Source organism: Zingiber officinale, chromosome 8B (genome assembly GCF_018446385.1).
Source record: "Zingiber officinale cultivar Zhangliang chromosome 8B, Zo_v1.1, whole genome shotgun sequence".
Lineage (NCBI taxonomy): Eukaryota > Viridiplantae > Streptophyta > Magnoliopsida > Zingiberales > Zingiberaceae > Zingiber > Zingiber officinale.
The window spans coordinates 59,584,673-59,656,421 of record NC_056001.1 but is presented as its reverse complement, the minus strand read 5'-3'; the positions used below and the strand labels follow the sequence as shown (position 1 = coordinate 59,656,421).

Below are 71,749 nucleotides of genomic sequence, written 5' to 3'. Positions count from 1 at the left end.
TAAATTTAAAATATTATAGCTAAAGCATGCCCATTAAAAGAGTTTGCTAGAATTAAAAATGAAAATGTTAAATTAAAAGAACAAATAGAATTCTTAAAAAATTTTGCATGCTCAAATCCTATTTTTCTACAAAATAATTTTCAAAATTATAAAGGAGGACTAAATTGTTACTTTATATCTCACAAGCGCTAAATTAGAAAAGTGATAAGAAAATATATTCCAAGAAAATATCTTTTGAATCCAATAGATAAAAATTTATTTTGGATATCTAAATCATTCTTAGTTTAAATAAATTTTTATATATGTTTTAATTTATTTTAATTTTGTTTATAAAATTAATTAGATAGTATGCTTGCTTTTCATTTTTTTTTTGTTGAAATTTTTTCCTGTATTTCAAAAATAGATATTCTGTTAGTATTTTTTTTGAGATTTTTCAATGTTTGTTTCATTTTTTCTAAATTTGTTATTAAAAAATATAATTTGAATTCTAAAATCTCTTTGAAGATTAATTTTAATATTTTTGATTTTTTTTTTGGAGAGATTACTATTGTATTTTGAATAGCGAGAAAAATCATCCAAAATTTTATTTTATTGTTAATATAAAAAATATTCTATACTTGAAATTTTTATCATATTCTCAAATTATTATGATTATTTTTTAAACAAATTTAATTTATTTTGACATTTAAGATAATTTTTAAATTATTTTTGACAAATCTGATTTTTAATTTTTAAAAAAATTAGAAATTCAAAAAATAATTCTTGAAAATTTGCTTAAACTTTGTCACTATTTAATAAACCCTTAGAATAATTTTTAAATTTATCCTCTATTTACCCCTATTTTTTTATGTGATCAAATGGGGAGAGAAGTTTAACTCAAGCTTGAGTTTTGATGTTTGACAATATATGAAGATTACAAGTGCAATTGTTCATTTAAGAGATTGTTGGTGCAATTCTCCACTAATCAAATGTTGACCAGTTTGATATGAGAGAGTAGTCAAGTAGGTCAAGATTGACTGGATATTTGACTTGAAAAGCTCTAACTAAAGGTTAGGCAAGAGTAAGACTAATGAGATGGTTGGCAGAAAAAGAAAAACCAAGTGGGTCATGTAGGATTGGGCATTTGGTGTGGAAAGTCTTAGTGAGTGAAATCAAACAATTAGAAATCCCTGGTGAGTGAAGTCAGACAATTGGAAAGTCCTGGTGAGTGAAGCTAAATAATTGGAAAGTCCTAGTGATTGAAGCCAGACAATTGAGAAGTCCCAGTGAGTGAGTTAGGCAGTAAGAAAACCCTGGTGAGTAAAGCCAGATGGGAAGTCCTAGTGAGTGAAGCTAGGCAATGAGAAAACCCCTGTGAATAAAGTCAGGTGGAAAAATCCTAGTGAATGAAGCTATGTGAAGAAAGTCTTGGTGAGCGAAGCTCGGTATTGGAAAATCCAGGTGGATCAAAGGTTGATTGAACACCTGGTGTTTGAAAGTCCAAGTGGGTCATGGAGGACCAGACACTTGGCACGAGAAAAAAATCCAAGTGGGTCAAAGGTTGACCAAACACCTGGTGTTTGGAAGTTCAAATGGGTCATGGAGGAACGAATAATTGGTATGAAGAGAAAAGTCCAAGTGGGTCAAAGGATTAACTGGATACTTAGTAGAGAAGTCCCAACATGTCATGGCAGATCGAATGTTGGGTAAAGGAACCTTAGACTTGGATTAAGCAAGTTAGAGTTGGTTTATCGATTGAGTCAATCAATTGGCCCTAAGCTAATTGATTAAGTAATCGATTAGGAGGTTCTTGTGAGAACATAGAAAGGACCCGAATTGACTATCAATCAGTTAGGCCAAACCTAATTGATTAGGGCCAAGAGATTTGCGAATAGAAATTCACAAAAATGATGTTGAATCAATTGGCCCAATTAATTCAGCCACTTGGGTCAATTGATTAGACAGTATTTTGACACGAGAAGACTTAATCGATTATGTTAATCAATTCAGACCTTTTACGAGTGAAAAGAGAGTTGCATAATCGATTAGGGCTCTTTGAATTGATTGAAATGACTCACCAATCGATCGATTAGAGTTTTAAAAAAGCTGTTTTACAAGTGTTAGCTGGTCTGATGATGTGGCAGTCGATTAGAAGTGAGCCTAATCGATTGGGAGGCTTCTGAGAACCCTAGAAAATGATTTTCGTGGACTTTTTTGATAGAGCTCTACACGACCAGTTCTTGATATTTAGGGGAGACAAGTGTTGTTATATTTCCCACCTTTAAGATGTTCCAAATCAAGAAAAGTTCAAGTAAATCAAGGTTCAAAGTACTAAGTCATGTTTCGATTTGTATTTGTGTTGTTTCTTTGTTTCGAGTTGTATTCTTATTCTTGAGCTTGTACGAGGCTTCTTCAGCTCTGAAGTTTTGAAAAGGAGCTCTTTCATAGTGTATGTGTCAGAGAGAGTCAGATCCTTGGATTAATCATCTTAACGAGGTGGATATCAAGTAAATCTTTGTATTAGCATTAAAGAGTTGTTCGCTTCAAGTATTCTAGTGCAAGATCATCTTCATCAAAGTGAGTAATCTATTCACCCCTCCCCCCTTCTAGCTCCCCTTGGTCCCAACTGTTGGTGCAACCTTAGGTCAAGGTTGACCTGGTTGACCTGACTCGAGTTGACCTGACTCGAGTTGTATTTTGATGTTTGACTTAGGAAGATTATTGGTGCAACCTTAGGTCAAGGTTGACCTAGTTGAGTTGTATGTTGATATTTGACGAGAAGAGAGTTCTATTCTTGATATGGGACAAGAATAGATGTTTGGGAGATTATTGGTGCAACCGTAGGTCAAGGTTGACCTGGTTGACCTGATTCGGGAAAAAGTCTAAGTATGGAGACTTGGCAACGGAAAAGTCCAAGTATGGAGACTTGGCACTGGAAAAGTCCAAGTATGGAGACTTGGCACGGAAAAGTCCTAACTGGGATGTTAGGCAGTGTGGAAAGTCCTGGTGAGTGAAGCCAGGCAGTCGGGAAATCCTGGTGAGTGAATCCAGGTGAAAATCCTAGTGAGTGAAGCTAGGTGAAGGTGAAAGTCCTGGTGAGTGAAGCCAGGCATTCGGGAAAATCCTGGTGAGTGAAGCCAGGTGAAAATCCTAGTGAGTGAAGCTAGGTGAATGAGAAAGTCCTAACTGGGATGTTAGGCAGTTGGAAAGTCCTGGTGAGTGAAGCCAGGCAGTTGTGGAAATCCTGGTGAGTGAAGCCAGGTGAAAACCCTAGTGAGTGAAGCTAGGTGAAAGTCCTGGTAAGTGAAGCCGGGCAAGGGAAAATCCAGATGGATCAAGGGTGATCGGACATCTGGTGATGGGAAGTCCAAGTAGGTCATAGGAGTGACCGGATACTTGGTACGGAGAGAAAAGTCTAAGTGGGTCTAAGGGATTGACCGGACACTTAGCGGGGAGTCCTAGCAGGTCAAGGGAGTGACCGGATGCTAGGCGCAATGTACCAACAGGTCAAGATTGACCGGATGTTGGTTTGGACTTGGTTTGGGCGAAAACCATGAGCTGGATCGATCTGGTGATCGATCCAGTGATACCGAGAATATTCTGATCGGTCTGGTGACCGATCGAATAACACACAGCTAGAGGGGTTCTGATCGGTCCGGTGACCGATCGGGAGTCGGAACAGGAGCGAGGCGCAAGAGGGCTGATCGGTCCGGGACCGATCAGGCTGATCGGTCCCGGACCGATCAGAGGTTCCCTGATCGGTCCATGAACCGATCAGGGACAGAAACAAAGGAGGAGGAATGGATCGGTGGACCGATCCATGGACTGATCGGTCCACGCATCGATCAGGCACTAAGCCGCTTGACGCAACGACTAGATTTCTTCGTGTTTCTTCGCAGTTATAAAAGGAGGGCTGCGAGCCTCCTCTCTTTCTTCTTCCTTCTTCCTGTTCTTGGTGCCGCTTAGTTGTCTTTGAGCTTTGTTGAGCTGCTTTGAAGCTTCGCGTGAGCTTCCTATCACTTTTTCGACTGATTTCAGTGCTTCTTCCAGTCGAAGAGAAGGCAAGAAAGTTTACATTTGTATTGTACTTTATTTCTTGTTTTCCTTGTACTCTTTTCTTGCTGTTGCAAGAAGTTTCTGTGGCGAGGTTTCTCCACCCAGAAGGAGTGTTTTTATTAGCCGGTTTTCCGGGGACTCATCCACCGACGGATTGATTGGGTTCGTCCACCTTACGGACATGCCGAGGAGTAGGAGCATCATCTCCGAACCTTGTACATCGCTGTGTTAAGGTTTGATATTCTTCCTTTCGTTTCTAGTTTATTTTTCCGCTGCGCTAACGAATTGTAGGAAGAAACGAGCGATTTGGGGCGGCTATTCACACCCCCCCTCTCTAGCCGAGTACGTAGGATCCTAACAAGTGGTATCAGAGCGAGGTCGCTCTTCATCGGATCAACACCCGGGGGAGCACGGGCTAGAGATGGATCTCTATGGAGAAGATGTCACGGTTCAACCCTTCTACGAGTCTCACGACAACTTCACATATTGGAAGGTAAGGATGATGTATTTTCTTAGGACTAATATGTTAAATTGGTTTTGTGTACAAGAAGGGTTTTCCCCTCCGATGGATGAGGAAGGAAAACCTATCAAGAAGAAGGAGTGGACGAAGGAGCAAATCCACCAATCAACCATCAATGATGAGGTAACGAAAATCATTGAATTCTCTTTACCTAATGATGTGTTGTGTAGGATAGGTGAATACAATAATGCCAAGGAGTTGTGGAACAACTTGGCCAAACTCCATGAGGAGAGCCCCACTTCAAGCCATGAAGAGGAGCCTAGTGAGCCAAGTAGCTCACATCGTGGAGGTGAGGAATTAGAAGTTGAGGGCTACTCAACATCTAAAGAAGAAGAGGAGGTGAGTTCTTCTTCAAGATCGGAGCACGAAGAAGAAGCTTCTACCTCCGGGAGGGATGAAGAAGAGAGCATCCATCCATCCTCGACCCTAGGTAACTCAAACACTTTAAGTTCAAGTAAATTGCATATAATGTGTTTTGAGTGTAGGGAATTTGGACATTACAAGAGTAAATGTCCAAAGAAGACTAAGAAGACTCCACCGGCGCCAAAGATCAAGGAAGTCGGAGTCCCAAAACGCAAGGGCAAGGAGCACGTGGTGTGCTTCCAATGCAAGCAACGGGGACACTATAGGAGTCAATGTCCAAGGGGGAGGCAATCTCACAAGGACAAAAGACCAAGCACGTGTAAAGGGGGAGCGAAGGCAAACCCTAAGGTATCTTTTAAGGCTCATTCGTGCAATTCTAGTAGGATACATGCTAGTAATTTATTGCATTAGTCAATAATGATAAGCATGTTAACACTAGAAATCAATACATGTGCTTAGGTGCTAAACATGTCAACCTAGATAGGGATACTACTAGGAATGCTAACCCTAGGATTAACACTTCTAAGGTTAAGGAAAACCTAGGTAGAAACCCTAAATCAACTAGACACATGCCTAGGAACACCTCAAGAAAGAATGACAAATCAAAACTTGAGGTATTAGAGAGGGAAAATCAAGTCTTGAGGTCAAGACTTGATAATTTAGAAAAGGCTCTTAAAGACATGGAGAAGTCATCTCTAGGGTTTAAGGGTCAAAAACCAATGTCCAAGGACAAGAAAGGTTTGGGTCACAAACCTAAGTCCCAAATGGTCAAGCCCACCTATCATAATGTTCCATTCGATTATGGAACAAGACCTAGGGCTAGGGAGACCAACACCAAGGTCACAAGGGGAGTCACCCCTAGAGTTGATCTTGATGAGACCCAAATGACCAAGGCTTCAAAGCCTAAGAGGGTCATTAGGAGGGTTGCTAGGGAAGTCATCCCTAGTGAATATTTAGTGAACCCAATGAGCTCACATAGGTATTGGGTTCCTAGGAGCATCTTCTCTACCCCATAAATGGGTTAGAGAGTGTCAACTCCAATAAGAAGGGTAGTTAACCCAACTTTGAGGAAATTGACACTCAAGGAGCATTTTCAAGATTTTGTGAACCTTTGAAAATGAAATGGAATTATCATTTACTCCTTGGAAGAGTAAAATGTGCCATTATGGAAAAGAATGATCTTATTTGGCACAATTTAAGAAAACCTAGAGAAATACCATAATTGGGATTTTGGTTTTCTCTTAGGGATATATGGGCAATCTAGGGTTAGATTTTAAGTTAGCTAAGGCTAAGGATACTTAGATAGGGAATTTAGGTATTTTATTTGTGCTAACTTGCCATGATTGGTTGTCATATGCCATGCCATGACATCATATTTAGTTTATTATCATTTGAAATGTCATGATAATGCTTAGGCTAGTTTATATGTCATGCTTTATTTAAGTTTTCAAACTTTATGCCATGACATCATGACATTGGCACATGTTTTTACTTATGATATCATTATATGCCATGTCATCATCTCTTGCATTATAATCAATGAAATTGATTTAAGGACAAACATATAATTTGATATTGAGATCAAATTGGTGTTTAGAAAATGCATGAGAACTTAGCCTAAGTTGACCTTAACCCATATCTCACATCAAATTGACTTGAATGTGGTTTGATACACCTTAGATGTGTGTGAGATATTAGGATCATGAGTTAGGATCAAGGTGCATTGTCCTTGTACCTAGATGACCCTAATTCAAGAAATTAAGGATCATAGGGAAAGCTTGTGTACAAGTCATGTACATCTAGCCCTAAGATTATGGTCCTAAATTCAAATGGTTTTAAAAGTATTTTAAAATTGATTTGAAAAACCTTGATGAAGCTTTCCTAGAGATAGCATTCATCATTGAACATTGTGATTTAAAGTTTTTGAACTTTGTATCAAGATTGAAAAATGGAAGTTATTTTCATAGAAAACTATTTTTCCATGATAGTATATGTTATGAGGAATGTATCCTCAAAATTTCATAATTTTTTGAATTTTCTGGAATTTTCTAGGAGTTTCTGAATTTCGGGAAGGAAATTTCAGAAATCTGCCTATCAGAGTCTGGATCGGTCTGGGGACCGATCCAGGTAAGTCCTGATCGGTCTGTGGACCGGATCGGTCTGCAGACCGATCCAGTAAGAACCAGAGAGCTTGGTGCGATCTGGTGAAGGCCTGATCGGTCTGGGGACCGATCCATGGGGTTTCTAATCGGTCTGGGGACCGATCAGGGCGTGCCGAATTTCTGATTTTTCAGTGTTGTCTGAAATTTCAGTTATGGAAATGGTGTTTTTTGGATTTCTAACGGTTTGGAACTCACAAAGACATTGTTGGTGCAATGGTCAAGGGGGAGTTAACCTTTAGGGGGAGTTTTACCTAATTGTCAAGGGGGAGTTGACTTTTAGGGGGAGTTTTTACTCCTTAAGACTTTTGAGGATTAGTGATATGGGATTGTCACTAAGTTGATTGTTGAGTTTAGTATCAAGGGGGAAATTAAGAGTTTCAATGAAAGGTATGGGACTTTCATTAGGAAGAAACTCTTGACCTTGATACCCTCCTTTTTCTTTTTGATGTGTGTCAAAAAGGGGAGAGTGTTCATTGGAGAATTATTGGAGAAACCCAAGTTAGGTTATCGGGTTAACCTAAGCTAGGGGAAGAATGTCAAGGAATGTTCGAGGAATAACATTGAAATTCTTTTTGATGTGTGTCAAAAAGGGGGAGAATTATTGGAGAACCCAAGTTAGGTTATCGGGTTAACCTAAGGGGAGAATGTCCAGAGAATGTTCAAGGAAAGAACATTGGACATTGGAAGATAGTTGGAAAATCTAAGTTAGGTTATCGGGTTAACCTAACTTGATTATGAGTTTTGTCAAACATCAAAAAGGGGGAGATTGTTGGTGCAACCTTAGGTCAAGGTTGACCTGGTTGACCTGACTCGAGTTGACCTGACTCGAGTTATATTTTGATGTTTGACTTAGGAAGATTATTGGTGCAACCTTAGGTCAAGGTTAACCTAGTTGAGTTGTATGTTGATATTTGACGAGAAGAGAGTTCTATTCTTGATATGGGACAAGAATAGATGTTTGGGAGATTATTGGTGCAACCGTAGGTCAAGGTTGACCTGGTTGACCTGATTCGGGAAAAAGTCCAAGTATGGAGACTTGGCAACGGAAAAGTCCAAGTATGGAGACTTGGCACGGAAAAGTCCTAACTGGGATGTTAGGCAGTGTGGAAAGTCCTGGTGAGTGAAGCCAGGCAGTCGGGAAATCCTGGTGAGTGAATCCAGGTGAAAATCCTAGTGAGTGAAGCTAGGTGAAGGTGAAAGTCCTGGTGAGTGAAGCCAGGCATTCGGGAAAATCCTGGTGAGTGAAGCCAGGTGAAAATCCTAGTGAGTGAAGCTAGGTGAATGAGAAAGTCCTAACTGGGATGTTAGGCAGTTGGAAAGTCCTGGTGAGTGAAGCCAGGCAGTTGTGGAAATCCTGGTGAGTGAAGCCAGGTGAAAACCCTAGTGAGTGAAGCTAGGTGAAAGTCCTGGTAAGTGAAGCCGGGCAAGGGAAAATCCAGATGGATCAAGGGTGATCGGACATCTGGGGATGGGAAGTCCAAGTAGGTCATAGGAGTGACCGGATACTTGGTACGGAGAGAAAAGTCTAAGTGGGTCTAAGGGATTGACCGGACACTTAGCGGGGAGTCCTAGCAGGTCAAGGGAGTGACCGGATGCTAGGCGCAATGTACCAACAGGTCAAGATTGACCGGATGTTGGTTTGGACTTGGTTTGGGCGAAAACCATGAGCTGGATCGATCTGGTGATCGATCCAGTGATACCGAGAATATTCTGATCGGTCTGGTGACCGATCAGTAACACATCAGTAGCATACTGTGTGTTAACTGATCGGTCTGGTGACCGATCAGGAGTCGATCAGAAGCCGAACAGGAGCGAGGCGCAAGAGGGGCTGATCGGTCTGGGGACCGATCAGCACAAAGCCTGATCGGTCCCCGGACCGATCAGGAGGTTCCCTGATCGGTCCATGGACCGATCAGGGACGGAACAGAAACAAAGGAGGAGGGAATGGATCGGTCTGTGGACCGATCCACATGGAGCCTGATCGGTCCACAGACCGATCCAGGCACTAGCCGTTGCGACGCAACGGCTAGATTTCTTCTGTGTTTCTTCGCAGGTTATAAAAGGAGGGCTGCTGCTGCGAGCCTCCTCTCTTTTCTTCTTCCTTCTTCCTGTTCTTGGTGCTGCTAAGCTTGCTGTTGAGCTTTGTTGAGCTGCTTTGAAGCTTCGCGTGAGCTTCCGGCTGGGTCACCTGCTGTTGTAGGCTCTTGGAAGCTGCTGCTTCTTCCAGTCGAAGAGAAGGCAAGAAAGTTTACATTTGTATTGTACTTTATTTCTTATTTTCCTTGTACTCTTTTCTTGCTGTTGCAAGAAGTTTCTGTGGCGAGGTTTCTCCACCCAGAAGGAGTGTTTTTATTAGCCGGTTTTCCGGGGACTCATCCACCGACGGATTGATTGGGTTCGTCCACCTTACGAACACGCCGAGGAGTAGGAGCATCATCTCCGAACCTCGTACATCGCTGTGTTAAGGTTTGATATTCTTCCTTTCGTTTCTAGTTTATTTTTCCGCTGCGCTAACGAATTGTAGGAAGAAACGAGCGATTTGGGGCGGCTATTCACACCCCCCCTCTCTAGCCGAGTACGTAGGATCCTAACACCAACATGATGCACATAAAAAAGGAGGAGATTGTAAGTACTCCAAGTAAGTTTTGATGTGATCAATCAGGTTAAGTCAAACTCTGTATTTTTTATCCCTTATGTTTAAGAGTGTAGGGACTTAGGAACACAAGAAAGTGAGTAGAAGATGCAGCGGACAAGAAGGATGGCACGGGAAGTGAGTTGACAAGTTCGATGCATTTGAGGGACGAGAAGCTGCGGAAGATATGTCGGTGGAGCGAGAAGGATGTGCGCGGTGCTTCCGGGGGACAAGAAGCTGGAGTGAAAGACCACTTGAGGAGAGAAGACTGGAGTTAGGTTTGAATGAGCACAACTTTGGATGTTTGGAGAAATCACCCCAAAGCAACCAGAGTAGAAGCTAGACAAGTCAACACAAAGTTAACTTGTCCAGGCGCTTAGACCATGTCCAAGCGCCTGACACCCAGACCACCCTGGTATTGATCACGACACCTCGCCAAGCCTTTGTAGCGTGGATAGGTCTTGGGTCCAGTTAGTGACACTCTAGGCACCCGGGCAAGGATAAAACTTTATCTCCAAGCTATTATAAAGTGGATAAACTTGCTTCGCTGGGGGAGCCCGAATCGAGTCCAAGCGCCTGGGAGTGTCATGTCATCAAAATGATCATTTTGATCAGTGGGCTATAAATAGAGCTCCTGGTCCTATTTATTCAACACAACACTTGTTTACGAACTCTGTACTTCCATCTCGTTAATTTTGCTTTATAATTCTGCGCTATCATCATTTGTAAAAAGCTACTCCACCTTCATTGAAGGAGAACTACTAGTGAGCTAATTCTTACTTTGGATTAACAACCTCTCCAGTTATAACCAAGTAAAAGTTTTTTGTCTCTTTCTTATTTTATTTTATGTTTAATTATTTGTTGTTCAGTTAAATTGTGTAAACTAACTTGCAGGCTATTCACCCCCCTTTAGCCGGCCACACCGGGACCAACACATACGTGGAGTACCGTAAGGTACCAACTGACAACAAATGGATATGTTGGTGTAATCAACCTACAGAGGTTTGATATTTGTTTGACAATATGTTTAATGGAGCTTAGTCAAGGTTGGCATAGTCAATTGAGAAATTTAGTCAGGTAAAGGTTGACCAGATGATTAGCAAGTGGTGAGTAGTCTACCAAGTGACTGTAAGTAGTGAGTAATCTACCAAATGACTGTAAGTACTGAGTAGTCTACTAAGTGACTGCAAGTGGTGACTAATCTATCGAGTGACTGCAAGTGGTGAGTAGTTTATCAAGTGACTAGAAAGTCCAAGCGGGCCAAGGTGACCTGATGCTTGACAAGAGAAAAATCCTTGGGGGGTTGGTAAGCTAGGTAAAGAGGAAAATCTGGGGGGAGGTAACCTTAGGTAAAGAAGAAAATCCTAGGGGGAGGTAACCTTAGGTACCTAGGAGATGTAACCCTAGGTCTTAGAAGAGTGAACTCCAAGTAAAAGTCCTACTAACTGAAGCTAGGTGGTGAAAGTCCTAATGAGTGAAGTTACTTGGTGAAAACTCTGGTGAGTGAAGCCAGACAATGGAACCTAGGGGAAGGTAATCCTAGGTACCTAGGGGGAGATAACCCTAGGTAGTGAGAAGTCTTGGAGGAATGAACTCCAAGCATGCGTGATCGGTCGATCGACTGGACTAGTAGATTTTGGTAAACTTAAGTATAGTTTTACCAATACTATTTTGCATTACTATTATTGTTAATGTGCTAATTTAGTATTACAAAAAATATCTTAGTGGATCAGGCGATCATCCAGACAATGAAACCCTAGGGGAAGGTAACCCTAGGTATCTAGGGGGAGGTAACCTTAGGTAGTGAGAAGTCTTGGAGGAATGAACTCTAAGCATGTGTGATCGGTCGGTCGACCAGACCAGTAGATTTTGGAAAACTTAAGTATAGTTTTATCAATACTATTTTGTATTACTATTACTATTATTGTGCTAATTTAGTATTACAGGAAATGCCTTAGTGGATCAGGCGATCAGACGCTAAGTAGAAAAAGTTTAAACAGGTATGGAGGATAAGATGCTTGAGTTGAGATAAACTCCTGGAGTGAGTACAGTGAGGTCGTGTCCCAATTTGGAAAAAACCTTGGACATTAATCCAACTAAAGAGATCAGGAGGTTTTTAAGTTAAGATCAACACAGTCATTATTGTAATACTTATGCATCATTATTATCTATTGTGCTAACTTTGTTTTATAGAATAAATATATTATATGTGCTAACTTTGCTTTGAAAAAAATTAAAGTTGACATTAATTTAAAGGTTCAGTTAATGGAATAGGGAGGTTCAGTCAACTAATCCAAGAGTGTTCCGTTGACGAAACAAATGGATCAGTTGATGGATAAAGCTGTGACCAGAGCAAACATGGAAAACGACGTTCAGTTGATGAATAACTTGGATCCATCAACGGAACAACATAATTTTTGGGATCAGACGGATTAGATCAGATCAAATTATGAAAGAAAAGTGTTTAGTCGATGGAACATAGGGATCAATTGACGGAACAACTTAATTTTCGGGATCAGACAGATCGATTCATAGCAAACAAGGAAGGATCAGAGATCACTCGACGAATAGGATTGTGAGTCGATGGAAAGGATCAATCGACGGAATGATTTATCCGTCGACTGAATGAAGCCTATCAATTGACAAACGATTTATCCTTGGGATCCAAGCTCAGAATAACTCCTATGTTCGAAATAACTTTACCTATGCTTCATTCCGTCGTTGCTGCTACTACACATGCAAGTTTTGCTCCTACGACGCCGAAAGACTCTCCAACAACCAACACTTCATTTTATTTATTTATTATCATTAAATTGCACTTGTATTTCATTATAGTATTACTTATACTTCTCATTCATTTAGTGAATTGCTCAATGAATGTGATCAAGGATCACAACCCTTGGAGTAGTAGTCGATTGTGCTCCGAACTAAATAAAAAATCAAAGTGTGTTTTGTATTTATGTTTCCCTTTTTCCCTATTTCTATTCTGATGCGTACTTGAGTTTTTTGAAAAGATTGTGGGAAATAATGTAAGGATTGAAGTCAAAGGAGTTGACACTTACAAATTCAACATACGTGGTGGATATACTTTATTTCTACATGATGTCCTGTATGCTCCTGAGATTCAACGGAATCTAGTTTCCGTTAATAGTTTTCTTGATTTAGGTTATTGTATAAACTTTTACAATTGTTGTGTGGAACTAAGAATTAATTTTGTGTTAATAGGATATGATTATGCCCATATTGGTTTTGATGTGATCAACCAAGTCAAGTTAGGCTCTACGTATTTGATGTCTTGCGTCTAAGTGTGTGGGGACTTAGAAATGCAAGAAGTCGAGGGGAAGACACGGTGGTCAAGAAGGATGACACGAGAATCAAGTCAACCGGGTTGGTGTATTCGAGGGATAAGAAGCTGCTAAAGAGCACGCCGATGGAGTGAGAAGGATGCGCGTGGTACTTCCGAGAGATGAGAAGCCAAAGTGAAAGGTTGCTCGAGGAGAAGGCCGAAGTTGGGTTCAGGTGAGCTTAACTCTGGAAGGTCGGAGGATCACCTAAGTGATCGGAGAAGAAGACAGTGACTGAAGAAGGAGTCGGATGGTCAGCGCATAACTGAATGATCTGGGTGCCCGAACCACTTTGGTGCCCAATGGGCATCTCATCGCAGTGGATCAACTTCGGGTCTACGTCAACAGTGGTATCGGCGCCCGGAGATGGTCCGAGTGCCCGGGAGTGGATAAATGCTTATTCCTTTATCGTTGTTGAGCTGATTGAGATGACTAGCTAGGAGACCAGCTGGGGGCACTCGGATCATGCCACATCATCAAATGATCACTTCGACCAATGAACCTATAAAAGGAACCCTGGTGCTCGAGATTTTGTGCAACACTTGTATTCAAATTATTTCTTTTTGTTTTCATTATTTTGAGCTGTAAATCACTATACGAGGCTTCTCTACCTCCGAGAGTTTGCTCGAAGATGGAGTTTTGCTAGTGCACTTCATTTGTCTTGGATTAGCAACTTTCCCGATTGCAAATCAAGTAAATCTGGTAGCCTCATTTCATTTTACGTAATTTAGTTTTATTTTTCTAACAAGTGTTTCTAATTAAAGTCTAAAGTTTTGACAAGGGTGCATTTGTAATTTCAGGTAACTCACCCCCCCTCTTATTGGCCGCATGCGACCAACAATTGGTATTAGAGTGAGGACACTTTAGAAGGACTAATTGTCAACCGAAGCACACAAGAAATGACCAAACCAAGCATCTACCCGCCTAAGTTCAAGAGGGAGTTTGCAACTTGGAAAAAGAAGATGCAGGTATTCTTCAAAACAAATTTTGCATTACTGTTAATAATGAAATATGATTTTATATCACCTAAAGGTCAGCAAGGAACTGACAAAGAAAAATATCTGTGGATAAAGAAAAAGTAAGTCGACTTCGTGCCCAATGGCAAGACAGAATTTCATATGCTGATCATTTTACCACCACAAGTCAACCGGATCAGAGCCTATGAGTCAGCCAAAGATCTCTGAGAGAAGTTCCTAAAACTGCACGAAGGGACCTCGGAGGTGAAACTTACAAGATGAGATCTGGTCTGGAACTAGATTAGCAACCTCCGTATGGAAGAAGGTGAAACAGTCGCTCATCTACACCCAATGATAAAGGACTTGATCACCAAATTCATGAATCTCGGAGAAATAGTTAAAAATTGAGATTCGTTAAGGTACACTTTAAATGTATTTTCCGAGAACACTCGAGTAGACATCCATAGTCGACTCATTTTACATCTCTAAGGACCTCAAGGTTAGTACATTAGAAACTTTATTTTCTATTTTTGAACTTCATGAATCGAGATGTGCAGGCTTAAAAAAAAAAAAAAGATAGCTCATAACCTAGCACTGAAGGCTAACCCAAAGGACAAACCAGATTCAGGCATATCACTTGAAGAAGACGAGGCTACTTTTTTTATAAGGAAATTCAGTAAATTTTTTAAGTCTAACAAGTTTAATAAGTCACAGGCCAGGAAAACTTCACGAAGCAAATGAAAGGTGAGATGCTATAACTGCCAAGAAGAAGGGTACATCGAGGGCAACTGTTTAAAACTGAAGGACAAGGACAAGAACAAAAGATCGACCCAGAACTAAGAGATTAAGTCTTGGGGGAGTTATTTGAAAATTAAAAGTATTCTTTTGCATTGCATTTAAATGTTGCATATAAATTTATTTTTGCATTTAAATTTTAAATAGTCATTTCACTTTAATGTCTTGGATTAAATCTTAACTTAACTTGGGTTGATCACATCAAAAATGAGGAGATTGTAAGTACCCCGTATTGGTTTTGATGTAATCAACCAAGTCAAGTTAGACTTTGCATATTTGATGCTTTGAGTCTGAGTGTGTAGGGGCTTAGAAATGCAAGAACTCGAGCACAAGATGCATTGGACGAGAAGGATGACATGGGAATCGAGTCAACATGCTTGGTGCATCCGAAGGACGAGAAGCTGCGGAAGAGTATGCTGGTGGAGAGAGAAGGATGCGCGTGACGCTTCCGAGGGACGAGAAGCTAGAGTGAAAGACTGCTCAAGGAGAAGGCCAGAGTTGGGTTCAAGTGAGCTCAATTCTGGAAGGTTGGAGAATCACCGAAACGATTGGAGAAGAAGCTAGCGACTGGAGAAGGTGTCGGACGGTTAGCGCATGGCTGACTGATCCAAGCATCCGAACCACTTTGGTGCCTAACGGGTGCCTCTTCGTAGTGGATTAACTTTTAGTACACATCAGCAGTGGTTCGGATGCCTGGAGATGGTCCAGGCGCCTAAGAGTGGATAAATGCTTATCCCTTTACCGTTACAAAGTGGATTGAGATGGCCAACTAGGGGCACCCAGATCATGCCACGTCATCAAACGATCACTTTGATCAGTGAGCCTATAAAAGGAGCCCTAATGCTCGAGATTTTGTACAACACTTGTATTCGAATCATTTCTTTTTTTTTTCATTGTTCTGAGTTATAAATCGCTATATGAGGCTTCTTCGCCTTCGAGAGTTGCTCGAAGAAGGAGTTATGCTAGTGCACTTCATTTATCTTCGCTTAGTAATCTCCCAAGGTTCAAATAAGTAAATCCGGTATCCTTGTTTTATTTTATGCAATTTAATTTAATTTTTCTAACAAGTGTTTCTAATTAAAGTCTAAAGTTTCGAGAAGGATACATTTGTAATTTTAGGCAATTCACCCTCTCTCTCTCTCCCCCCCCCCCCCCCCCCCCCATGAGTGGACCAACGGAGCCCTTGACAGAGCACCTGCTGCAACACACCTTGCCTGAATATACCACTAACCCATGAGTGGTCGTGTGTGCAGATACATGTAATTGGCGATGTGCTCAACAATAATGGAGCCGACAATCGCACAGCATGCAATCATGCGAATGGTGCATGACACTAAGCATGGCAAAATTACTGAGTAGCATAGCAATAATCCAGATACATGTAAAATGTGTACCATCGGAAAGTGAATCAATCAAAGTACACAGACCAGATAAAGTATCAAAAATCTTAGGTCCTGAACATGATAAATAGCATGGTTGTGTCACTACCTCTATAAATAGGCATAATCAGGTAAACACTAGCATGATGTGCAAAACAAATAAACAAACAAGCATATAACAGGTCAGGTAGTGATCAACCGAAACAAATAACAAAACACAATCATTGCCATGTGTTATAAACATTAATATGCATATCAAATGACATAAAGTCAAAATACCCGCCTCCAAATCGAAAAGTCCAAACTGGTAGTCAAGATACTCATCTCGCATCAAAATCCTGTAGTAAATCATACAGCTTAGCTAAGTTAATTAAACAATTAGCTAAACAACTTCCCAATCCACCAAACATCTAGGGTTAGTTTCATTAACCCCAAAATTACACCATTAGATAAATTTTAAACCTAAGTTAACAATTATTGCTAACACAACTAGCAATCATCTACAACGAAGATCAAAACCCTAACCCTTACCTCAATCCACAGCCTTGATTGTTGATCCACACACGGTTTATTGTTGCCAGCAAAGGTATATTGCTGCTGTAATCCAATAAAACACCAATGTGATCAATTAACCCTGATCCTGTCCGAACGCTGAGTCGACGGACGCTGGGGACATGGCGCTCTCCTCTATCTCCAATCAGCTGCACTATGTTGGAACCCTAAGGTTGTTTTGGTGTGATCAACAAGTTAAGTTAGGTCCTGTGTGTATTTAACTTTGTGTCTAAGTGTGCAGGAGCTTAGGAACACAGGTACTCGAGCGGAAGACGCAGCTAGCGAGAAGAATGGTACGCTGTGCGTCCGAGGGACGAGGTGCTGCGAAGAGTACACCGGCGGATGAGAAGGAAGTGCGCGCGGTGGTTCCGAGGTACGAAAGCCGGAGCGGAAGATTGCTCGGGGAGCAAGAGACGCAGCTAGCGCGAAGGTTGGCACGGGGTGCGACCGAGGGACGAAGTCTGCGGATGAGTACGCTGGTGGACGAGAAGGGACACGCGGCAATTTCGAGGGACGAGAAGCCGGAGGGAAGCACGCTCGAGAAGACCGGAAGATGGGTTCGGGTGAGCCCTATTCCGGATGTCAGAGATCACCCAAGCAAGCGGAGTCGGAGCAGAAAGACCCGGACCAGAGGCGAGCTGAACCGGAGAAGAGAGCACGGACCAAAAGTCAATTGGGTTGACTTTTGGCTCTGGGGCGCCCGGAAGTGACTTTTTCACAGGATCGAGCTTTGACTCGATCCAACCATTGGGGGATAAATTTTATCCCCCCAGGGCGCCCAGAACCCTTCCAGGCGCCCCGACTAAGGCTATAAATATAGCCTTGGTCCAAAAGCTTTTCAACAATCACGATCATTCTATTTCCAAACACTTGTATGCTTTAGTTGTAGTTAAGCTTCTGTTTTCTATGCCTAAACGCTGTAAGAGGCTTCTCCGCTTGAAGGAGTTTTTGAGCTTAATCTTCCTTGGATTAACAACCACATCGGTTGTAACCAAGTAAACATCTGGTGCCTCGTCTTTTCTTTTATGCTTTTATTTATCTGCTTAATTCATTTTATAAGTGTTAGCTTAATCGTTCGAGGAAGGGTTGTCTGTTTTTAATTGACAGGTTATTTACCAACCCTTATAGCCGACCCAACGGTCCTACACACTAATCTCCGGTGAACCTGCAAGGAAGTCGGGCCGGAAAGGGGTTCCCGGTGATGACCCTCAGACGCTCAAGTCAGGCAAGAGGAAATTATGAAGAGGCTTCCAATATCAGAGATCGCGTACCTCCAGCGAAGTATGAGGACTCTTATATAGAGCTGTGAGGAGGCTCATGTACATATACCGAGGTGAACACGTGTCCTCTTAACATACCTCAGTATGAGCTTGTCAGAGGAGCTTGCCTGACACCATACTGCTACAGTCCGAGCACCTCTCTGATGGGACGGCAGAACCTTTTGTCGTAAGGTTCTGCGTATGGCTTGGTTGTTGGACATGCTGTTGTCAGAAAATGTTCCCCAATGTCCCCTTGTCCTTGTCTTCTTTTACCCGCGCCGAGCTCCCACCCGCTCGGCAAGAACCTTATCAGTCCGAGCGGGTGGGATGCCTGGTCGCGTGCTCGGCTCGACTGAGACTGTCCGCAGCATTGCTGTTTTATGCCGTGGCCAAGCGGGTAGCCCGCTCGGCCTTCACCCTGAGCGTCGGAGACCCGACTCCCCGCCGGGTTGTCCTTGATTCTGTAATGATCCGTTCGGCCGGTTGACCCAACCCTTATCCAGTCGGCTTAACCTCATACTGCCCTTGACTTTTGCCCTCCACGTGGTGTTGATTCCCCTCAAAGGGGGTCCCCTGTCTGTACTGCCGGATCACTTGCCTCCCTTTCAAGTCTAGTCGAAGGAGGCGATTAGTCCGACTGACTGGACCGTTAGTTGCGCCGAGCGGCATCTCCGTGAAACTATCTTCCGCTCGACCCCCACGTGAGTAGCTACGGCGTTCAGTCAACGACAATATTCCTCGGATCTCTTCGGAATTTGCACCAATCTTCGACATTAAGGCTAGGCACGCGCTCTGTGCCTCGTTAAGGCGCTTATTAAATGCTCTCCCGTGGTGGAATGCCACGTGGCATTGCTGCCGTCATCGTACGGCGGCGATGCCGCGGGTGACGAGACCGAGGCGGTTTGAAATGGACGGTGCGATGTGTGCTCCGGTTCTCGCAACTTGAATCCGACGGTGAAGGCCCTCGGGCTCAACCCTATAAAGCCTTCGCTTTCTCAGCCTTCGCCGCATTTCTACTCTCGCGTGCCCAGAAGCTTCCTTGTCGTTCCTGCTCCGGTGATCTCGTTGCTGCTTCTTCTCTTTCAGGCGATTCCACATTCCTCGTCGGTCCTCATCCTTCTCTGTAAGGCTATTATTCTGTTCTATCTTTGGTTCTTGCATTTTCTTTGCGTTTCTTTCCCGAGTTTTGGTCCTCGGGGCACTGTTTCGTTTGCCATTTTCTTTCCTCTATCCTCTGCCTTTCGTTGTTTCGTCCGTTCGGACAATGGCTAGCTCTTCTCAACCTCAAGACCAAGCCCTCGGCCCGTGGTACACCACCATGGAGTTGCGCTTCGATCGGCGCGACGCCGATATTCTGATGGATAATTTTGACATCCCATCCGACTTCAAAATTATCTTACCCTCTCCCTCCGCTCGGCCACACAAACCGCCGCGCGGAGCTTTTTGTGTTTTCCGCGACCAGTTCACAGCCGGTCTGCGATTTCCAATTCATCCCTTCATCGCTGAAGTTTGTAATTTTTTCGGCATTCCGCTCTGAAGCCTAGTCCCCAACACTTTCCGCCTTCTGTGCGGCGTTGTCGTCCTGTTCAAAATCCACAACATTCCCCTCCGACCGAAGGTCTTCTACTATTTCTACTACCCCAAACAGTCCGAGCTGGGCACTTACATGTTCCAGGCTCGGCCCGGTTTAGTTTTCTTTAATAAACTGCCCTCTTCCAATAAGCATTGGAAAGAGTTTTACTTCTACCTTAGTATGCCCGAGCGGGCCTCCTTCCGAACCCAGTGGCAGGTCGGACCGCCAATCTCCCTAGAGTTCAAAAGGTTCAAGACCCGACCGGACTATCTTCACGCTGCCAACATGCTAGCCGGTCTGAGGGTCAACATCAACAAGTTCTTACCAGAAGGGGTGATGTACATATTTGGCCTGAGTCCGATCAGGACCCCCCTCCCGAGCGGCTTCGGTAAGAATCTTACTTGTACATTTGCCTTGATTGCTGACTGATTTTCTCCTTTTTCCTTTGCAGCGAACATTGTCATGGAGTCGGTGATGGCCGGAATTTTGAAGAGGAAGGCGGCGGCGCTCGAGGCCGCGGCTGCCAAAGAGATGGAGGCGCTCATCATTGAGCCGGTCGGCTCACATGAAGGGGAGAGTGGGACTCAACAGGAGTCGGCCGCTCAGGCCTCTCCCCAGGATGTAGCAAGAGGGGCCACCCCCAGCGGGGGACCAACATTCCAAGAAGAAGGCTTCGCTCAGGGGGAAGAGTCCCCTCTTCGACAAAAGAGACGCCGAACGGAGACACCACTCCGCTCAACCACTTCCGCAGTCCATCCGACCGAACGGACCACTACCGATTCTCGCGGCAAAGCTCCAGCGGTCGAGGTGATTTCATCCGATCGGACCCCATCCCAGCTGGATGCGTCTGCAGACCCTCTCGAGGCCATTCCAGTTAGCGCCCTTCCGCCCGCTCCTCGCCGAGTCGAACGTTCGGCCATTCTGTCCCAATTTTCTGTGTCGGCCTCCGATCCTTCCCCGGCTTCCGCCCAAACGACTCCCGGTCGGCACCGCACCATCAGGGTCTCCCTGCATCTTCCCACTGAAGAGCTGATGCCTGAGTCCGATCGACCAACCGCGCCCGAGCACGTGATTACGATGAAGGGGCCCCTAGCCAAAATGTGGGCCGACGCTCGGGCACACGTCGCTATGATCCCACTCAGCAATCTGGCCAACAGCGACATACAGCAGGCTACTGGGGTAAGCCTATTTTCTCAAGTCCTTTACGCATTGTTTCCGATCGGCTACTAACACTCTTGCTTATGTCAGAGATGGGTGGAGGAGATCACGGTCTCCAATCGTCTGGCTATGGTAGACGAAGAGCTAAAGAGGTTGAAGGCTTCGGGTGGCCCGGTCGGCTCCCAAGGCCCCTCTTACGCCGAGCTGCAGAAAGAGCTCAAAAAGACCCAAGCTCTGTTGGAGGCCGAACGGAAGAAGACGGCCGACCAGGCTCACACTCTGGGCGAACTCGATCGCCAGAACAAATCACTGGATTGCAAAATAAGCCTGGCCACCGAGCGGTAGAAAACGGTTATCTCCGACCTGGAGAAGAAGAATGTCGAGGCTGGGGGCCTGGAACAAAAGGTTAAGGGGCTGATGGATCAGCTGGCCGGCGAGAAGGCGACCCGATTGGATGAAGTGAAGAAGCTTGAGGCTGCCTTGCAAGAACATCAGGCAGCCGTCGATGCTTCCCGAGCGGCCCTCAAAGAATACCAGGATGCTGAGCCAGACCGGGTCGCCGCCTTGAGGCTGAATTACATCCGTTCGGTCGAATTCTCCGAAAAAGTGTGCGAGCGGATGTATACTGCTTTTGAGCTCGCTATGACGGCCACCACAACTTATTTGAAGTCCGAGGGCCATCTCTCCGATTCCGCCATCATCCCAGCTCAAGACCAGGCGACACTCCTCAGCACCATCCCGAAGGATCTTTACGATTATCTGGAATAGAAGTATATATGTAATTCGACCGCTCGGCCAAAGACTATCCTTTTTGTAATTCGGCCGCTCGACCTTAATTTCTTTAATGCTATCCTTTTGCTTGCTTTTTCTTTTACTAATCAATACAAGTGCTGTCCGCTCGGCTAGCCAACTACCGTTGTTCATGTTCCTTCACTTCTCCTCGCTATTCGCCTCTCATCTCACATTTCTTGTGCTCGAAAGGGGTTTTTTACGAAGTATTTTGCATAGCTAGTCCGCTCGTCTGAATATATCCTGTTTCACAAACGGGATTTTCGCCAGAGGTTCATGAAGTACTTTTGGTTACTTGGCCGATCGGCCAAATGACTTAAAAGTTGACCTCTTTATTGTCTTCTCCTGTCCGGGGGGTTTATAGTCGCCGGCGCGACTCTCGATTTTTAACGTCGGAGCTCGACGGTCTTCCGGCCGGAGGGTTTATAGTCGCCGGCGCGACTCTCGATTTTTAACGTCGGAGCTCGACGGTCTTCCGGCCAGAGGGTTTATAGTCGCCGACGCGACTCTCGATTTTTAACGTCAGAGCTCGACGGTCTTCCGGCCGGAGGGTTTATAGTCGTCGGCACGACTCTCGATTTTTAATGTCGGAGCTCGACGGTCTTCCGGCCGGAGGGTTTATAGTCGCCGGTGCGACTCTCGATTTTTAACATCGGAGCTCGATGGTCTTCCGATTCGGCTGACGATGCCTTCTACTTGTGCTAATTTTTCGATTTTTTACTCCTGCATTTCAAATATACAGCCGAACGGAAAATACACAACACATATTACATTGGCGCACCTTTCACCCCGCTCGGTAAGGCTAGAGGTGGTTCGCGCTCCATGGTCGATCCAGTTGTCGTCCGTCTTCATCCTCCAGATAATAAGTGCCCGAGCGGAGCTTTTCGATGACTTTGAAGGGGCCCGCCCAAGGAGCCTCCAACTTGCCAACATCCCCGACCGGCTTTACTTTCTTCCACACTAGGTCGCCGACTTGGAATGCTCTGGGGATCACGCGCCGGTTGTAGTTTTGCTTCATTCTCTGCCGGTATGCCATTAGCCGGACGGACGCCTTGACTCGGTCTTCGTCGATCATGTCTAACTCCATGTTCCTCCGCTCGGCGTTGTCATCATCATAGTTCTGGATCCGGACGGACTCGACGCCGACTTCAATCGGGATAACTGCTTCGCCTCCGTACACTAAATGGAAGGGAGTGACGCCCGTTCCCTCCTTTGGGGTCGTGCGGATAGCCTATAAGACGCCTGACAGCTCGTCCACCCAACTTCCTCCTATGTGGTCAAGTTGAGCTCGAAGAATTCTGAGTATTTCTCTGTTGGTTACTTCCGCTTGGCCGTTACTCTGGGGATACGCCACGGAAGTGAAGTGTTGTTCAATGCCATAACTTTTGCACCATTCTTCGAGCTGCTTCCCGACGAACTGTTGTCCGTTATCAGATATGAGTCGGCGAGGAATGCCGAACCGACAGATTATATGCTGCCAGATAAACTTTTTGACCATTTGCTCGGTGATTTTCGCCAGCGGCTCAGCCTCCACCCATTTGGAAAAGTAGTCGACCGCCAGCAGTAGAAACTTCCTAGCCAACGATCGTCCGCCCGGATGTCCTCCACACGATCCTTGGTGCACTTCCTGGAGGATGTACGCCGCGTCTTCCAAGCTCACACATTTCAGAAGTGTGCGGGAGAAAGCCTTCTTGTAGAGTTGGTCTCCAACGAGTGTGAACCGGTCGGCTCTCCTTCTTAATAGATGGGCTTCCTCCCAGTCGGACGGTGTCGCACCCGAGCGCAAAAACTCCATGATGGTTGTCCTCCAATCGCTCGGGAATGTGAGGCCCTCTATCCGGTCGATGTGCGCCACCAAGGATACTTGTTCGATTGGATGTTGGATGACGACCGGTGATATTGAACTTGCAAGTTTGGCTAACTCATCTGCCGCCTGGTTCTCTGCTCGGGGTATCTTCTGGATGATGACTTCTCTGAAGTGGGTCTTGAGCTTTTCAAAGGCCTCAGCGTAAAGCTTGAGCCGAGCATTGTTAATCTCAAAAGTGCCCGAGAGCTGCTGGGCGGCCAGCTGAGAGTCTGAATGGAGTGTCACCCGACCGGCTCCTACATATCGGGCTGCTTGCAAGTCGGCTATGAGGGCCTCATACTCCGCTTCATTATTTGTGGCTTTGTAGTCCAACCGGACGGATAGGTGCATCCTTTCTTCTTGGGGAGAGAGTAATAGCACACCAATCCCGCTCCCGAGCCGAGTGGATGATCCATCCACAAATATTTTCCACATGGCTTCGGGCTCGGGATTTTGCACTTCGGTAATAAAATCTGCTAAGGACTGCGCCTTTATCGTCGAACGGGGTTGATACTGAATATCAAATTCACTCAACTCCGTTGTCCATTTGATGAGCCGCCCGGACGTTTCTGGGTTCAGCAGCACTCTTCCCAATGGGCTATTTGTCCGGATGATGATTGTATGTGCTAGGAAATAAGGACGAAGCCTCCGAGCAGCGAGGACCAAAGCAAAAGCCACCTTCTCGAGCCCAGTGTAGCGAGATTCAGCGTATTTTAAAATATGGCTCAAGAAGTACACGGGTTCTTCTCCGTTCGTCCTTACTAATGCCGAACCTACTGCCCGCTCAGTTGAAGATAAATAAATACAGAGTGTCTCCCCTACGGCTGGCTTGGCTATCACGGGCAAGGAATTCAGGTATGTCTTCAGCTCCTCAAACGCCCGATCGCATTCTTCGTCCCAGTGAAACTTAGTAGCTTTGCGCAGGATCTTGAAAAAAGGGAGGCTCCGGTTGGCGGTCTTAGAAATGAATCTTGACAGTGCCGTTATCCAACCGGTTAGGCGCTGTACTTCCCTCAGATTTCTTGGAGGCGACATATCTTGCAACGCTTTTACTTTGCTGGGATTTGCCTCTATGCCTCGCTCGGTCACTATATAACCCAAAAAATGCCCACCTTTTGCTCCGAACAGACATTTCTGAGGGTTGAGCTTAACTCCATACTTCCTTAGCGTTCGAAAGGTCTCCTCCATGTTCGTAAAAAAATCGACCGCTCGGACGGACTTGATGAGAATATCATCCACGTACACTTCTAAATTGCGTCCGATCTGCTCCTTGAATACTTTGTTCATCAAGCGCTGGTAAGTTGCTCTTGCGTTCTTCAATCCGAACGGCATTACATTGTAGCAGTAAGTGTCATCAGCTGTGACGAAGCTAACCTTCTCTTGATCCTCCCGGGCGAGCGGCACTTGATGGTAGCCCTGATAAGCGTCCAGCATGCATATTAACTCGCACCCGGCTGTGGAGTCCACCAGTTGATCAATCCGAGGCAGAGGGTAGAAATCTTTTGGGCATGCTTTGTTGAGATCCCGGAAATCGATGCAAACCCTCCACATGTTGCCCGGCTTGGAGACTAGCACTACATTTGCGAGCCAGCTCGGGAACTGGACCTCCCTTATATGGCCGGCCTCCAAGAGCTTCTCAACCTCCGATCGGATGATGGCGTTTTGTTCGGCGCTGAAGTCCCTTTTCCTTTGCTTCATCGGCCGAGCGTCCGGTCGGACGTGAAGTTCATGCTGTGCTATACTTGGCGAAATCCTCGGCAGCTCATGCGCCGACCAAACGAAGACATCGCAGTTTCTCTGGAGACATTTGATCACCTCCTTTTTCTGGCTTGCCTCCAGATCAGCCGCGATGAATGTGGTGGCCTCCGATCAGGTCGGGTGGATCTGCACCTCCTCTTTTTCTTCATAAACCAAAGAGGGTGGTTTTTCGGTTATGGCGTTTACCTTGATTCGTGGCGTCTTCCGAGCGGAATTAGCTTCGGCTCGGACCATCTCGACGTAGCATCGCCGAGCCGCCAGCTGGTCTCCTCGCACTTCTCCGACTTTATCTTCGATCGGGAACTTAATCTTCTGGTAGAAGGTGGAAACGGCCGCTCGGAACTCAATAAGCGCTGGTCGCCCCAAGATAACATTGTATGCTGAAGTAGAGTCGACCACGACGAAGTTGGCAGTCCGCGTCCTTCTGAGCGGTTCTTCTCCCAGCGAAATAGCCAGTCTGACTTGTCCGACCGGCAGAACTTCATTGCCCGTAAACCCGTAGAGGGGGGTTGTCATGGGCAGCAACTCGGCTCGATCAATTTGCAGTTGGTTGAAGGCCTTTTTGAATATAATGTTGACCGAGCTTCCTGTATCAATGAAAATGCGGTGAATAGTATAGTTAGCTATTACCGCTTTGATGAGGAGGGCGTCATCATGTGGCACTTCAACTCCCTCAAGGTCCCTGGGCCCGAAGCTGATTTCAAGCCCGCTCGCCCGTTCTTGACTGCAGCCGACCGCATGGATCTGGAGCTGCCTTACACTCGCCTTCCTTGCTCTGTTGGAGTCACCTCCGGTCGGTCCGCTAGCGATGATATTGATTTCGCCGCGGGACGTGTTGCTTCTATTTTCTTCCTCCCGGGCGGACGGCCTAGGCCGCTCCTTAGATACCCGGGGATTGTCCTCGTGCCTCTGAGGATGATACCGCTTGGGAGACTGTCGTCGATCGGCTTCACGGTGTCGCTGTCGCCTGTCGGATGATGGCGATCGACGGTGGCCACTCCGGGGCACGGGGTGGGCGATCAGGGGAAGACTTCGACAATCTCTTGTATTATGCGTGTCGGTCCGGTGGAACGAGCAAAACATGGGGGTCCATACCTTCTTTTTTGGTTTGGGTCGTTCGGTAGATACCTCTTGAATGGCATGGGATCTTGCAGGTTGCTGAGGGCGGGCTGCTTCAGCTCGCGGTCCTCTGGGCGGCTGGTGGCCAGTGTGCGGCTTCCGCTCGGCAGGGGCTAGTCGCTCGGTTGGAGCTTCTTTCCTTCGGGCCGCCTGGGCTTCCTCCACATTAATGTACTCATTGGCTCGGTGTAACATATGATCATAGTCTCGGGGCGACTTTCGAATAAGTGAGCGGAAGAAGTCACCATCCACGAGGCCTTGTGTGAGCGCATTCATCATCGTTTCTGAGGTGGTCGTTGGTATATCCATGGTCACTCGGTTGAATCGTTGGATGTAAGCTCTGAGCGACTCCCTGGGCTCTTGCTTGATGGCAAATAGGATGACACTGGTCTTCTGGTAGCGCCGACTGCTTGAAAAGTGATGGATAAAAGCGACGCGGAACTCTTTAAAGCTGGTGATGGATCCGTCCGGCAGCCTCCGGAACTATCGTTGCGCCGATCCCGAGAGGGTGGTAAGAAACACCCGACATTTCACTCCATCTGTGTATTGATGTAGTGTAGCTGTGTTGTCGAACTTACCTAGATGATCATCCAGGTCGGTGGTTCCATTGTATTCACCGATCGCCGGGGCCAAATAGTGCTTTGGCAGAGGGTCCCGCAGGATGACTTCTGAAAATTGCCGGTTGATCAGCTCGGGGGAGGCGTCCGTTCGGGGAGCCTTGCCTTTTCTATTGTCTCGTATGGGCGCCTCGTCGGATGAAGATCCTCGATCACGGTTAACTGTTGTGACTTCAGGAGGCGTACGGAATATGACCCGATGAAATAGAATCGTGGCAGGCGGTGCTTCCGCTCGGCCACCTAACGCTGACGTTGCTTGTTGCTCCATCCGCTCGGCCTGCGCCTTCTGTTTCTGTTGCTCCACGAGCTTAGCTGCTCTTGCCTCGATTAGAGCGTCAAGCTCCTCCTGGGAGAGCATCACGGTGTGCGGTCGTCCAGCTTCGTCCATCTATTCTGTCCGGATGCAGGTGTGTTCCCACAGACGGAGCCAATTTGATCATGTCCGAACGCTGAGTCGACGGACGCTGGGGACGTGGCGCTCTCCTCTATCTCCAATCAGCTGCACTAATCTCCGGTGAACCTGCAAGGAAGTCGGGCCGGGAAGGGGTTCCCGGCGACGATCCTCAGACGCTCAAGTCAGGCAAGAGGAAATTATGAAGAGGCTTCCAATATCAGAGATCGCGTACCTCCGACGAAGTATGAGGACCCTTATATAGAGCTGTGAGGAGGCTCATGCACATATACCGAGGTGAACACGTGTCCTCTTACCATACCTCAGTATGAGCTTGTCAGAGGAGTTTGCCTGACACCATACTGCTACAGTCCGAGCACCTCTCTGATGGGACGGCAGAACCTTCTGTCGTAAGGTTCTGCGTATGACTTGGTTGTTGGACATGCCTGTTGTCAGAAAATGTTTCCCGATGTCCCCTTGTCCTTGTCTTCTTTTACCCGCGCCGAGCTCCCACCCGCTCGGCAAGAACCTTATCGGTCCGAGCGGGTGGGATGCCTGGTCGCGTGCTCGGCTCGGCTGAGATTGTCCGCAGCATTGCTGTTTTATGTCGTGGCCAAGCTGGTAGCCCGCTCGGCCTTCACCCTGAGCGTCGGAGACCCGACTCCCCGCCGGGTTGTCCTTGATTCTGTACTGATCCGTTCGGCCGGTTGACCCGACCCTTATCCGGTCGGCTTAACCTCATACTGCCCTTGACTTTTGCTCTCCACGTGGCGTTGATTCCCCTCAAAGGGGGTCCCCTGTCTGTACTGCCGGATCAAACCCATTAACACAAGAATTTGCAAAACAGAACCCTACTTGCTTTACCCAAATCTTCTTCCTCTCTGTCAATAGGCTATAGAAATTTATTGATGCTCGAAATCCTGTGGCCGATGACAATACAGAGGGAAGAAGGCTTGTTAGCCGACACTAGGGCAGAGGAATAGGTTGGCTACCGGTACTAGGGCAGAGGCGTCGTGGATCGAATCTAGGGCAACTGAAGTAGTGGTTTGCACTGCTCCGTCCGACCTTAAGTGATGGCAGCGCTTGGTGCGGCTCGGGAATGAGGAGTCGGCCAGAGAACTAGGGTTGAGGTGCGACACCAGGCGGTGCTAGGGCACCGGCGACGGCGGCCGACGCTGGGGAATCGGTGCCGACAGTGGCATGGGGGCTGGCTAGGGCACAGACCGGCGGTGGCTCGGCAGAGAAGGAGAGAAAAAGGGGGGTGTGCGGCGATGGAGAGGCTAGGCTCGGCGCTGCTCGGCGTCGGTAGAAGGAGAGGAAATGAGAACTCGGCTACGGCTTATACGCGAGGGAGGGAGGAGAAACTGCCGTCGGTTAGGGCAAATCAGAGGAGAAATCGGCAGGGGAAAGAAGACTCGGCGCGCGCACAGTTTTGGCGAGGAAGAAATAAAGAAAAGAAGAAAAAGAAATAAAAAGGAAAAGAAAACTTTTCCTCGTTAAAATGGGGTAGCCTAAACAGGCTTTCCTGGGGCCCTATTTTTATCCCCGTAAACTCGTTCATTCGAGCTCCGAAAAATTCCCGAAAAATTTCTAAAAATTCTGAAAATTTTCCTTATTAATATTCGCCTATTTTCGGTATTTTACATTTCTAGAGTTGCAAGGAGTTTAAATATATTATCCATTATTTATTTGGGCTTCTCGGAGGAGTTAAAATGTAATAAGGAAGAATTGTCAAAATTCTCCACGTTGGACCTAATATATATCTTATTAGGCCCAACGTGGATATGATATGGAATCATATCAGACACAATATGGGTGTGATATAGAATGATATCAAACTCACGTTGGGTCAAAATTTACTAATGAACATAGAGATCTCATATTGCATTCATTTTAGTTCTTGTGAATTTTTGGGGTTGAAAGGAGTTCAAATATGCTAATCATTGTTTATTTTTGGCTTCTTAGAGATATTAAAATGTAATAAGAAAGAATCGTTAAAATTCTCCACATTATACCTGATATGGAATCATATCAGGCCCAACGTGGGCCCGATATCATTTCATATTATACCCAACGTTGGGTCTGATATGATTCCATATCAGACCTACGTTAGGTCTGATATGATTTCATATTATTCCCATGTTGGGCCTGATATGATACATATCAGGTCAACGTGGAGAATTTTAGCGATTTTTTTATTATATTTTAATATTTTTGAGAAGCCAAAATAAATAATGGATAACATCTTTGAACGCCTTGCAACCCCAGAAATTTAAAAGAACTAAAATAGGTGCAATCGATAGGTTCATCAGTGGATTTTGACCAAAATAATGGACCTATAACATTTCGATCAAAACTCACTAATGGATATAGAGATTTCAGATTATATTCATTTTAATTACTATGAATTTTTAGGATTTCAAGGAACTCAAATATGCTATCTATTATTTATTTTATCTTATCCAAATGTATTAAAATATTATAAAAAATTAATTAAATCTTATAAAATAATATTTATACGTGGTGCATGTATACAAAAAAGAGAAGAAAATGGAGAGAAGAGGAAAAATAAATAATACGAGAGAAAATAGAAAAAGAGAAAAATAATAAAGAAAAAATAATAGAAAATGTCAAATTTACCGTAAGGACAGAACGTGAAGTGTATTTGATAAATACTAAAATAGTACGCATATTTTAGTCAATTTAAAAACTTAGGTGATTGGTTTGATAAATCATCGTTTTATTTTTCAAAAAGATGTTTTTTCAATGATTTACATAATTTGAAGTCCTCATTTGATATTTGCCCTTTTAAGTATCTAATTTTTTGAACCGTCCTTTAATTCTTCGGGCCGGTTCTTTCTCAATACTTGTTTTTTTGGAACCGTCCTTGAATTCTTCCCCAAATCTGCAAATCTCCCCGCCATGGCCTCCCCGACCTCCTCCGCCGCCGTCGCCGCCTCCGCCACCGCTGCTGCCTCCTTGGCTCCTCCCGCCCCTGATCCACCGTCCTCCTCCTCCCATCCCCTCCCTCAACCGCGTCCCTACGCCTCCCCGACCCTCCGCCCTCCTCCACACTTCTCTCCCCAGCCCCCCCTCGGCAAACCCCTGAACCCTCCCCCTCCCCCTCCCACCCAGGGCTTCCTATACCACCACCGCGCTGCCTTCCCCAGGCGCCCCTCCGTTCGCCCCTCGCAGGCCGCAGCCGCTGTGATGGCGTTTGCTGCCTCTCCTCAAGCGAGGCCCTTCGTGTACGGCCCCGCCGATCCGATGGTCACACAGATGCACGTGCCCGTCCACCATTTGAGGCCGCCTACGGCACCGTTGTCTCCGTTGATGGTCCCCCGGACTGCCGTCGCGACCACCGGCCCTACTAAGAGCGTTCGGTCAGGGGCTCATCAAAAGGTTCACTTTTTATTATAATTTCATACTTTCGTTTGTGGTTTTATCTCAATCAGAACTTGCTACACTAGATTGAACTCTGATCTTTACCATACCAGTCATTGCTCTTAAACTTAACTCCTCAGGTTACGCCACATCCTTCAGTGTCTTCAACAGCAGACGACAAGAGTTTTAGGAAGAGGTAAATGACTATTTGCATGAAATTTAACTTCCCCATGCTTTTCTTCTTCCTAACACCGATCAGAACGAGCTGTGCAGGGAAAGGAGCAGGGAAGATGATACCGTGGTGATTAATGATCGTAAAGTAAGAAGCATTGGCATTGGACAGTATTTTTTTTTTTTAAATTCAATCTTTGCTATGTTGTAGAAGAGATTTAGACACAATTGTATATTTATCTTTGTGGCTATGTTTCTATATCAATTTCCAAACTCTGTTGGATTCCTCTTTAATTTTTTTGGATTAGTATTACTATATTAGAATTGTGGGGATGCCATTGGCAACTTCATAAGAAACACACCGGGTACCCAACTCTATTCGGATAGCTATTTGCACAGGAGCAAATAGTCAGTTGGGTTGAGTGAATATGTAAGCCTAATGTCATCATATGTTGAAGGATATGCTGTGTCAAATAGAAATAAAAACTATTAAAGTATGTTAGGCATATGGATATCAATCTAATATGCTAGCTCTAAGTCTTGTAAGTGAAATCATCATGTTTTCCCAGGTTTTTGTGCATAAAAATACAATTTGTATGCCATAAGCTATCTGTGCTAGGTTTAACATGTTCTTCCATGGGAAGAGTTATAACAAATATCTAGGTTTGAAAGGTGATAAAAACCTTAGTCAATAGAATAAGTTTGGTGGAACATGAATGATGAATGTTGTTACTCTATTTCCTTATGGGTTTCACATTTCTATTTTAGTTTTTCTTCCAGATTCATGTAAAATCAGTCATTATCTTTTTGATGAATAATTAAGTGATACTAACTTGTGCAAAATGTTGGACCATTTATTATAGCTAAGTATTTCTTGCTCTTGGATGTTTGGTACATGGCCAATAGGTTATTGGATATAAGATTAAGAATTACAATGGAGGTTGTGTTGACCTGGCACTTCCATGGAAGTTATATTATTTGTATTTTTTAGAACTTTGCTTTTTTGATCAATTATGCTAGATTTGCTGTGTATCATAATTGGCAGAAGTAGTTAATTTGATGAAATGGATTATAGTCAATTGGGCTATGCAGTAACTTTAAACCTCATCACTGATGATGGCTATATTTCGTCTCTTTAAGGTCAAATTACTGGATGGTTGCTCATCCTCCCTTTATTCTCTTTGCCGATCATGGGTGCAAAATGGTCAGCCTCTTGAAATTCAGGTTTTGGTAATCTCCTGTATTAACAAAAACTCTATCCTAACACTTTTCTTTTTGTGCATTTGCCATTTGGAGCTTCTATGCTTGAAATTATAAAAATTATCCTGATAAGTAGTTTATCATCTGATGGTCACTTTACCATTTTTTGTCTAGTTTTCTTCTTAATACCAAGTGGCTGTACTATCTAAAAGGATCTCTCTTATGTAGTTTGTGAATTTGTTTATTTTGGATCTTATGTAAAAGACTGACAGCTTTAAAAAAAACAAATTTCTATTATAACGAGTGAATAGGCGGTTGTTAGAATCCATCAAGGTGCATTGGATGGATTGATACAGTTTGTCAAGCATTAGCAACTTCTCTCTCTTTCTCTCTCTCACTCTTTGTTTACAGACAAACTTTGGAGACGCTGAGAAGCTTCTTCCAAGACCTTTGCCTGCCTCTATGGTTGATTCTGAGGTGAATTCACTACACGAAAATGATACTGAAGCTGATGATGCCAAGGAGGACGAGGTATATTTCTCATATACAATTCAATTGAAGGGATGTGATCCATCTACCCAACCCCAATATAGTTGTATTTATAGCTCAGTATGTTGTTGTAGTATCATTTCTATTTATGTCCAAGGTGAATATTTTTGTTTATTCTACCACCAGAAAAATTCTAAGCTTAAAAATTATATTTCCATAGTCTAGCTAAAAAACAATGATAATTTAGTTTCGATAGTAGATTAGTAAAATGTTTGGACAAATTAGTAGCTGTATGTGGCTTTAAGTTTTAACCATGTTATGTATGAAACTAGTGATCCTAAATCAACATGTAGATGATTATGTTTATGCTGTTATAAAGCAGATTATTACAAATGGAAACTTCACTTCAAGTTGACGCAAGTAAAATAACTCTGGCGCCACAGGACAGAATTTGATTAAACATGTTTATAGATTACAACTCATAGGTCCACATTCAAAGATAATGTAAGAAGAGCCTCCATTTGAGCAATGATTGGTAATTTATTCTTTGTTAGACAGATCATTTGAGCCTCCATTTAAGTACCTGGATTGTTGACTTGCACTCTAACTAAAACAGTAGAAATGAAGATGAACTTTTCTAATTTCTAATTCGTTTGTTCTTTTTTTTTTTGATGGTTTATTATGCCGATGATCAGAATGATAGAATTGTAGTATGAAAAGCAAACTTGTACTGACATGTAAATTACACTTGCAGCTTGGTGGTTCTATCGAGGAGTTACCTATGGAGGATTTGCTACAAAGACATATAAAACATGCCAAAAGTGTTCGGGCACGGTATGCTGCTTATGATATATACGTCCTACATTTCGTGAAATGAGAGTTTCTTTTATAAAAATGGATACTCCATTTTATTTTATTTTGAGAATTTACTTGCTTTCAAAGCTATTATAACAACTACAATTAATTGTTACAACTTACAGCAGTTTCTTTTATAAAAATATAATATTTCATTCTAATCAAAATTATTATATATGAAACATTGGTATAGTGTTATAATATCTATGAAATAGTTGTTAAAAAAAATACATGATTTTAATGAATTTTGAATATTTTTTTATTAGATTAGTAAGGAATATTTTAATATAATAATAGTATTTTATGTTTAATAATTTTGATTAAAGCGAATCATTTTGCCTGATTTTTATAAAAGAAATGTCCATTTGGTGTTAAATTAATTATTTCTTTCTTTGTTTATTTATTTATCTATTTATTCTTTCTGGAAGAAAAATGTATTTTGTTTCTCTAGAAAATAATAATAGCAAAAAATTGTTACATAAGGAATGCTCTAAATCTACTGCAGAATGCGGAAAGAGCGACTTCGGAGGATTCAACGGTGCAAACAGAGACTCGCCCTGCTTCTCCCTCCACCAAGTGAGCTTGGTAAAAATGAAACTACTCCGTGACCAACAGTTCATTTCTCAAAATCCAGAGAGGTGTTCGATGTCGAAGAAATGTGGCAATGTATGTTTATTGAGCCTTAAGTTTGCTGTGTAATATGGATCGAAATTGTTCATGTGCTAGAGTTCAAAACTTGGCATTTTACTTATCGATTTTGTTCAAACTTGAGTTTCTTTTCAAACATTGTTCTTCAATGGAAGGAGGTGTAAATTTTGAATTCCTGGAAAATTTCATTGTGTAGAAGGATCGTCCAAAGATGAGCGAGAAAATTGCTGCTTTGAATGACGACGAACATTTGGGGATCGGGCTAAATGTTCTGATCCGAACCAAAGCCAGCAAACCTAAATCCAAGAGCGAAGTAAATCGCGACTCCAGAAATGAAACTAACCGACAGGATCAAGCAGTGAGCACGACGGCGCCACCAGCAGCCTTGATCTTCTTCTCAGCGATGGGGCAGTCCGGCGGCAACTTCCCTTTGCCGAGGACCTTGAAGTAGCCAAACTGAGTGACATCGATAAGCGGGGCGTTGGCACGGTGGCCATCCTTGGAGGCGGCGTCCTTGACGTCGTCGTCAGATACGATCGACCAGAAGCGACCGACGTTGACGATGGGGCAGTGGTATTTGTTGCGGAGGAGGCGGAAGTGGCGCATGCCGACTTTGCCGAAGTACCCCGGGTGGTACTTGTCGAAGAGGATGCCGTAATGGTGCATGCCTCCGGCGTTTCAGCGACCACCAGGATGCTTTCGGTGCTTCCAGACGCGGCCATGCCCGTTCTTGAGGCGGGTCGTCATCGTGGCGTAGCACGGCGGCCCGCCTCCTTGTCCTCTAGGGTTAGGATTTCTATATTGCGGAACAGAGGGCAGGAAACGGGTCCAAGCCCAGCATTATATTGAGCGGTAAGGATTGACAACCAAGTTAACGGACGCCTGAGAATGTCTGATGAAGCTGTGCAGCAGGAAAATAGTTCTCGAAAGCTTCACCAAATGAGCTCTCCCACTCCTCTCGCAGCTCTCTGTTCTCGTGCTAGATTTCGCCTTCTACACCGCCAAAAATCGCTCCTTTTTCTCGCGGGTAAGCCATCGGTCGCTTGCTTGTTTGATTGCTCAGTCCGATCTTTGCTCCATTTTTGCTTGCGTTGATTTACGTTTTCGAGTTAGGGCTTTAGATTTTTTTTATCGACGATGCGCTTTGAAGAATTGGCCTTTTGTGCGATGTTCGATTCTTTCTTTATTTTAGTGATTACAGTCATTCGCCAGCATGTAAAACACACACTCAAACAGAATGGGGCAGAAGATGAATAGTGTTTCGTCAATTAGTCAATGGATTAATACTAAAGAGATAAATTATGATGACTAAGAAGCAAATGATAGGGTAATTTTACTTTTGACACTTTATTAATGTGGTAAAAAGACAATTTACTCATCTCCAATGTTCTCGTTAATCCATCTCTAAATCAATATGAAAATTGATAAATCACAAATAATTACTAACCATTAATTTCAACCATCTCCCCATCTGGAGATTTGTTACCCTTCATTAAAAAAAGGTAGATCCGTTACCTTAGCGGCCCCCCTAGTGCCGGCCCCACGGATATGGAGGGAGGTTCATGCAGGTACACAGGCCATAGGCGCATGGCGGGATAAATCCCAGGTCGTTAGTTCCTGAGAATCGACCCTGGCCATTACGCCAAAGATACCATGCGCCCACCGTCTGCGCTACGCCCTGGGGACATTGTTACCCTTCATTAATGCTAATACTTTACGTTGTGTGATTTCTAGAGTCGGTAGATTTTCTTGGGATCACAGAGCTTGTCGTATTGACGACGGTTCCACTGCATGTTACAATTGCCAATGTAGATTTTTCTTTGACGATTTGTCTTGCAATTTCCTTGTGAGGATAGGCTTTTGAATTTATTTTTTTTAAAAAAACTGACTTTTTGGCAGAAAAGTTCAGAGAAACTTCGATTCTATATAAAAAATTACAATTTAATTTTCATGAGCTCAGTGCTTCTTTGTTGTTTACGGTGGTTATTTATGTAATCTTGGTTTAGGATAGACTTTGGTTAAACTTTGCTCGCAAATTGCAATTTCCTGGTGTGATGTGCAGCTTGCTGGACCAGCATTTGACTTTTCCCCTTACAATGACTGAATTTATGTAGTGAATTTATCTACATCTTTCAGTGGAAAAAAAAAATTATATTTGTATGTGGAACTCATTATACCTGAATTTCTACTCTCTACCTTGCTGCATCTGGCGTTGAAAAGCAATCAGTCATAATTATTCTGAACTAGCATATCTATTCTTGAAGATCTGATGCGGTGTCTATTGCAGTGGAACTGCTGGATGCAAAGGACGTTAAGCTCACATTGGAGCCGGAGGGCCATTTCTACTTCTCTGCTACCACTGGAGCTCGATTTTGAGTTATTCGATAAGGTCGATTTAGATGTGAGTATTAGGAATAGTTATATAACTGGCACATGTAAAGGCTACTATCTATTCAAACTTCTCAGTTGAACATAAACAACTTCAGGAGAGCAAGGCTACTGTTGGTTTGAGGATCATATGGTATCTCATCACGAAAACTGAGAAGAAATGGTGGAGCCCGTTGTTAAAGCAGCAAGGGAAGCCTCCTGTTTATTTTAAAGTTGATTGGGATAAGTGGATTGATGAAGATGATGAGGGTGAAAATAAACATAATTACTCTTCTTTGAAATTCTATTCCTAGTTATAGATTTGTTTGTGTTTCTGTTATTTGAATTCCATTCCATGATTTGTTGATAATTGCTCGTGCAGTTGGGGATATGAAGCTTGATGACATGGATTTCTCGGTATTCAATCTTGACTTGTTATCAAGGGAAAATGTTGATCAATATTTTTTTGTAGAATATCATCTCTACTTAAATGTGCAGAAGTCGAATATGGGCAGCGCGGATGATGAGCTTGATGGTCATGAAGATAATGAGTTGACTGATACTGTTGATAAGGATGAAGGTTAGGCTTGTGATAAGGGATGAGAGAAAATCTAACTCCATTAGGTATCCAATTTAATCCATGAAATCAGATTATTTTGGTTTGGCTTCGATTTACTGACTGAAAATTATAGTGTATTTGAATCTTGGCTTGGATATGGATATTTAGTTAAAACAAACAATTAATTCAACACTTCCCAACTCTAATTATGTAAATTTTATTTTACTCATAATTTAATTGCATACTAAGTTACCTATTAGCCATCTATAATGAAAAAGTGCATGTACTATTAAAAAAATGAAGAATTCTAAGATACTATTTTATTGTACAACTATTATATTTATTGTTTTATTTGTTTAGATTTGTAATTATAATGCTTTGTTAGAATTTTCTTTTTGATAGGATCAACAAAGAGAGAAAATAGAGATTTGAATATTTGTGTATCAATGACTTTGACTTGACATGCATATCAGAAATTTTATCCTATCTTTTTTTGCCTTTTATTATGATTTAGTTTGACTTTTAATGAATATATTGGATTTAATTTATTGCAATATTGAATTATATTAATATTGAATCGTATTGAATTAAATCAAACTGTCCTGGTTCCTACAAGTTCCCATTCGCATGCAAGATCTTTAGCGTTTTGAAATTTGAATTGCAATATGAATTGTGGATTGTATATTTTTAAACACTTTGTATAGAGACCTTGAAATATTCTTTGTGATCTGATAGGAAGCTTGATCCCAGCAACTCTTCTGTAGCCAGTGATTTCGTAGACATTCTTTAGCTTTTGCACATGAAATAGATTAAACTATATGTGGCATTACATATAATATAATTTTGATTAAATGAGTCATTTGATGGGTTAAAATACAGTTTTTTTTTTTTGAAAATGAGTTGTACATATAAGATTCTTGAAACAAACTTTGCTCATAAACTTGTGCTGAACTCTTGGAGTCCCAAAAAGTAGCAGTAATCCTGTGTCTTGCTCAACCTGAGTATGTAATTGCAGCAAAGGTCTGGTTTTAGACATATCTTGTTTTGATTAATTTCCAGTACAGGTACTGATTTAATGCTCCGGGATCATTTAGAGGCCGAATAGCGGTTCGAAATGGCATTCCCAGTTTGACGAAGAGGCGAACGATGGCACCTCAGTGGTGATTTTGGTAAGCTACTTGAAGCTTTCCCCATCTCACCATGAGGCAGTGGTTGTTTGACTGCAAACTTGGGATCTTGCAATCGCTCCAGAGTTGACAAGACTTCGGACATTGGTGGTCTGAACTGGGCTCTGTCGGCAGTGCACCTCGAAGCAAGCAACGCAAGAGCATCAGCTGCTTTCTTCGGATATTTACCTTCCAGCTTTGGGTCGATGATTCTGTGCAGTTTTAGCGTGTTCAACCAAGGTCTCAAAGAGCTCACCAGAGTCTGCTCTGAGACTGCTTTTGTTCTGTCCAGGGCTTTTCGTCCTGATAGAAGCTCCAACAGTACAACTCCGAAGCTATAGACATCGGCTTTCGCAGACAGTTTACCTGCAGATTTGGTATGCAAAGACCTCTATGCTAAGTATTTTGCTGAACTGCATTATTTCAACCTGTTTAATTATGTAATCCATAAGGTCCAGTTAACCAGGATACCTGTTGCAAGATACTCTGGAGCTGCATATCCTTGAGTTCCCATGATTCGAGTGGAGACGTGAGTTAAATCCCCAGTTGGACCAGCTTTTGCGAGACCGAAATCTGAAAGCTTGGGATTGAAATCCTACATCACATGAATACAATATAAGCTGGAAAGCCTACAACCCAATTTATTCAATGCTTTTTCCGGTGGCAGATTCTTCGCAAATACCTGATCGAGGAGTATGTTAGATGCCTTAACATCTCGATATATTACTTGATAATCTGGATTGTGCAAAAATGAAAGTCCCCTTGCTGCACCAACTGCGACTTTGATTCTTGTTGCCCAATCTAGTGGCTGAACACTTCCTAGAAAGCAAATCAAACCACAGGTAAGCAATGCATAACTAAAGAGCGATTATTCGTGCTGATTCAGTGTAGATGCACTTTTAAATAGATGGTTCTCCAAGCTGCCTCTCGCCATGTATTCATAGACTAACAGTCGATTCTCGCCCTCAGAGCAGTGGCCAATCAGCTTGACCAAATTTGGATGCTGAAGCTGACCAAGATAGTTAACCTCGGTCTGCGATTACTAGTCGTCGTAAGTATGTGATGAACTAGCCTTAACAAGTCAATGATGCAGTTAGTAATTTGAATTCATAGCACAAACCAGCCATTCCTTGTGGCCCTGAAAACTCTCAAGTTTAAGCTTCTTGATGGCAATCATCATTCCATTACCAGGTCTTGTGGCGGTGAGAGTCTGTTCATCTAGCCAACCTTTGTAAACACAACCAAATCCACCTTCGCCGATGAGATTATCCGGGCGGAAGTTTCTAGTAGCACTCTTCAGCTCATTCAAAGTGAAGGCCTTTGAGCTCGAGGCAAGTAAGATTTCATCCTCGGTTCTCTGCAAGTTAGTGTTTTCGCCATATGAAGGCATGGTGAAAGTTGAGGCGGTGGAACAAGTTGCCAAAGATGAAGAAGGAACTGAAGATGAGCTTGTTCTACTGGCAACAACTTTGGAAGGTTCTGTCATGTAGATGCAGATTAATGTAAAGTAAGAATCAAAAACTACTATTAAACATGATTAATGTGAGTCTATTTAAATGATGGGAAAAGGTTGAAATTCTGATGCAAAATTTGTTTACTCTAACAGGAGCTTCGATAAGACCAAAATTCAAGTAACAAAACCTAGAAATTCCATTTTCCCTTTCTAAAGAAAGGAAAAAAGTCAACATCAATATAAGCAAAATCCCCACTGAGGCAATTGAACAATCAGTTGGAAGGCGTACGCGAAGAAGAGCCGCGGCTGCGCAAGGAGGTAGCCGTCGACGGAGGGGCAAAGCAGTTCCCCATCTCCCACCGCCAGCGACGACGAAGAAGCTCACGTTGGTGGAGGAAAACCAGACCTCCTCTCCCCCCCCTATTTATAGCCCTCCTCCTCCTCCTGGAAGAGAAACAGAGGAAGGCGAGGGGAGACCGAGGCGACGAACAGAGTCGCCGCTAAACGACGGTCTCATGACCACAATCCAAGCAAAATGAAGACGGACCTGAAAAAACGAAATGATGTGTCTTTTTCGACGGTCAATTCGAAGAAAGAAAGAAAGAAAGAGTAGTAACAATCTCTGTTACCGTAGTAAGAAGCTGACTTTGCTGTTAATGGCGGATGGGAACAGAGTTGACTTCTCGCCTCACCTGTGCAGGCCCAAAAAGATGCCATTTGTCGCCGGAGGAGTCGTCGTGCGCCATCTGGCGAATTTAGTCAAACAACACGCTCTCGAGGCGGAAGAAGAAAGCAGCGGAGGGGTGCAGAGAATCTGGCATGAAAATCCACAGACGCAACAAAGCAATCAGTGGCCTCGCCGAGACTTTTCGGCGGGGATATGAATCGATCGGGATTACGATAGCAAGAGAGTCTGCGCGTGGAACAAATGCCGAATTGAGAAATGATTCTGGCGATTCCGTTTCAAACAAGGTGGCGGCATCATCGGTGACCTGGCGTCGATCTGTGCGGCGGTTGACGATTTCAACTGGAGATGGGAAGACAGGTGGTGCTGAGTGGCGAGGTCAAACTTGCTGAAGTAGCTTGAATGTTGACCATTGTGGAGCTGCAATAAAGTCAACGACGATGCACTCCGGCAATGAGTAGAGGAGGTAAAGGACGCTCTAAATTATATAAACATAAAAGAATACCTTTTTTTAATAATATAATTAACAAAAAATGATACAACCCAATCAAACTAGACGAATGTTCCATTTAGGGTTACAATTCCAAATATGATGAATAATCTGGGTGATCTATCCGTGACTAGAATGAAGTTCGGGGAAACTAAATGGATATTCAAATCGACTGATGTTAAAGACTTAACGGATGAGTTATCATTAGGGGTAAAATATTACTCGAACCCAGAGTTAGCGGAATACTAGATATGACGCTCTCAAAAAATAAGAGAAATCAAGATCGGTCAATGATATAATGGGGAAAAGCTTCATCGATGAGACAGAAGCGGCTCATATTACTAGCTAAGATCTCTAAGTGATGCCTCCATGGATTGATGTAGTTGTTATCTATATGAGTGTTTGCTTCGATAGATTTTGAAGTTAATTCCTAACGGATGTAAAATGTCCCGTTAGATATATGATCTTCCAATGCAAACGAACTGTTATGCTAGGGTAAAATGCTCCTATGATTTATTTGTTTATATTTGGTCATGGGATTGACGACACTGGACTACTTGGGATGAATAATATCATCTTTTTGTTCCAATAAGATCCCTAAATGATCGCTCAATGATTAAGGAGGTAGAGATAAAGAGACAACAAGGGGCTTGCTTATATCACCCTTTTATGGTAAAAAGTGAAATCGTTGCCTTCATGATTCCTCCAGGACAACCCCATACTTATGGAAGAAGGTTATTATGGGGGCTTCATCCAACAATAGTAACGAATGCAAGGGAGGTAAGGTAACTAACGAGATATTTCACACTCACTGAAAATTGATCCTAAATTTATCTATGATAAAACAACCTTACGAACCATTTATTTTAGCCTAGATAAGTGTGGGTAATAGATCGTCATGAAATATATTAAAATATATAAAATTTAAAAGTGACACGACAAGAACATGAATAAACATATAAATGGATTTTAAAAAGAGGGAGAACTAATCAACTCTCAAGTTGATGATAAAATCTTAAATAACTTAATCCTTCTCTTCGTTTGACTTGTTCATAATTGCCTTGTGATCTTATATATTTGTTCACACTTCTTTATTTTTCTTGTTATTGGTCATCAAATTAAAAATAAATTTTATTTGTCGTGTTGATTACCATTGACGTATAAACTTAGTTAAATTTATCTAAGAGGGTAATTTTCAAAATGCCACAATATTTATTAATTTTTAAAAATATCATCCGATGCTTAATTAATACTAAAACACCTCTAAACTTTTTTATTTTATGTCAAAATACACATTGACATACCTATTTAGGCTTCTAAATTACCATGTAAACCATTCATTTATTAATAAAAGGACCAGTTTGACGAAAATTAGAAGATTATGTTAGCATTTTTAATACTAATAAAATATTAAAGGACATTTTCATAAAACCATAAATGTTGAAGGACATTTTAACAAATAGTCCATAAAAACGTACCTATTCTTTTCCACGCACGAGAAAACAAGAAGGCCAGTTATAATTTAATATTCCATCACAGCTGACGTGGACAATTTTTTTGAAAAAAAATTAAAAAAAAAAGAAAGATAAACCAATAATTTAATAATTAGTGGTTCATTAAGTCTTGACACGAGGGTTTACAATAACGAGCTAAATCAAATCAAACTTTATATTATTTAAATTTATTTGATAAGATAAAGTCAACTATGTCAAACTAGAATGATTCTAAAATAATTATTCAATTTAAATTTGATTTTTTTTTAAGTTTAATTGAGTTTTTTTTATATAAATATTATTCAACCCTTAATTTAGATTTTAGTGTTTTATTTAAAAATTTTACATTTTATTTTTTTTAGTTAGTAAATTTAAAATTAAAACATAATTAATAAGTTTTATTTAGGAATAATAAGTTTTATTTATGAATACTATTCCTGATCACACTTTGCGTAGCGTAACATTTTTTATTTTTTAAAATATTTTTTGATGATTTTTTTTTAATTTCATGATTATGCTAATAAAATTTTTCCTTCTAGATTAAATGGCTAGGTTATAGTATTAAACATAAAAAAAAATGAAACCAAAATATTTTTAAGGTACATATGAGTCAACAAGCCGAATATCAAAATTATATATATATATATATATATATATATATATATATATATATATATATATATATATATATATATAGTATGTGACTGTTCATGTCACGTAGATATCAACTTTGCTTTATTTTTTTAATTATTTTTTAAAATTTTAAATTTAAAAAATAATTAAAATATTTTTTAAAGATTTTATTTCTAGGATTGTTACTTCCTAAATAGTTTATAATTTGTAAGTTATTTTTTAAAAAGATTTTATCTCTATGGTTTAGGCTTTCCAATTTGATTATAGTATTTAGTAAAAAGAAAATTTTAAAATAAAATAAATTTAAGTATTTATGGAGTATTGTAATGTATTTAGGGGACATATTCATGGATTAGGGATTTATATATGGAAATATTGATTTTTTTAAATTTAAAATCTAAATATTTTTAGGGTTCATGTTTCCCAATTGGGTTATAATTTTCAAGTTATTTTTTTTAAGATTTTATCTCTAGAGTTCAACCTTCCCAATTAGATTATAGTGTTTAGTAAAAGAAAAAAAATTAAAAATAAAATAAATTTAAGTATTCATGGAGTATTATAATGTGTTTAGGGGATATATTTATGTATTAGAGATTTATATAAAGAAATATTAATTTTTTTAAATTCAAAATCTATAAAAAATAATAATAAAAAAAAGTCTGATATGCTACGCGCGCACTGTCGCGCACTGTGCGGCGCGCAGCATATCACGATTATATATATATATATATATATATATATATATATATATAGAGAGAGAGAGAGAGAGAGAGAGAGAAAGACTTGTTATGCCACACATTTTACGTCGCATATCTTGTGAGCACCATAGATAATTTTTTTTATTAGACTTAATACTATACCCTAACCCCTAAACTCTAAATTGCTTAGCCGCAAGTTATAAAAAAAAAAACGTTATGCACTATGCAATCGCACAGAGAATATATATACCCAAATGTTACACTACATAACCAATTTGGGCGTTGTTCCTGGGCGACTGAGTGAGTCGGAGCATTCGGATCACTTCCGGACGTACCGACTCTAAGTTGCACAATGGAGGCATGTATATATATAGTTCTGATATGTTGCGCACTCGACTGTGCGTGCCTTGTTGGGGCACTTTGGAGCTATAGGGGGAGGGGTGAATAGCTCGTCTTGCTCACTTCGTAGATGTTGTTGCAGCGGATAAACTCGAAGCAACAAACTCTCCAATGCTAACACTAGGATTTACTTGGTATTCACCTCAAGAAGAGGTAACTAATCCAAGAATCCACACAGAGCGCACTCTCTACTAACAAGAATACTCCTTTTCGGAAACAATCCGAAGGTGGAGAAACCTCCTACAACTCACACAAGCAATGCAACTAGAAACAAGAAGTAAATACACAAATACAAATGAAAAATCTTCTTACTTGATCTCTTGTTGCTTGTGAATGCCTCTTGTAAGTTTGGAAATATAGCAACACCTCAACCCTAAGCTTCCAAGAATTGGTAGAGAAGATTGAGTGAAGAGTTATTCTCGTTTGAACTCGTTGTTGCCTTCACATCTGCGCTTTTAGGGGTTCCAATGGATTGAGCCTGCTCTCAATTGATTGTCATGTCAGATTCAGTCGATCCCAGCCGACCAAACCTCGCAACCTAAGCAACGGTCATATCCTAATCGATTGACCAATCGATTGGGGAGGTTTCAATCGATCAACTAATCGATTTAGAGTACCTCTGTGCTCTCGTAGAAGACCCTGGAATCGATTGACTAATCGATTCTGGCTGCCTTGCGTCATCATGAGAGAAACTTCCCCAATTAATCATCTTAGGAATTCCTGAATTGATTGACAGGGCCTTTCTGTTTCATGATAAACGGTTACGAATCGATTATCTGATCGATTGACACAACCCCAATCGATCAGCTGATCGATTGAGCTATCTTTGTTAGCAGAACTCTCCCAATCCATCAACTGATCGATTGGGGCCTAGTTCAATCGATCACCTGATAGATTGACTAATCCTAACTAGTTAAACTCAAGTCTACGATTCCCTTGCCCAACATCCAGTCAACCATGACATGTTAGGACTTCCTTGTGCATAGCATCCGATCAACCTTGACTTACTTGGACTTCGTCACTAAGTGTCTGGTTAAACCTTTGACCCACTTGGACTTTTCTCTCCGTGCCAAGTGTTCAGTCAACCTTAACCCATTTGGACTTACCGTTTCATGCCAAGTATTCGATCCTTTATGACTTGGACTTCTAAACACCATGTGTTCAGTCAGGTTTGACCCACCAGGATTTCCACTTGTTTGGCTTTACTCACCAGGACTTTCCTTCTGCTTAGTTTCACTCACTAGGGCTTCACTCACCTAGTTTTTCTCACTATTTAGCATTACTAACTAGGACTTTTTACTTGACTTCACTCACCAGGATTTTCTCTAGGACTTTTCCGACTACCTGACTTCACTCACCAAGACTTCCATCTGCTAAGCTTCACTCACTAGGACTTTCACATTACCTGGCTTCACTCACTAAGACTTCCACCACCTAGCTTCACTCAGTAGGATTTGTTGAGGTTCAATCAAAGTCCCACATTGAAAAGATTTGGTAAAGATCATGGGGTTAAAAGGATGCATGATATCTCCATTGGCATGAGACCTTTTGGGGAAAGTCCAAGAGCACAGTCATGAGTGTCTAGGCCCAAAGTGGACAATATCATGACATTGTGGAGATATGTGGACATCCTTTGGGCACAACAAATGGTATCAGAGCCATGGTCCGGACCAGATGCCATGTGGGGTGGCCTTGAATGAAGTTGAGGGTGGGCCCGAAGCAGGTCAGGATGACTGGATGCTTGCAGGGAGGCCTGGAGCAAGTCAAGGTGACCGGATACTTGTAGGGAGGCGGGTAGGTCAAGGTGACCGGATGCTCGCAGAGAGGCCCGAAACAGGTCAAGGTGACCGGATGTTCACGGATAGGCCCGAAGAAGGTCACGATTGACCGGATCAAGCTGCTTACGGGGAGGCCCAGAATAGGTCAGGATGATCGGATGCTTATGGGAAAGGTCCTGAAGAAGGCCAGGGTGATTGGATGCTTGTGGGGAGGCCCGGAGCAGGTCAGGATGACTGGATGCTTGTGAGGAGGCCTGGAGTAGGTCAGGGTGACCAGATGCTCGCAGGGAGGCGAGTATATCAAGGTGTCCAGATGCTCGCAGGGAGGCCCGAAGCAGGTCAAGGTGACCGAATGCTTGTGGGGAGGCTCGAAGTAGGTCAAGGTGACCGGGTGCAGATGCTTGCGGGGGGCCCAGAGCAGGTCAGTGTGACCAGATGTTCGTAGGGAGGCCTGAATCATGAGAGTAATTGTGATTCTTCATTTGAGGGGAGGATTATTGGGGTTCAATCAATGTCCCACATTGGAAAGATTTGGTAAAGATCATGGGGTTAAAAGGATGCATGATATCTCCATTGGTATAAGGTCTTTTGGGGAGAGCCCAAGAGCAAAGCCATGAGGGCCTAGGCCCAAAGTGGACAATATCATGTCATTGTGGAGATATGCGGACATCTTTTGGGCATAACAAGATTTCCATCTGCTTAGCTTCACTCACTAGGGATTTTCAACTGCATGACTTCACTCACTAAGGCTTTCACACCAAGTGTCCGGTCAACATTGATCCACTTGGATTTTCTTCTTCTACCAACCTTCCCGTTAGTCTTGCCCTTGCTTAACCTCCAGTTAGGACTTCCTAGTCAAGTATCTGATCAACTTTGAACTACTTGACTCTGTTGGTGCTCCAAGATTATTTGATGTGATCAAAGAAGTTAGGATAGGTCCTGTTGTATTTAATTCTATGTCTAAGTGTGCAGGAACTTAGGAGCTAGCGAGAAGGACCGCATGGGAGAGAGCCGACGGGCTCGGTGCGTCTGAGGGACGAGGTGCTGTGGAAGAGTACACAGGTGGACGAGAAGGAGGCGCGTGACATTTTCAAGGGACGAGAAGCCAGGAGCGGAAGCTTGCTCGAGAAGGCCAGAAGTCGGGTTTGGGTGAGCCCTATTTTGGATGGCCGAGATCACCCAAGCAAGAGGAACCGGAGTGGAAGACCTGGATCGAGGCGAGCGAAATCAGAACGGAAGGCTCGCCCTGGAAAAAGTCAACTTCGTTGACTTTCTTAGTTCGGGCGCTCGGACTCAGTTTAAGTGTCCGGACTCCGGGTGCCCGGAATCCTTCCGGGCGCCCAGAACAGGATTTTATTCAGATCACGTTTGACCATGATCCATTGCGAAGGGGATAAAGTTTTATCTTCCTCCAGGCTCCTGGAACCCTTCTACATGCCCCAAGTAGGGCTATATAAGCAGCCCTGCTCCCAAAGCTAAAGTATAACAAGAAATTGTGAAACAACACTTGTACACATCCACTGTTCTATTTTAGTTTTCTATTTCTGCGCTTCCATTGCTATAAAGAGGCTTCTCCGCCTGAAGGAGAATTTTAGTGCAATTTAACTTCCTTAGATTAACAACCTCCCTAGTTATAACCAATTAAATCTGTGAGCCTCATCTTTTTAGTTTATCTCTTATTTTGTTTATGCAAGTGTTTAGTTTAATTAAGTTATAAGTTTGAGGAAGGTTTGTTTTGCTTGATTTGTGCAGGGGTTATTCACCCTCCCTCTAGCCAGCCTCTGAAGGTCCTAATAAGTGATATCAGAGTAAGGACACTTCAGGAGGACTAATCGTCGAACGAAGTACATGAGATGGCCGGATAGAGCATCTATCCACTGAAGTTTGAGGGGGAATTTGCGAGCTCGAAAAAGAAAATGGAGGTATTCTTTAAAACTGATTTTGAATTACTTTTAATAATGAAATTCGATTTTGTGGCACCCGAAGGTAAGGAAGAATACCAGTGGACGAAGAAGGAGCATGCCGACTTCTTGGCAAACGGAAAAGTAGAGTTCCATCTGCTCAGCATCCTACCACCACAAGAAGTCAATCGGATCGACACCTACGACTCAGCAAAGGAGTTTTGGGAAAAGTTCCTTGAGCTACATGAAGCGACGTCCGAAGCCAAGCTTGCGAGACGGGATCTGATAAGGAATCAGTTAAGCAATATAAAATTGGAAGCAGAAGAAACCGTTGCACATCTTCACTCTAGAATGAAGGAACTAATCACCGGACTCACGAATCTCAAAGAAAAGTTAAGCAACTGGGATTTGCTAAGGTACGCACTTAATGCATTTCCTAGAACTACCGAGTGAGCATCATTAGTAGATGCTTACTATATATCTAAAGATTTAGAATCTGTTACCTTAGAAGAAATATTTTCAATATTTGAAGTCCATGAAACGAGATGTGCAGATACGAAGAAGGAGCCGAAGCACAACATTGCCCTTAAAGTAAAGATGGATGAACAGGATTCAGAATCTTCTCTCGACGACAATGAAACAGTAATGATGGTAAGACAATTTAAAAAATTATTTAAATCTAGAAAAACTAACCATCTGCAGGGTAGAAAGAAAAGAACAATCAGATGCTACAACTGTAATGAAGAAGAGCACGTTAAAAACAACTGCCCTAAATTGAAGAACAATGACAAGGGTAAGAACAAGAAGCTCATCCAAATGAACAAGCACAAAAACTTGAAGGCGACATTAGGGATGACAATGGGTCGGGTTCGGGTCGGATTCTATATCCTCCGTCCCCATACCCATCGGGTATAGGATTTTCGATGGGTATACCCATATCCATTAAATGATCGGATATCTTCTATAGTTATAATTTTTCTTCTTTCTTTCCAACTATTATCATTCAAAAAAAAATATATTAAAATTAACAACCTATTAAAATATATATATATATATAATTAAAAAAATAGATTAAACATCTATATAGTCTCCTCCTAATATCAACAAAAATAGTAAGTTGATTTTGGGAAAAGAAAATTTTCTTTAATATATGTATATATATTATTTAATCGGGTATTCGGGTCGGGTATCAGGTATTGATAGTCCCTCTATACCCTCCTCCATTCGGGTCGGATGTCGAATCCTCCATCGGATTCGGGTGAAATTGTCATCCCTAGGCGACATGGGATGAAACGTCGTCCGAATCAGAGATTGAGACTTTCTCTGGACTTGCGTTAATGACAACTCATCAAGATGACGAAAACGAAGCAAGCTCATCCGAAATGAGCATCGAGAGCATCGATGAAGGGGGATCGACATTGGAAGAAAGCAGCTGTTCAGGGGGAGCTACAGATAACGAGATCGACAAGGTAAGTCAGGTACGGTCTCTTCCTCCCGATAAGTTATTTAAATTTATTAAGTTATTATCTAAATACGGTTGCAAATTAGAAAAATAAAATAAAGAATTAAAGTTAATTCTAGCCAAATTCTGTTTATTATAAGATTTTGAAAAAATTAAATTAGAAAATGATAAATTAAAGACATAAGTAGAAAACTTGAAAAATCATACATGTTTAACTGTTCAAACTCAAAATTTTAAAAGACTAAGCTGGTATCTTAGATTTTACAGGGGTCAAATTAGAAAAATTTCCAAAAGTTATGTGCCCCTAAAATTTCTAATTAATCCTATATGAAGGAACCTATATTGGGTTCTAAAAACTTGTATAAATTAAAAGTTTAATTGGACTTAGGGCTTTCAGAGAGTAGATTAAATGTTTAATTTCCTTAAGATGCTTTGTCTAGAAAGTGGTTGTTGCTTCAATAACCAAGAAGATCTAGTGCCTCACTACACCCTGGAAGTTAATTAATGAAATAAAATATTTAATTATAATTAATGTTTTAAAATAGTTACTCAAATATTTTTTTTACTTAGAAAATTTGTTTACTTAGATTTTCTTTTTTTGTAACAATTAAAATTTTCTAAAATTATTACAAATTTTTGAAGTTTGACTAACTTGATAAGTTTTTTTTTTAAATTGCTGGAAAATCAGAGATTTTTTTTTTTAAAAAAATTACCCTTAAAGTTCTTTTGCTACCTCATTTTTTATGTGATCAAAGGGGAAGAAGGGAAGATTAAGTTTAGGGGGAGGTAGTTTAAATTGTTTTAAATTTTTGCACTTTAAAATTTATTTCTTTTACTTTATGTTAGTTTACCCTAACTTAGCTTGGGTTGCTCACATCAAAAAGGGAGAGATTGTTGGTATCCCAAGGTTGTTTTGATGTGATCAAATAAGTTAGGTTATGTCCTGTTGTGTTTAATCTTGTGTCTAAGTGTGCAGGAACTTAGGAGCATAGGATGTCGAGCAAAAGACGTAGCTAGCGAGAAGGACCACACGGGAGAGAGCCGACGGGCTCGGTGTGTTTGAGGGACGAGGTCCTATGGAAGAGTACGCGGGCGGACGAGAAGGAGGCGCCAGTGTTTCCGAGGGACGAGAAGCCAAGAGCAGAAGATTGGTCGAGAAGGACGGAAGTTGGGTTCAGGTGAGCCCTATTTCGGATGGCCAAGATCACCCAAGCAAGAGGAACCAGAGCGAAAGACTCGGACCAAGGCGAGAGAAACTAGAGCGAAAGGCCCGGACTGGAAAAAGTCAACTTGGTTGACTTTCTTAGTTCGAGCACCCGGAACAGGATTTTATCCGGATCACGTTTAACCACGATCCGTTGCGAAGGGGATAAAGTTTTATCCCCCTCGAGGTGCCTGAAACCCTTCCAAGCACCCCGAGCAGGGCTATATAAGCAGTCTTGCTCCCAAAGCTAAAGTACAATAAGAAATTGTGAAACAACACTTATACACATCCACTGCTCTATTTTAGCTTTCTATTTCTACGCTTCCATTGCTGTAAACAACCTTAACCCAGGGGAAATTACACCAACAATCTTCCCCTTTTTGATGTTTGACAATACGTTTAAGTTAATAATACATTTAAGTTAGGCTAATCTCATAGCATCAACTTCTTCTTCATGCCAAAGCATGAATGAGTGTTTCTTGTTGGTGCAATCAGTCTCAAGAGTTTTGATGTTTGATAATATACTTAAGTCTGGTCAATTTGACCAAGGGTTTATCCAAATAAGACTTAATGTTTGGAAGAGAGAAGTCTAGTCAGGACTAGATGACTAGCAAAAGTCCTAACTTAGGCAAGGGTAAGCCCTAGTGAGTGAAGCTAGGCAGTAAAAATCCTAGGGGGAGGTAACCTTAGGTGGTGGAAGTCTAGTGATTGAAGCTAGACCCTAGTGAGTGAAGCTAGGTGGTGAAAATCCTAAGGGGAGGTAACCTTAGGTGGTGAAAGTCTTGATGAGTAAAGCTAGGTAGTGGGAATCCTAGGGGGGGTAACCCTAGGTAATGGTAAAGTCTTGGATACAGTCCAAGCATGAAGTCTAGTAGGTCGGGTAGACTTACAAGAGTGTGACTTGATCCTAAGGGATTACCCCTTAGGTGGTAAACTTGGAGGAGGGATCTCTAAGTAAAAAAGTAAGTCTAGTAGGCTGGATAGACTTACAGGAGTGCGGCTTGATCCTAAAGGATTGACTCTTAGGTGGTAGACTTAGAGGAGGGACCTCTAAGTAAAAGGTAAGCCTAGTAAGTCAAGTTGACTTATAGAATTAAGGCTAACGTTGCTTGTTTGTGTATGTTTGGTTGTTTTGTAAGAACCTAGAGCTAAAAGTAAAATTGAGAGAAGACAAACACAAATGAGTGAACTGAACTTCACTAGGGTTGAACTGGACCCAAATCAATTCAATAAACCAAACCAGCGGTTTGGTAAACTGACTAGGCTTGGTCCAAATTGCTGAGTTATGAAATGTTGATATGGAAGATGATGTGGTAAAATAAGATATGGTTTATCTTTATGATTTGGATGAGGATAAAGATAAGCTGGATGAAGTGGATAGAGATAAAACTTGATCCATATATTGCTTTATCCAGATATGCTTCATCTAGATATAATTTTATCCAGATAAGGATATGATCTAACTCTATAAAAAGAGACGAATGCTCTACATTCAAGACATCGCTTCTTCTACTACTCATATTTCGTGTGCTTAAAAGAAAGGCTACAATGCGAAGCTTTGCTACCGAGGAAGCTCTAGGAAGTGTGCATTGCACTCAGGACTTTCGAATCAGCTCGACAAAGTTTTTGTTTGTATTTCTTTTATTACAAACTATATTTACTTTATCATTCTTTTATGCTTGTATTTGATAAATTGTAAGACGGGTTTCTCTGTCTCCGGAAAGTTTTCGGAAAGGAGACCACTAGTGGACTCGTGTTTGAGTGTGTAAGCCTTGGATGTACTGACCCTGGAGGGTTGGGAACCAAGTAAATCCCGTGAGTATCATTTTTTTCATACTTTATTTTATATTTCACTACTACTAATGACTTTGATAGAAAGAATGGACAAAATCAAAAAGCAAGCGATAAGTTGAGATCCCCCCCCCCTCTCTCGACCGCACAGATCCTACATTTCTTTCATTATCTCCCTTTACAATAGGGCAAACTCTCCCTTTGAGTAATGAAGGTCTAACTTAAATCCTATATTCTCTCCCTTTGGCACATATCAAAAACTCTTCTCCTTAAGAGTTATCCAAATATTGTTTACAATCTCATTTGTTGTTCACAATATCATAATGAAGGTCGTCCCATACCCTTCATCTTCTCCAAATGCTCACCCTTGAGCATAGTTCCTTCATATAATGTTTATCCTAGAGCATTCACACTCCATAATGAACATATCCAATCTTCAATTGTTCTCTAATGATCAACCTTGGGCATTCACAATAATGAAGATTTACAACCTTCTAATGTAAAAAAAAAAATATCTAACTCATGTCTTTCAGGAGTAGCTCCCCCTCAAAACATGCTCTAAACTTCTGTCATTACACTAACAATAACTTAGAATTCCTAAACCTTTTGGAAACCCATAATTTGACATTTTGAGGTTCAAAAATCAATAATGAATGCAAACCTCATCCTAAACTTCAAATTAGTTTGCTTAACCATTCCATTCTTATTTTCATCAAGAAAACTACCCTTAAATATTCATAAATAAATTTCTTAGGGTGAAGAATGGTTAACATGACTAAAAGTGTCTTAAATGAATGAAATTAGACATTTATAGTCAAAATTAGCTTTTCCAATCGATTGAAGTTGAGACTCACTAGATCAAAGCTATTCAATCGATCAACTGATCGATTCCGCGAGCTTCTGTTTGCAGGAAATGCACTTGAATCGATCAATTGATCGATCCAAGAAGGGGTCAATCGATCAAATGATCAATTATGCTAGATTCTATTTGTGAAAAACCCAGTTCAATTGATCGGCTAATCGATCGGTTGATCGATTGGGTTTCTGATTTCTTGAAATAAAATTTCAGCCGAAATTCAAAATTTTCTAAATAATTCTATAAAATTCTAAAAATTATGCAAATTCATGTAGACATTATTTATGTCATTTACTATCAGGAAAAATAGTTCTCTATAAAAATATGTCTCATTTTCAAAGATTGACATAAAACTTGAAATCATTAAAAACTTTAATATTTTGCTCTAGTTTGTGTCTAACTATACAATGGCGATTCCTATCAAAAGATAGCCTTCACCAATGTTTTCCAAAAGTATTTTGAAATGATTTTCAAAATTAATTTCCAACCATGTTCCTTGGGCTAAATGCATATGACTTGTACACTAGCATTTCCAATGATTGGATAACACATAACTATGTGTTTGGATGATACTAAAACTCAAAAAGATGCACTAAATCAATATCTTGAGTTATATTCATCCTCCTAAAATCTCACTTGTATAAAATTTGTACTACAACACATATAAGCCAACTTATAGTTCTTGTGAGATGTAAATTTTGATTTTACCGTAAACTAAGGGAGCATGCATTGATCATTCACCTAGGATGTCATTTGTTAATTAATGTCATTGTCCTTAATTACAAGAAATTTAAATAATACATAATGATTGATTTATTGTATACATCAAGATGAATAAGTTTCAAAAGAAACATACTATAACTACATGATGTATGTATGACATGATATTTTTTTTTCATACTAAGTATGAATATAAATATGATGTCATGACATATTATGGGCAAGTAAAACATGACACTTTAGCATAAATAATATACCTAGATTAACTATCTAAGTATCCCTAGTTAATTGCTAAACTAAAACTAATCCTAGATTGCCCCTTTTTCTCTTAAGAAAATGTCAAAATCTAACTTGGCATTTTTTCCTCTTTCCTAATTGCGTGAATTTAGTTAAGCCTAATTCCTCAAATTTTTGGCACATTTTACTCTTTCAAAGAGTAACCACTTAATCCTTTTCATTTTCAAGAAGTATAACTACCTTGAAAATGCTCTCCAAGTGTTAACTGCATCAAGGTTAGGTTAACTACCCTTCCAATTAGAGTTGACACTCTCTAAACCCATCTAGGGTGTAGAGAATGTTGGATTATGAATGTCGATAGAAGGAGGGGGGTGAATATCGATTTAAAATTATTCGTAGCGAGTTAGAGTAAGCAGTGAAAAAATAAAAGCGAAACAATGCTAACACAAACCAATTTACTTGGTTCGGAGCTTTCGTCGACTCCAACTCCAAGGCACATACTCGTTGAGTGCTTTCATTGGACAATTCACTAGCAGTTCGCAAAAGGTTACAAATGCAAGTACACAAACTTTAAAAGGAAATACCGACAACAAAATGAAGGAAAGAAAAAACTCTTGGTAGCACGTTGTCGGAGGAGCTTCGCAGTGTCGCAGGAGCACAGCGTAGTAGAGCATATGTCGTTGTTGTTCTTTCCTCCAGGGCTCACCCTCCTTATATAGGAAGCTCCGGGCGCCCGGATCCCTTCCGGGCGCTTGGACTATGAAGTAACCCAACCAACCAGTGAGCTTCACGTGCGACGATTGCGACAGGATAAAATTTGTCTTCCGGGTGCCCGGACCACCTTTCTCCAGAAGGTCCTTTTCCTGCAAGAAAGTGTTAGTCCGAGGCAAAATAAAAATTATACTACCCTGCACAACAAAAGTTAACACAGTTAAAGAAAAAAGAGTAGAAATTAGATTCCGTCTCATGGAGACCGGAATCTAATCAAGATCTCAACTTAGATTTACGAAATGGTTCTAAGTTGGATCGTCGCCTAAGTTTCCTAACCGGGAACGCGCCCTCACCAAGCCACTCTCCTCCAGTGACTTACCTTAACTTACTTGTCATACGTCCGGTCAGCTCGTTGACCTATTTGGACTTCATGCCAGCTACCCGGTCATCCTGTGGACCTAGCAACACTGAGTTGGCACAATAGATAAAAATAGTGCAGTAAACCTAGGGGTACCTCCCTAGGGTTGCCTCCTTAGGGTTGTCTAGCTTCACTCACTAGGACTTCCATTGCCCGACTTCACTCACCAATACTTCCTCCACCTAGCTTCACTCACTAGGGTCCGACTTCACTCACCGGGACTTCCACCACCTAGCTTCAGTCACTAGGGCCCGACTTCACTTACCGGGACTTCCACCACCTAGCTTCACTCACTAGGACCCGACTTCACTCACCGAAACTTCCACCACCTAGTTTCACTCACTAGATCTCGGCTTCACTCACAGGGACTTCCACCACCTAGCTTCACTCACTAGGGTCCGACTTCACTCACCAGGACTTCCACTTTGCCTAACCTTTGGTTAGAACTTACCTTTGCTAGTCATCTAGTCCTGACTAGACTTCTCTCTCCCAAACATCAAATCCTGTTTGAGTCAACCCTTGGTCATATTGTCAAACATTGAAATCCTAGAGGTTGATTGCACCAATAATCTCCCCCTTTTTGATATTTGATAATTTTCTTAAGTTAGGCTTGGGTCTTTAAGGGTTAATTCTCAAGAGTTGAGAAATTCAAAAAGTTTGAGAGGTTTTAGATAATTTTTTATAACTTAAGACATCACTCTCCCCCTTTGGCACACATCAAAAGGATATAAACTTAAGGTTCTATTAGGTTTTGCACCAACAATGTGCGAAAAACTTTCCAAAGTGTTTGCAAAAACATCTTTCTAAGTAAGCATAAAAGAAAACTTAAGTAAACCCCTTTTTTGAACTTTATAAAACTGTTGAAGAGAATTTTTTGAATTAAATATTTTAAAAGTAATTTTAAACAAAATTTCTAAGTAAGTTTTCATAATTAACAACTTTTGAGAGTTTAAGTAACTCTTTGATAGTGCATTTTCAAAGTTTTTCAAGGTGTTTCATAAAAATTTGTAAAGCAAGGAGTATTTTGTAAAAGATTATGAAAATAAATTTTCAAACTTAGTTTTAAAGATTTGCAGAACTTTTAATTTTTAAAAATTATGTGTTTAGAGGGTTGATCCAAATCAAAAGAACACAAAGTTTGAAGGTGAGCTTTCAAAATATTTTCCAATACACTAAAATTTTTTTGAAAGTGATTGTGAAAAGAAAAGACAATTCAAAACAATTTTTGAAAAGCATAGAGTGTTGTTTTTTTAAAACCAAGTTTGGAAAGTAATTTGTAAAATAATTTTCAAAATGGAAAAAATTTGTTAATATTTTAAGAATATTTTTCAAATAAAGTGTGAGAAGATTTTTCAAAATATTTTCAAGTGTATTTATAATTTTTTCAAATATTTTTACATAAGTAATTTTTCAAAAGATTTTGCAAATATATTTCTCAAAACCATCTCTCCTGAAGTCAACACTCTCCTTGAAGTCAATACTAGGGTTTGGGCATAATTTCAAGGCTTTAGCACATTTGTCTACCTAAATGTGTTAAGGAAATTGAGATCAGTAACACTTATGTTTAGTATAGTATTTTCATAAGTATTTCTACATACTTATTATAATTATACATTTAAGTTTCAGGTTAAATGCAATAATTTGTAATTAACTCAATTTAATACTTATTTGATTAAAACAAATTAAATTTTATATTAATTGATTGAGTTAATTAATGAAAGTTTTAGTTATAATTTAATTTTTTTATGTACATTATCCTTAGATTAACTAAGTTTAAAGTATTAATGTCATGTCCCGAGAAAGTCCCTGCCAGAAGAAATTTCGACAGCATCCCCCCTGTACGGGTGATAATATGAAACTTATCTATATAGCTCTCAGGGCTCACAATCATCAGCCAACACGGTTGTCATCATAATACGAAAAGAAATCAAAAACAACATCCAAACTTACCTCTTCTACCGTCCAACAGGTGCATAGCAAAACATACCAAATAGAAAACCCACCAAGCAATCAAAAGACCAACCATTACAATGCCTTAAGAAAAACTATACTAATCCAGGGTGCAAAACCAATACAAGTCCAAAACACAGCTCTAAGCAAATAAACAGAATACTAAAAGACCAATACGTAAACTCTTGTGACAAGGAGACTAGCAACTGGAACCTCCTAATGGCCTTAACCTGAAATAAGAAAATAGAGCAACAGTGTGAGTTCAACAACTCAGCGGATACCCGATAGACATACATAATAAGATATAATTAATAGTAATAATCATGCGGTACAGTTTCCTGAACAAAAATAGGAAATGTAGACTAAAAAGGGTTGAAGAAATTGTACTCACCAGAACCTCCTATCCGGAAATAAGGGTCGTCAGATCAGATACAAAATGTCACCAGTATGCATATCAATCATATGCATCCACCAAATATGCAGTAAACATAGTGCAGCAAACATAAGCAATAAATGCAATCCATGCATATGATGCAAATTATATGGTCACCCCTGACGCCAGTCAGCCATCTCACACACGATGGTGAGACCGAGTGGGTAGGGCTATGATAACTGTGCACTCTGCCATCACTGCTCCTGATGAGTGACCGAGTAGATAGGATGCTGTCGGAGTACACCTATCCTCCTACCCCAAATCATAAGTGGGGGAGCTCAATGCTCTCATCTCCCTGAGACAGTCCAGAGGAGGGACCCCTGTTGTGCTACCACGCTGCGTCACGCTACCCATGAGTGGACCAGTGGAGCACTGACAAAGCAAACTACCACACACCCTGCCTGATATACCACTAACTCATGAGTAGTTGTGTGTGCAGATCCATGTAACTGGCGATGAGCTCAACAATAACGGAGCTGCCAATCGCTCAGCATGCAATCATGCAAAATGATGCATGCCACTAAGCATGTAAATCCTGAACATATCCACATCCATAAAGTATGTACAAAAAGGTAAATGGTATGACAAATAACTAGTCCGGTACACAATAAGGCATGGTATGTCACTACCTCCATGAACATAAATACACATGACAATAATCAAGAGGGTATAAAATATAAATGCAGAACAGATAAAAAACATGCAACAGGTATCATGTAGTGACATACCAAATAGAAATCAACATAACTATTACCATAAGTTATAACCTACTAAGCATATCAGAATGACAATATTAAAAGATAAGTCAATGGCACCCGCCTAAAAAATGGAGATCGTATCAAATCAATCCGTCGTCGAGACGCCCGTCTCGAATTAGAGTCTTGCATCAATCAATATGTATATATTTTATTTAGCTAAATTCACATACCGAAACCTATTTAGGATAACCATAATCGAATATGATTACTGATTACCCACCTCAACTAAAGTTAAACCGGTTTCACCCTAATAAATCCAAGCACAACTTACCCAAATCCGTTTGTTCCTGAATCAACCCACTGCTGGAAAACCTCCTTAACAGCACCACCAGCCAAAGCCAATTTCGGTCGTGCTGTTGCTCATAACCGGAGCTACAATGACTGGATCAGACAACTAACCTCAATATCTCAAAATTGCAAGATGAAATTAGATCGAAGCTAAGCATTTCTTACCCAAAACCAAAGATCCCTTACCCTACTACCGGAGACAACTGCTGGAAGATCAGTTGCTGTTGATCTTCTAAAACAAAAGCTCCTGTTGACGCTCAGTTGATCGGAAAGGAGGAGATGGATGGTCAGCGACAGCACGGAGGGTAGGGAGGATCGGCGACGATCGCTTTAGGGAAGAGACGCGAGGAGAAACAAGGCGGAGGTGAAGGATCGACGATCGGTCGATCTAGGGCAAAGGCCCGTGAGGGAGAGGAGCTCGGTGGTGAATATGGGAGAGCTTAAGCCCTCGGTGGTCGGCGATCGGTAGGCGCCGATGCGCGCGTCAAGTGGTGGAGTCGGGGCAGAGCCGAGAGGAAGGAGAGAAGGGCCGACGCTTCTTCGACTACCCGTGAGCAAGAGGCAAGCTCCAGACCGGAACCCTCGGCAAGATTGGGGATCTTCGCGACAAGGAGACGACGGGTAGAGGAGGGAAGATGACGCAAGGAGAAGTCTCTAGGCTTCCTTGGCCATGGGCCTTGTATGCGTGGAAGAGGAGAAGAAAAGGCATCGATGACGGTGGTTTTAGGAAGATGATCGGGTTCGGCGGAGGGGAGAAATAGGGCACGACAGCGAAGGGGAAGAGGAAGGGATTCGGGTGGAGGTGAGGGGTTCGGCGATGGGAGAAGAAAAAAAAATAAAATTTTTTCTCGTTTAAATGGGTAGATTAAACAGGCTTTCCCGACTAAATAATTAATCCCTTTAAACTCGTCATACGAGCTCCGAAAATTTTCCAGAAAATTTCTAAAAATTCCTGAAAATTCCCTTAAAGTTATATTTAGGTGCCGTATTTTACAATTAATTCAGAGTTAAATTTATTGAAGTTATTAAACCAAGTTAAGTAATTTTAAGGTTCTTTAATTAAGATAAAGTAGTTAAAATTTTAATTAATATTTTAATGTAAAATCAAGTTTGATTTAAAATGATTTAGAGTAAAGTTAATCAAGATAATAATCAAGTCAATCTTAATTCTTAAATAAAGTTAGACTAAATTTACTTATTAATTATTAAGTTTAAAGTTTAATTGAATTAATTCAATTAAGATTTAAGTTTTAAGTTAAGGGTCTTAGTTTTAAAATGATTTTTTAAAGAATTTAAACTGATTTTTAAAAATTTTAAAAATATTAAAAGGATTTTAAAATAAATTTTTAAGTTATTTTTTTAAATACATTTTTTTAAGTTTAAAATATTTTAAAATCATTTTTAAGTTAAAAAGATTTTTAAATTAAATTTTTTCAGTTAAAAAGATTTTTAAAAATAATTTTTTAAAATAAATTTTAAAGTTAAAATAATTTTTAATTTAAAATGATTTTAAAGAAAATTTTAAGTTAAAATAATTTTTGAGAAATAAATTTTAAATTAAAATAATTTTTAAAATAAAATTTTAATTTAAAATAAATTTTTAAGTAAAAATGATTTTTAAAATAAATTTTTGAATTAAAAATATTTTTAAAATAAATTTTTAATTTAAAATAAATTTTTAAGTGAAAATAATTTTTAAGGAATTTTAGGTTAATTTAATTTAATTTTAATTTTTAATTTGAATTTAGTTTAATTTTAATTTTAAATTTAATTTAATTTAATTTAATTTTTAAATTTTTAAATTTTAATTTGAATTTAGTTTAATTTGAATTTAATTTAATTTAATTGTTAATTTAATTTTAATTTAATGTTAATGTTAATTTTAATTTTAATTTAATTTAATTTAATTTTAAATTTTAATTTACTTTAATTTTAATTTTTAATTTGAATTTAGTTTAATTTTAATTTTTAATATGAATTTAATTTGATTTAATTTATTTAATTTTAATTTAATTTAAATTAATTTAATTTGAAATTTTAATTTTAATTTACTTTAATTTTGATTTAATTTAATTTAAAATTTTAATTTGAATTTAGTTTAATTTGAATTTGAATTTAATTTTAATTTTTAATTTTTAATTTTTAATTTAATTTAATTTTAAAATCCTTAGTTATCTCAACCGATCTACGTTTTTAATCAGGGAATGTTATAATTTTTGTGAGATGAGTTTAGTTCAATTTTAGGGTTTGGTTTAACTTTGTGTTAGATTCAAGTTTAGCTTTGGGCTCAACAAACATGCATTCTCTGGATAAACTTCTAGGTTATGGTGAGTCACTTGGACATCATTAGAGTAACTATGTCTTGGAGGTTTCCAAATAGTCCTATCCACTGAACTTAGTACAAAACCTTGGTCTAATTAGTTAGGATTCGTAAGGGATAGCTTCAGTTAGTTCCACTAAGTCAAATGCACCAGGTTGAAGCCATATCTTCTTAGACATGCATAGACAGAGCTTCCCTAACCTACTATCATCCAAAACTTCATCTGTACCGTAGGTCAAGTTAAACTTTTGCCCCTTTTTGAGCTAGTCCTAATTACCCTGCAGGGTAGGTTATTTTTAGTTATCCTAATGGGTAGATTATTTTTGGAGGTGTCAACTAGTTTGAAGCCTCCCCCTGAATTATTGATTAAAATTTTTAAGTTTAAGTTTTTATTAGTTTTTTTTTTAAATTCAAATTGTTTGAATTATATTTGTTGATTAATTTCATAATCAAAAGATACTTGATTATATCTTAGATTTAGTTTAGACTTGTAATTCAAGTCTAGATTTAATGATTTAATTATATGTTCTTGTTTATGAATTTTATTTTTCAAAAAATTGATTTGTTTTTCTAATTTCCTAAACCTTGAATATAAAATTTTAAAGATTAAAGAATTATATTCTAAATTATTGTTTAGATTTTTATTAGTTAATTTATTTGGTTGAGCATACATATCTAATTGTTGAGGTAAATCCAAACTAGAGCAATGATAATTATTTAATTTACTAACATGTGTAGAAAAAAATTGGATTGTCATGTATAGTAAACTTACTAACCTTTGCTCCCCCTGGATCCTTAGGTCTTCTTTCTAGGCATTGAAGTTTGAAATGACCCATCTTTTTACAATTGAAGCATTGGATATGCTCATTCCCTTTTTGGACTTTACGTGTCGACTTCTCCTTTACCTTTGGTCGTGTGGTTCGAGTCTTATGGACCACTTACTTTTGTAATGCCCTCTTTCACTGCATTTAAAACATATTAAATGATATTTGAATTTTGAATTTACAAATTTACCTTTAGAATCCTTGTTAGGATTCCCCTCTTTGTCCACCGTCGTCTCAGATTCGAATTCTGACTTTTGTTCTAACTCTGATTCAGATCCTTCTACCCTTGTGCCATTAAGGCCATAAAGCTGGTTTGATCTGATTCTGAGGATGACTCTAGAGATTCAGACTCAGATTCAAACTCTAGTTCAACTTGATCTTCTAGTTCCATCGGCTCCTCGTGAAGCTTGATCAACTTGGACCAAAGCTCATATGCATTCTTGTACATTTCTAGTCTACATATAACATTGTTAGGTAAAACATTACAAATTAATTTACTTACATTTTTGTTTAATTCTGAATCCCAAGAAGGTTTTTTCAATATCAGCACATTATCAAAATTTAGACTTCCTAAGAACCATTCCATCCATCGCCTCCAGTAGTTGAAATCTTCTTGATCGTATGATGGTGGTTCGTGGATGCTCCGTCCTTCTTGAATAGACATTGGCATATTTGAAAAAAAAAGACAAGAAACAATTTCCAAGACTTTGTCTTGGGGTAAGCAATGTGGGAGATAAAGAAATATGCGTAATATATATATATATATAATAAAATATTAATAAAAAATATTATTACAAATTTTATTAAACGCGATATTTTGTCAACACTAGCCAACGGTGAAAAAATGACAATGATTTTTTCAAAAATACTTTTAGAGGGAAAAAATGAAAGGCGTACCTGCTTGATTGGTGGTTGCATCAATTCAGAGCGGTACCTGCTCTGATACCACTTGTTGGATCGTGAACGCCAATAAAGGGGGGGGGAGGGGTGAATATCGATTTAAAATTATTCGTAGCGAGTTAGAGTAAGCAGCGGAAAAATAAAAGCGAAACAATGCTAACACAAATCAATTTACTTGGTTCGGAGCCTTCATTGTCGGAGGAGCTTCGTAGCGTCGCAGGAGCACAACGCAGTAGAGAAGATGTCATTGTTGTTCTTTGCTCCAGGGCTCACCCTCCTTATATAGGAAGCTCTGGGCGTCCGGATCCCTTCCAAGCGCCTGGACTGTGACATAGCCCAGCCAACCAGTGAGCTCTACATGCGACGACTGTGACGGGATAAAATTTGCCTTTCGGGCGCCCGAATCCCTTCCGGGCGCCCAGACCACCTTTCTCCAGAAGGTCCTTTTCCTATAAGAAAGTGTTAGTTCGAGGCAAAATAAAAGTTATACTACCCTACAAAATAAAAGTTAGCACAGTTAAAGAAAAAGAGTAGTAATTAGATTCCGTCTCACGGAGACTGGAATCTAGTCAAGATCTCAACTTAGATTTCTGAAATGGTTCTAAGTTGGATCGGCACCTAAGTTTCCTAACCGGGAACGCGCCCTCACCAAGTCACTCCCCTCCAGTGACTTACCTTAACTTACCTACCAGATGTCCGATCAGCCCGTCGACCCGTCTGGATTTCGTGCCAGCTACTCGGTCAGCCCATCGACCTAGCAACACTGAGTTGACACAATAGATAAAAATAGTATAGTAAACCTAGGGTTACCTCCCTAGGGTAGCCTAACTTCACTCATTAAGACTTTCATTGCCCGACTTCACTCACCAGGACTTCCTCCACCTGTTTCACTCACTAGGGCCTGACTTCACTCGCCGGGACTTCCACCAGCTAGCTTCACTCACTAAGGCCCGACTTCATTCATCGCGACTTCCACCACCTAGCTTCACTCACTAGGGCCCGACTTCACTCACCAAGACTTCCACTTTGCCTAACCTTTGGTTAGAACTTACCTTTGCTAGTAATCTAGTCCTAACTAGACTTCTCTCTCCCAAACATCAAATCCTGTTTGGGTCAACCCTTGGTCATATTATCAAACATTGAAACCCTAGAGGTCGGTTGCATCAATAGAGAACACACTCTTAGGAATCCAAAACTTATTGGTGCTCCTTGGGTGTATTAGGTGTTAGGACCAAATGGAATTTATATATCTCCACAATGACATGATATTGTCCACTTTGGGCCTAAGCCCTCATGGTTTTACTCTTCGGCTCTACGCAAAAGGCCTCATACCAATAAAGATATCTTTTCCTTATAAATCTATAATATTTCCCATATATTTTTAATATAGGGCTTTGTTTGCAACCTTGCAACCCAACAATCCCCCCTCAAACGAAGGACCACAGGCTTCCCACGTCCGATCCTTGACCCACCAGGTCATCCTACCCCTCGATCCACCTGACCTACTAAGAATTCATTGTCTAGCCGCAACTAGGACTTCCTGTCTAGTATCTGGTCCTCTTAATTCAAACACATGAGCCACCACTTCCTTTGTTCGAGGTCAATATTCTACTCACATGGCTCAATTAGATCATAGCTCTTGTGCACAGTTGGCGGTTAGACCTTCTGGCAATCTGGACTTTGATACCAATTGTTAGGATTAAAAGGAATTTAGATATCTCCATAATGACATGATATTATCTACCTTGGGCCTAATCCCTCATCGTTTTGCTCTTGGGCTCTATCCAAAATGCCTCATACTAATGGAGATATCTTTCCCATATAAATCTATATCTTTCCCATGTATTTTTTCAGTATGGGACTTTGTTTATAACCTTGCAACTCATATACTAGGTACTCACTAGGGATAACTTTCCTAGTTACTATCTTAATAACCTTTCTAGGCTTCTTAGAAGCCTTGATCATGCTAGATTCCTTTATGTCAACTCTAGGGATAACTTCCCTTGTGACCTTCTTAGTGACTTTCTTAGGCTTCTTTAAAATCTTAGTCACATTAGTCTTTTTAGGGTTGCTTCTAGGGATAACTTCCCTTGTTACCTTAACTTGACCATTTGACCTAGGATTAGTTCCATAACTATATGAAACTTTATCATAAGAAGACACATCCTTCTTGGCTTTAGGTTTGTGACCCAAACCTCTCCTACCATTTGATGATTCTTGCCTATTTTGACATAGGTTTGACTTCTTTGACCTATTGACACTAATTATCAATTTTTCTAGGGTCTTCTCTAATTTTTTAAGTCTTGACTTCAACACTTGATTTTCACTTCTTAAGTTCTCAAATTTTAATTTTTCATTAAAACCTTGAGATTTCCTTTTTTTAGGCGTGTATCTAAATTTCTTAGAGTTATTGCCTAAGTTATCATCTACCTTCCTAGACTTAGGTATGATAGTTTTAGCATGATATGCTACATATTTTTCCTTAAATCTATCATATTTTCTATTTTCATGATAAATAACATTAAAATGATAAAGATTAGACTTAGCATGTTTTTTATCATGACTTAGAGGAATTGGTTTAATAAATGATACCTTGGGTTTGCTCTTGAGAACTCCCCTTTAGTTGAGCTTCCTCCTTTTTTCTTGACCAGATTCTTCCCCTTCGGACATTAGATCCGATAATGTCTATTTTGATTGCAAGAGAAGAACACAATGTGCGCCTTGCCTTTGCGTACCGAGGAACCAACCTTCTTAGGCTTCTCCTTAGCCTTTGGTGTCACTCAATGTGAGACACTTACTCTTATAGTACCCTTTTTCCCTATACTCAAAACAAATGATGTAATCTTTATTATTACAAATTGAAATCGTTATACCTTCATTTGTAGGGATGATACTATCTTTTTTTTTATCCGGATGTAAATGCCTCTTCTTGATCTAGTATTGATCTACACTCTCCCTTAATCCTTGAAGTGGATGCCTCTTCATCTTCATCCTCGGATGTTGAGCATCTCTCAACTTTCGAATCCTCATGTACATGAAACAAAGAGTATGTTCCTTCTTTACCTTTATCATTGTACTCCATTGAGGATGTATCTTCTTAAATCTCCTCCTTGGATGTTGAGCACCTCTCAACCTCCGAATCTTCTTCTTCTTCATCTTGATCCAATGATATGTCCTCGTTGGATTCTTCTTGATTTAGTACAGTGGATGATTCTTCATGAATTCTTGCCAACTTGCTCCAAAGCTTCTTGGCATCTTTATAATCTCTAATCTTGCATATAATTGTACTTGGAAATAAGTTAACCAAAATTTTAGTTACCTTATCATTTGCCTCGCATTTTTGGATTTGCTCCTTGCTCCAATGGTTTTTCTTGATGATTTTGCCTTTGCTATCCCTTGGGGCCTCAAATCCCTCCATTAGAATAAACCATTGCTCTATTTCCATCATGAAGAAGATTTTGATCTTTGATTTCCAAGAATCGAAGCTTGACACTACAAATGGTGGAGCTACCCTTGTGTAATATCCGAGTCCATCTCATAATTCTATTTTGAAGTTGAACTTGTTGATGAAGTCTTTGACTTATTGAAATTAGGGCTTCAACTTCTTCTTCCTCTAGCTCTTTGCCCTTCCGGCGATGAGTCTAGTGAAGAGCGGTCTTACTTTGATACCACTTGTCGGGACACTTTGGAGCTAGAGGGGAGGGGGGGGGGGGTGAATAGCTCGCTCACTCGCTTGCTTGTTTCGTAGATGTTGTTGCAGCGGATAAACTCGAAATGACAAACTCCCCAATACTAACACTACAATTTACTTGGTATCCACTATAAGAAAAGGTGACTAATCCAAGGATCCACACCGAGCACACTCTCTACTAACAAAAAGACTCTTTCTCGGAAACAATCTGGAGGTGGAGAATCCTCTTACAACTCACAAGTAAATCAACTTGAAACAAGAAATAAATACACAAATACAAATGAAAAACCTTTTTACTTGATCTATTGTTTCTTGTGAATGCCTCTTGTAAGCTTAGAAGTGCAACAATACCTCATCCCTAAGCTTCAAAGAACTGGTGGAGAAGATCGAGTGAAAAGTTCTTCTCGTTTGAACTCGCCGTCACCTTCATATATGTGCTTTTAGGGCTTCTAATCAATTGGGTCTGCTCCCAATCGATTGCCACGTCAGATCTAGTCGATTCCAGCCATTCAAATCTCGTAACCTTCGCAACGATCATATCCCAATCGATTGACCAAACGATTGGAGAGGTTTCAATTGATCAACTGATTAATTCAAAGCGTCTTTATGCTCTAATATAAGACCTCGAAATAGATTGACCAATCAATTCCAGCTACCTTGCGTCATCGTGAGAGAAACTTCCCCAATTGATTAGTTGATCAATTGGAAAAACCTGAATCGATTGATCAATCGATTCAGGGCCTTTCTGTTTCGCAATAAACGACTACAAATTAATCATTTGATCGATGGCGCAACCCCAATTGATCAACTGATCGATTGAAATATCTTTGCTCGCAGTACTCTCCCAATCGATCAGCTGATTGATTAAGGCTCGGTTCAATCAATCACTTGATTGATTGACCAACCCTAACTTGTTAAACTCAAGTCTAGGATTCTCTTGCTTAACATCCGGTCAACCATGACCTATTGGGGCTTCCTTGTGCCTAGCATCCGGTTAACCTTGACCTGCTTGGACTTTGTCACCAAGTGTTTGGTTAAACCTTTTACCCACTTGGACTTTTCTCCCCATGCCAAGTGTTCGGTCAACCTTGACTCACTTAAACTTACTATCTCTTACCAAGTGTCCGGTCCTCTATGACCCACTTGGACTTCCAAACATCTAGTGTCCAACCAACCTTGACCTACTTAGATTTCCACCTGTCTGAGTTTACTTACCAAGGCTTTCTTTCTACCTAGCTTCATTCACTAGGACTTTTCACTTGGCTTCACTCACTAGGATTTTCTCGTTGCCTAACATCACTCATTAGGATTTTTCACCTGACTTCACTCACTAGGATTTTCTCATTGCCTAGCTTCACTCATTAGGATTTTTCCAACTGCCTAGCTTTACTCGCTAGGACTTTTCCAACTGTCTGACTTCACTCACTAGGACTTTTCCAACCGCCTGACTTCACTCACCGGACTTCCATCTGCCTAGCTTCACTCACTAGGACTTTCACACTATATAGCTTCACTCACCAGGACTTTCACCACCTAACTTCACTCACTAGGATTTTCCATCTGCTTAGCTTCACTCACTAAGGCTTTTCAACTGTCTGACTTCACTCACTGGGACTTTCCCACTAATTATTTGGTCAACATTGACCCACTTAGATTTCCTTCTTCTGACAACCTTCTCGTTAGTTTTCCCCTTGCCTAACCTCCAGTTAGGACTTCCCAGTCAAGTATTTGATCAACCTTGACCTACTTGACTTCTCTTCATATACGGATAATTACACCTGCAATCTCTATTTATTGTCAATCATCAAAACTCAAATATCATGATTCAAGCTTAAGCCAACTCAAGCTTAATCAACCTGGTCAACCTTGACCCAGGAAAAATTACACCAACACGCCTGTGAGCGGTTGAGTGAGATTTTGGGCACCCAGATCACTTCCAGACCCCCTAACTCTTAAACGCACAATGAAGGTACGTATATATATAGTTCTGATATGTTTCACATCTGAGTATGTGAGCTTGTCGATGACTGAGTAAGATTTCGAATGCCTAGATCACTTTCAGAAGCCCCAAATGATCGAAATTAATTCGGGGTGCTCAGGATCCCACTTAGTTGTCCACATGCATGCAACTCTGAATGATATATCCGTATGCTAAAAAAAATTCAAAAAAAAATAAAATAAAAAGATAAAATTGAATACACTTGTCATGGACGTAAGTCTAGAAGTTACGTCCGTAGCATAAAAATGTGGCAAAAAAGGCGAAATCGCTCGCCCCCAGCGCCCCCGCCGCACCCGACCCAAGGCCATCACGAGGGAGGTAAATCATAGCATCCTGAGCGAGCATGTGGCAGGTGGGGTGAGTTGCACAGGGACCGGGGATTTACGCCCCGACTACCCCGAGTTTCGACCCCGCGACGTCATGTGGCAAGCATCCCACCACATACCAACTCGAATAACCTATGGGGTCTCGTCCGTAGCATAAAAATGTTCATATACATAGAGGTTTAATATGCTAAGGACTTTATGTTGCATGCCCTATGCTCACCTAAAAAGTATTTCAATCTATAATATTTTTTTTAATACTATACTCAATTCCTAAATCTTAAAAATAAAATCTTAAATAACATATCCACAAATTAAAAATAAATAAATCAAAAATAAATAAATCAAAAACTAGAAAAAATTAAAATGCACTTGTGATAGACGTATGTCCGAAAGTTATGTCCGCAACATAAAAATATGTATACATATATACACACTTGTCATACAAGACACGCATGGACAACTGAGTGAGTCATTCAGAAGTGAATCAGGTGTCTCGATATGTTCACTTTCGGGCACCCGACTCAGTCGTCCATGTGCATCGTGAACTATGGGTGTATATATATATATATAATATGAGTTATTTAAAATTATTTTTAGACTTAAATATCAATGGCGATTAAGCAAAAAGGCCATGATAGTTTTGGATTTGACAAGTGGCTTCAAAGTTGGTGGTAGGAAGATATAGTTGTTGTGATGTCACCATATATAGCTTTTATAAATGTCAAATTATTTTAGTTGTGGAGCTTTTATATATATATATATATATATATATATATATATATATATATATATATATATATATATATATATATATATATACACGTGTGCACGGAGGCATCTTTAATCATTGGAGACACCTTTACATGTGGGAGGTATCCACGGTAGTCGTCAATCATGGGTGTGTATGCTAACAACATGTTATATATATAATCTATATATAATCTAGTTATTCAATTTTTTAAATCAATTAATCTTAGAGGTGATTGACCCAGTCTCACGAAAAATTTTCATTAACCACCATAATAAATTTGGGAAGTACAAATAGGTCCTGGTGGATGACCTAACATCATTAGTGATAGGGGTGTTCATTATTCGGGTCAATCCATTAACCCGCCCGATCCAAATAACATTCGGGTTATTTGGTTTGGTTAAATGAAATTCGGATCGGTTGAATGAACTGACCCGAAATGTTAATTGGATTAATGGTTTGGTTTTGGATTTAACTCCCCATCCGAATAACCCGCCCGAAACCCGAATAAGGAATTAATATATATTTTTAAATTTTTTTTAGTATAATCTTTGGAATGTGTAAGTTTTTTTTCTTATATTGAATGAAACTATTTTATCAAATTTGGAGCTTATTTATTTATAAATGTAAATTATTAAGAGTTTATTTATGTGAAGAAGATTGAAAATTTGAAATGAAAAGAAAATTGGGTTAATTTGTACCCGAACCGAATAACCCGAATAAGTTTCGGGTAATTCGGTTTGGTTTATAACTAATTCGGTTTGGTTCTTGGTTGGATTTAGAAAATTATAAAATCCGAATAACCCGAACCGAATAACCCAAATAATCCGAACCGAACCGAATGAACACCCCTAATTAGTGATTCGAATTCAGTAGGTGTTCAGAAAATACCGAGTGTGATATTCAAACCCTTATTATATTGGAGCTTGTCCCACTATGAGATTAATGCTCTTTAAGAATACATAAAAATATCTTTATAATATATTTTTGATGAGAACTAAGTTTTAATGACATTGAAAAATATCCTATAAAATAATGTCTTCTTAGACCGTCTTCACATTCCTGACATTTTATAATATTATTATTCAATATCAATATTTATTTTAAAAGTGTGACAATATAATAGGTATGTTACGAGACAGTATAAAGTATCAAGAAAAAAAATCATATATTAAAGACATTTATAAATATCACCTAAATGTCTTATATACTAATTTATAAGCTCATTTCTAAATATCATCTTAACTAATATATAATGACATAATTAAATTTCACTATAATAATATATAAAAATAATATCACTAATATTTATTTAAAACATATAACCTGAATTAAATATTTACACATTATCAAAATACATCGACCATTTAGATTAGAAAAAACTTATGAAATACAATTTAAAATGCTAATAGATATTTTATTCATCTAACAATAATTTGAATCAAATTTACAAATATAATACTAATAATAAATCTTTTACATCCAAAACTAATTACACACTCAAAATATTAAATTTTAGAACTAACAATATCTTGTAAAATAAGAACCCACATAGGTGGACTATTTTCAACCATAATATGGATTCATAAAAATTTAGGTACCTATCTACTACAAATAAAATGAAGATATTTGTACAAGTGAAATAAAATAATGAAAATATAAAATTAACATTTAATAAAAAGAATTATCAATTTGTGTTAGCATTAGTTACCTTATGGACAGTCTGTCAAGTGTCAAGATAAGTTTCACGATTCACATGGAACCACTTGGGAAATTAATCCCGCATCCAAGAAATAGCAAACCATATCTCACATATTACAAATAATAGCCATAAAGCGTTGTGGATCAGATTTGTGTTTTGATAATGAAAACTATAAACCATATCTTAGAAGATGAAATAAATACTTTCCTAGAAAGAGGCTGACGAACTTCATCATTTCTATATTACAAAATAATAAAAACTTACCGTTAAAATGAGAACTATACAACAAAGTTCCTAAGAAAGAGAGAGAGCATCTTAGAAGGATTAAAACATTCAATTGAATGCCTTGAAATTCTATAGAACTATCAGCTATGAATGAAATGATGAAAGTATCATTTCCGTTTGTCTGCTTCATTTCCAAAGAGCTACAGACTAATTTCTACAAATAAAGATGGACGGATGAGATAAAGAAGAGCTCATCTATAGGACTAGAGACTATCACCAAGATGTCAAAAGAAAAATGCCTTTTAAATTAATTGTTGTTAAATGAATTAAAATATCAGAGAATATAGAAGCTAACTATTTCACCATTGATCATGGTTATATACAAACTTTAGAAATGCAAAATGGCTAAGTATAATGAATCTGGATTGCTGCTTATTTGATCAATCAATGTCGAGAAAGTGATCTCGAGAGTTGGTTAATGTTGCTTGACACTTACCTCTGATGGAAATGTTGGAGTGTATATTAAAAGGCTAGTTTTTGTAAATATTTATTTTGAAATAAAATAATCA

General features: G+C 40.4%; 3 protein-coding genes, 1 long non-coding RNA gene and 1 pseudogene across 4 annotated transcripts; 3 read left to right on the top strand and 2 right to left on the bottom strand.

Moving 5' to 3' along the window:
- Positions 1-30,100: 30,100 nt before the first annotated feature.
- LOC122017903 (wiskott-Aldrich syndrome protein family member 1-like) lies at positions 30,101-34,118 on the top strand. Its single transcript, XM_042575621.1, has 7 exons — positions 30,101-30,650; positions 30,773-30,828; positions 30,906-30,951; positions 31,944-32,033; positions 32,415-32,534; positions 33,247-33,326; positions 33,853-34,118. Exons 1-7 carry the CDS (start codon positions 30,171-30,173, stop codon positions 33,953-33,955), a joined length of 975 nt encoding a protein of 324 aa, XP_042431555.1. The 5' UTR covers positions 30,101-30,170; the 3' UTR covers positions 33,956-34,118.
- LOC122017904 lies at positions 33,996-34,742 on the bottom strand (annotated as a pseudogene).
- Positions 34,743-34,884: 142 nt separating this feature from the next.
- LOC122017905 (co-chaperone protein p23-1-like) lies at positions 34,885-38,063 on the top strand. Its single transcript, XM_042575622.1, has 6 exons — positions 34,885-35,022; positions 36,283-36,396; positions 36,482-36,632; positions 36,745-36,779; positions 36,861-36,942; positions 37,981-38,063. Exons 2-6 carry the CDS (start codon positions 36,295-36,297, stop codon positions 37,995-37,997), a joined length of 387 nt encoding a protein of 128 aa, XP_042431556.1. The 5' UTR covers positions 34,885-35,022; positions 36,283-36,294; the 3' UTR covers positions 37,998-38,063.
- Positions 37,892-39,966, bottom strand: LOC122017902 (probable serine/threonine-protein kinase PBL18). The gene is made up of 6 exons (XM_042575620.1): positions 39,830-39,966; positions 39,208-39,566; positions 38,985-39,120; positions 38,770-38,906; positions 38,559-38,682; positions 37,892-38,453 (listed from the first exon to the last, which is right to left on the bottom strand). Exons 1-6 carry the CDS (start codon positions 39,891-39,893, stop codon positions 38,008-38,010), a joined length of 1,266 nt encoding a protein of 421 aa, XP_042431554.1. The 5' UTR covers positions 39,894-39,966; the 3' UTR covers positions 37,892-38,007.
- LOC122017906 lies at positions 38,323-40,149 on the top strand. The gene is made up of 3 exons (XR_006121488.1): positions 38,323-38,464; positions 38,546-39,594; positions 39,694-40,149. It is a non-coding gene; the product is annotated as an uncharacterized LOC122017906 (long non-coding RNA).
- Positions 40,150-71,749: the final 31,600 nt, after the last annotated feature.

What these genes read in the sequence shown, in the direction of transcription:
- LOC122017905 (XM_042575622.1), top strand. Translation starts at nt 36,295, where the DNA reads ATGCAAAGGACGTTAAGCTCACATTGGAGCCGGAGGGCCATTTCTACT. An exon ending in GATTGATGAAGATGATGAGG is followed by an intron (nt 36,633 to 36,744) that starts GTGAAAATAAAC and finishes TTGCTCGTGCAG; the next exon opens with TTGGGGATATGAAGCTTGAT. An exon ending in TTGATGACATGGATTTCTCG is followed by an intron (nt 36,780 to 36,860) that starts GTATTCAATCTT and finishes TTAAATGTGCAG; the next exon opens with AAGTCGAATATGGGCAGCGC.
- LOC122017903 (XM_042575621.1), top strand. Translation starts at nt 30,171, where the DNA reads ATGGCCTCCCCGACCTCCTCCGCCGCCGTCGCCGCCTCCGCCACCGCT. An exon ending in GGTCAGGGGCTCATCAAAAG is followed by an intron (nt 30,651 to 30,772) that starts GTTCACTTTTTA and finishes TTAACTCCTCAG; the next exon opens with GTTACGCCACATCCTTCAGT. An exon ending in GACAAGAGTTTTAGGAAGAG is followed by an intron (nt 30,829 to 30,905) that starts GTAAATGACTAT and finishes CGAGCTGTGCAG; the next exon opens with GGAAAGGAGCAGGGAAGATG.
- LOC122017902 (XM_042575620.1), bottom strand. Translation starts at nt 39,893, where the DNA reads ATGGGGAACTGCTTTGCCCCTCCGTCGACGGCTACCTCCTTGCGCAGC. An exon ending in CAGCCGCGGCTCTTCTTCGC is followed by an intron (nt 39,567 to 39,829) that starts GTACGCCTTCCA and finishes TCTACATGACAG; the next exon opens with AACCTTCCAAAGTTGTTGCC. An exon ending in GGAGAACCATCTATTTAAAA is followed by an intron (nt 38,907 to 38,984) that starts GTGCATCTACAC and finishes TTTGCTTTCTAG; the next exon opens with GAAGTGTTCAGCCACTAGAT.